Source organism: Labeo rohita, chromosome 16 (assembly GCF_022985175.1).
Source record: "Labeo rohita strain BAU-BD-2019 chromosome 16, IGBB_LRoh.1.0, whole genome shotgun sequence".
Classification (NCBI taxonomy): Eukaryota; Metazoa; Chordata; class Actinopteri; order Cypriniformes; family Cyprinidae; genus Labeo; species Labeo rohita.
The window spans coordinates 16713995-16767775 of record NC_066884.1 but is presented as its reverse complement, the minus strand read 5'-3'; the positions used below and the strand labels follow the sequence as shown (position 1 = coordinate 16767775).

The window sequence follows — 53781 nt, the reverse complement described above, 5'->3', positions numbered from 1 at the left end:
TTGGGTAGCTATAACGGGGTCATTTAGAAAAGGGGCGTGGCCACATATACCCAAAAGCCTATCAAACCTAAACAAAAACTCAAAACTTTACAAAAGTTGGAGAAAACATGTGTCAGATGACTCTTAACAAGCATGTAAAATTTCATGGAGATGGGACCATAGGTGGCGCTATGACAGTTAAAAAGGCTTCAACAACACGAAATTTCAAAAGTAAATTGCCTTAAATTGCTATAACATGCTCATATAATCACAGAAACACTAGAACTTCATACCATATGATAGATCTGCTCATGCTGAGCAACTTTGCCTCAAGAACCATTGCTGTCAATCAAGTCGTTTATTACATATTCACAAATATGTGAAAAACCCACTTTTGCGAACTAGTCCTAGGTTATTCACTCGATCTCGATCAAACCACTGCAGCACAGTTCTCCAGACTCCCTAGATCAATAATTATGAAAAAAAAGTTAAACTTTTGACTCACAGTCGCAAAGGGGCGCCAAAACGTTCAAAAGAGGCGGGGCCACTTTTAGTAAAAAGGCTATAACTTTGGAACAGAATGACATATCATCACCAAACTCAGAACACTTATGTAAAAGCTCAGCCTTTGGTCAAATCCAAAAAATTGCGGAGCTTGACCACTTGGGGGCGCTATAATAGAGAAAAAATATAAAAATGGCTATAACGTCGCAACCGTCAGTCCAATCAACCTGAAAAATGGTATGCAGTGTCTCTGTCCAATGTGCCATAAGGGTCTATGAGAACATTGGCGTATCTCAAAAAACATGGCCGCCATCGACCTATGAATTTTGAGCACCTATTAGACAAGGTTAACTGAGGCCGATCGGAACAAAACTCACTGGGCATGTTCGACTCATGGTCCTAAAGGTCTGTAAGAATTTTAAAAGAAATCGGCCACTAGTTGGCGCTAACGAATTTCTTGCCTCTGTAATCACGTGGTGTTTCACACATCCACACAATATGCATATCACTTGATAGATCTCCTCATGATGAACAACTTTGCCTCAAGAACCATTGCTGTCAATCAAACCGTTCATTAATTATTCACAAATATGTGAAAAACCTACTTTTGCGAACTAGTCCTAGGTTTTTCACTCAATCTCGATCAAACCACTGCAGTAATGTTCTCTGGACTCTCTAGATCAATAATTATCAAAAACATGTTGAATTTTGTCCTTTGGTTAGCTATAACGGGGTCATTTACAAAAGGGGAGTGGCCACATATATCCAAAAGCCTATAAAACCTAAACAAAAACTCAAAACGTTATGAAAATTGGAGCAATCATGTGTCAGATGATTCTTAACAAGCATGCAAAGTTTCATGGAGATCGGAGCATAGGTGGCGCTATAACAGTTAAAAAGCCTTTAAAAACAAGATTTCTATGGTAAATGGCCTCAAATTGTTAAAAAATGCTCATCTATTCACACAAACACTAGATCTTACACTTCTGTCTGTATGATATATCACCTCATTCTGAACAAATTTGCATACCACCTCAAAGGCCTTAAATGCTCGAACCCCGGTAATTGCTGCTTGCAGCTATATTTTTTATTGCAATTTCATTATTTAAAGGAATGAAGAAATTTTCATATGAAAGTGTTTCAATGTGGTGTTTTGATTATGAGATAAGTTTCACAGTTTGCACTGTATTATTCTTATGGTCTAGATGTTAAAGGGGAGGAATGGTCCACAGAACCAGAACCACAACCACAGAATTCTCGAAGCCATTCATTGACATACAAACCTGTAAGTTTTGTTTTTTTTGTATATATATATATATATATATATATATATATATATATATATATATATATATATATATATATATATATATATATATATATATATACACACACACACACGGTACTGTGCAAAAGTTTTAGGCCACTAGTATTTTCACCAGCTAAAAAATGGTTTAGTAAGTTATTTCTAACTTTTGCTGTAGTGTGTCAGTAAAAAATGTTTACATTTCCAAACATTCTGTTTGCCATTAATTGTAATAATCTAGTGAGATTTTTGTTTGCACAAGGAGTCTGACAACAGCCAGTGCTCCACACAGACATCTGATCTCACCATTATCCAGTCTGTCTCTGGAATGACATGAAGACACAGAACAAACTGAAACAGAGTAAATCCAGAAGAACTGTGGCAACGTCTCCAAGATGCTTACAATTAATGGCAAAATGAATGTTTGGAAATGTAATCTGTTATTTTCTACTGACACACTACAGCAAAAGGCCGACTTTAACTGACTTTAAACCATTTTTTAGCAGATGAAAATACTAGTGGCCTAAGACTTTTGCACAGTACTGTATATAATTAATTTTTGGAAATGCAAACTGATACGCACTGACACACTACAGCAAAAAATAGAAATCACTGACTTAAAACAATTGTTTAGCTGGAGAAAATACTAGTGTTCCAATCATTTTGGCCGCCACTGTATGAGGTGTTCAGATGTAAAAGACTAAAAATGTGCAGTTTGAAATTTTCTTCTAAAATGAGATTTTTTTTTTTTTTTTTTTTTTCTCCAGGCCTAAGTGTCTTCAAGACTAAGTGTTGTATATTTAACAGGTGGGGACCAGCATGGTGGATTTGTGCCTTGGGGACGAGACGACGACATCCCAGATCTTCGCCTTTGTTATGGGCTGTGCCACTGAAGCGGACTCGTTGCCTGGGAATTTCTCCAGCTTGCAGTATATTATATTGATGGATATAAGTCTTCATGTGTGAATTTAAGGCCAACAGTTTTTTTCTGGCCACTTGTAACACGTTTTAAATTGTCATATGTATTGTCTGGTGGACACTTAGTTTTTGGCTTAGTTTTAATAGCACAATGTTTGGAACGATTCTCATGTGGTAATAATTAATTTTTGAGTGTTCTGCTGCTGCAATGTTGACAAAGAATCAGAATCTACAGTGCCTAGTTTACACAGTTTTGTGTTTTAAATTAACTGATCTACTAAAGTTGTTGTTTTATGTGTCTGTAATGGTTGGATAAAATGTGTGACAGCTGCACCCATTTGAAAATTGTTTTAAAAAAAGAAATAAAACTAATGAAAAGTGATGTTTACAGTTGCATTTGTGTTTTTCTAACTGTATTGCAGAAAAGCAATAATAATTTTACATTCTTTTGTGATTATTTATTATTATTGGTAAATATAAAGGTAGCAAGGCAATAAGACAACAAATAACCCAATAATTAGGTTGTGTTTAACCCAGCAACACAGTTAACCTGACCCACTGGTTGGGTCAAATAAACAACCCAGCATTCTGGGTCAAATGGTTAAACCCAGCACTTGGGTCAAAACAACCCAATGTGTGTTGTGTCCCATAGTTACCCAGCAGATGGGTTAAGGTTGGGTTATTTTTTTAACCCAGCCCTTTTTTGAGTGTACAAGAAATTTTCACACAGTATTTCTTCCATGTTTTAATTTAATAGTAAATCCCCTTTATTTGCCAAAAATAAAATAATTTTCATTAAAAGATCAATTAAATTAATATTTTATACCTTCATTTGATAACCAGAAAAATACACAACACTGAATTCCATAAGGCTATTGTAAAAATAAATAAAAGTTGTTTTTATGCATTAAAATAAACAGACATGCTAAAACATATTTGGTAACAATAAAACGTAAAGTGAGAAAAAATAAAATATTTCATAGGGTCCTACACATGTAATTTTTCTTAACTTTTGATAAATTGACAGTAATTTGTGTAAGATTCATGGTTTTAATTTTGATTAATACAATTAAATGCAGTGATGGGAATAACGGCGTTATTTTTTCAGTAATGAGTAATCAAACGAATTACTGTTTCCCCCGTTACAACGCCGTTACCGTTACTGACAATAAAATGCGGCGTTAGTATAACTTATTATAATATTATTATAATTTTATTTTCAGTTCATCTGGATGGATGCGCAGCGTACCTGCATTTGACGAACCGTAAACGCTAGTGTGAAGGGACACGACTAGCCGTCACTTTGTCTCACACACATGCAAAGAAAGATACAGAGCGAGAGCGTATTATATACCATGCAGAATTGACGCGCTACATGTAAACGATGTTCTTCGCTGTATTTTCCTGTCAAAATAACTGAGTTTCTTTGGAATTCTTTTGCTTTTAAGAACTACCGATTTCTCCGGTAGTAGGCGGAACTAATGCGCAAACGGCAATCTCATTGGCTGGTGCTCACCTATTCTCGTCCCTGTTCTGATTTTAGCAAATCAGTTCGAGCGAACAAAGCCAACGTGATTAATACTGATGAACTTAGCAGCTCATTAATCTTTAGTGAGTTTTATATTGTTGTTAGTAGTAGAATTCCCCCTTTTTTATAAAAACAATAATTTTTATACAAACAATATCTTAAGGACCACCATCATGCATTCATGCATGGTTATTTTAAAGTTCTAATTACTAAAGTTTTAATGCTAAATTATAATATGTCATCAATTATCATAAATGTCATATTATAATGACATTGTATATGACTGATGCCAAGTGTACATTCAGCTATTTAAATCTGTGCCATTAAGCTTTGTATATTTGGTGAGTAAACTAAAAGTTTCATTAATTTCATTTAAATTACATTGATTTAACATATTTAATATTTTTTAATATATATATATATATATATATATATATATATAACAATAGTTACTTTCCCTGGTAATTAGTTACTCTTATAATAATGTAACTCAGTTACTAACTCAGTTACTATTTATGTGAAGTAACTAGTAACTATAGCTAATTACTTTTTTAAAGTATCATGCCCAACACTGATTAAATGTAGCTATTAAAAAGAAGTCCAGAAAAATGAAAACAGAATTTGACAAAATAAAACAGAATTTAGGGAAAAGATAGGGCCCTATTTTTGCATGCAACCATATATTTGTTTTACACTTCTTTTGAATTGCTATGCATTGTTTGGCCGTCTCCGAACCCCTGGCTCTTTTTCCTTGGAATTTGTTTTCTCACATTTGTATTTGTTAAGCAAATGTACAATTTTAAAAAAAATCTTAATTCTCTAGTTTTAAACATTCTTTGAAACATTTGGGACAGTACAGAAGTCAACAAAATATATAACACTGTTCTAGTGGGTTTTGGATATTTAATAAAAATTCATATTGTGCCTTTAAGCACAGCACAGCATTTAGCGTTGTAATGGACCAATGAAATCTTGAGATTCGGCTGCAGGGCGGAGTTTGCTTTTAACTGGTTGTGTTTTGGGTACTTTCATAAACACCTTTCGAAGATTTATTTTATTTGTAGAAAGTTAAAGTGTGTCTAGTTTAAAGTTGCGTTGAAAGTGTACAGTGATTTTTGCGAGCAATGAAGAACTGCTGGAGTGTGGGTGATTGAGCTGGCAGAAATGGCGTCGAAACGTCCCTTTTCCGAAGAAGATTTTACGTGCTCTGTTTGTTATGACATTTTCAGTGATCCCGTGTTGCTCCAGTGTGGCCACAGTGTGTGTAGAGACTGTATCCAACAGTACTGGACGACCAAAGGTTCAAGAGAATGCCCGCTGTGCCGAAAAAGATCCACCATCAACCCTCCCGTTAACTTGTCTCTGAAAAACTTGTGTCAAACTTTTCTGGATCACCGGGGCCCGTTAGAAAAGCTGTGCGAGGTTCACCGGGAGAGACTGAGTCTCTTCTGTCTGCATGATGAAGAGCTCATGTGTGTGGTTTGCAGAGAATCACAGCAACACAGAAATCACCCGTGCCGTCCACTCATTGAGATCGCTGAGAAACGTAAGGTACTGTACGTCCTGATGATGTTTAGTGACCTTAATCAGTTTTTGCATATGTAATATTCAAATGCATGTACGTTGTCTTAATTATAGAGAGTTTTTCGCCGTGAACTTGATCTCTTGGCTAGAAAAGTGAAGATTATACAAGATGCCAAATCTAAATGCTATCACCAGGTTGAGCACATATCTGTAAGGAGGATGAATCTGATTTTTATGAATTATTATTATTACAGAGAATTCTGTCACGTTGTATAACATGTGTTTGATGTTCAGCACCAGCTTTGGCACACAGAGAATATCATCAAGAAGGACTTTAAGCATCTTCACCAGCTTCTGTATGATGAAGAAAAAGCCGCGCTTGCTGCACTTACTGAGGAAAAGAACCAGAAAACACAGCTCATGAAAGACAAAATTGAGAAGATGGGTGAAGAAATATTATCTCTGTCAAAAACTATCATTGAACTGACAGCTAAATTAGATAGTGGGGACATCCAGTTCCTTCAGGTGTGCGCTTTATTCTTCTTCATCTCTGTTTTTGTTTAATTGTCTAGAAAAATAATTTACATATTCCAGTCATTTATCTACTGTCAACTAAATGATTAAATGTATGCTGTTCAGTCTTAATTAACTTTTCACATTTCCTATATTTTCAATAGAGCTTTAAGGACATGTTGGAGAGGTGAGCAGGATTTCTTCTGCTCTTTTTTATTCCATTCAGTATTGAGGTTAAGCAGCAGTTCTGACTTCTGAATGTACTTCCAGAGCCCAGAACATGGAACAAAAACCACAAACAGATGAAGGAGGACTCATTGATACCGCAAAATACCTGGGCAATTTGAAGTTCAAAGTGTGGTTGAAAATAGGACAGTCTATCAGTTACAGTGAGTTGATTTCTAAAATATTCAGGCAATGAAAGTATTTGTTGGATGTGTCAGTTATAATTCAAAATCTTAGTGACATTATCTGTTTTCAGCTCCTGTGGTGCTCGACCCAAACACCGCTAACTCTCAACTTATACTGTCTGAAGATCTGACATGTGTGAGGGACAGAGATGAGCAAGAGGAGGAAGAGAGAAATCAGCTTCCTGATAACCCAGAGAGGTTTGATAGGTGTCACTTTGTTCTGGGCTCTGTTGGGTATTCCTCAGGGACACACATTTGGGATGTGGATGTGGGAGACAGCACTTTCTGGATGTTGGGTGTCACTACAGAGTCTGTTGAGAGAAAGGGAACCAACAGCTTGCCCAGCGAGGTCTGGTGCATCGGTTATGATGGTGACACACTCAGTTTGAAGGCTCCTCAGGAGTCACGCATCCCTTTCCTTGGGTGTGAGAAACCGAAGCGGGTGAGAGTGAAACTCGATTTAGATGAAGGACAGCTTTCATTCTCAGATCCTCCCAGCAAAACACATTATCACACATTCACAACCCATTACACGGAGAAGGTCTTTCCGTTCTTCTGCAATCTGAGCAGCATCTCTCCTTTAAGGATTCTGCCTATGGTCAAACTCTCTAATTAAACGAGATATAAAGTCAGTTTAGAAGTTTTTGTAGGTTTGGCATTATGTCTTTGTGTCAGTTTGCAGTGTTTCTTATCTACTTTGCTTTTGGCAGGAACACTGCAAATTGACTGGGGATTTATCTTCTTACACTTTGACCCAGTGTTCTTGAAATTTCTAATTTTTTCCTTTTTGAAAAATGAACTGTAAAAATGTCAAATGTATCAGAGCTTTTTCTATAATGCTGAATCTTTTGATCAATTTATTTGGTTTTCATTGTGAATGAATACATTTTATACAAATAAAGTGCATCATTACTAGTATAAAGTTCACCATTATGAATCTTTTATCATTTTTAATGCACCTCGTCTCTCTTGTTTGCATGCTAGTGCCTGAACGACATCTATCATTGTTACTAGTAACTGTTAGAATAGGCAATATCTGATGAAAACAGGAACAGATACCCGATACCATAATCCAGATGCAACACTGAATAGTTACTTGAAAATCTTGGAATACTAATTAGTGACAAAGAATTCAGTGTTACCATTATGTATTAAAGTCCATCCATCCATTCTCCAAATGGGTTGTTTTGTAGGGTCATGGAAATTAATAAGGAATTTAATTTCTTATTTAATTCCTTATTTAACGGGGGTCATTTACTTGTTTAATGAAGCACAGTATTGTTTTCATACTTGGTGTTGTGAAGACAGATATCACTGACTGACATGGGCAGTGAAATCTTTAGGCCATGTATTTGTTTTGAAAAAGTCTCGCTGTATTTCTTTATTTCGCTTATTGATAAAAAAAAAAAATGAGTAGTGATTGTCTCAGAGCATATTGTGTACTTATTTTAACCCATTTAACCCCACCCGTCACAATAGTGACTGCAAAAGGTTTTCATTTATAAAGCTCTAAAAATCTTACTGACTGATGTTTTAGAGCATTTCCTGCAAATACAGAAAAATTGAGGGTCTTAAATATGTGCAGTTTCACTTAATTAGTGCAAATTGTCACATGACCAGAGCAGTTTATTTCTTGTTTGCACCATGAGATGATGACTGCATCAAAGCTCCAAAACAAAAGGGTAGTAAAGTAGATACGAAAAAAGTTTTTTGGTACACATTATCTTTAAAGTGACTACACTGTTAAAAAACAAAACACAATTTGTTGAGTCAGCTTAAAATAATTTGTTACCCTGCTGCCTTAAAATTTTAAGTTCAGTCAACTAAAATTAGTTTAGTCAACTTGAAATGTGAAGTTGTACTAAGTAACAACTTACATATCTGTGTTTGCTAAAATTAACAGATGGGTAACCCAGCTGCCTTAAATTTTTAAGTTGCTCCAACTCAAATATCTAAGTTGTCACTTAACATTTCAAGTTGAATAAACTTTTTTTGAGTTGACTGAACTTAAAATTTTAAGGCAGCCAGGCTACAAATTATTTTAAGTTGACAACAAATTGTTTTTTACAATGTAGCATTAATATATGAATTCACAATTATTCAGGTTTTTTGAGGGTTGTCATAGAATAAGTAACCATGTTGATGGTCACAATTGTGATCAGTGGGATAAAAGTGAATTTAGGTATACATATAAATCCAATTGCAGTTGTACGTGAAGGCTGCACTAAAATATTGCAATGACAAAATATTGCACTAAATTTAAAGTTCAAATGTTACAAATAAGTTACAATATTGCTGTAATACTGGTAGCATTCATATAAAAATTTTAAAATATACAATAAAGTAGCCTAACAATTTTGAAAAATGCTGATGGTTGTATTTTTTATTTATTTTATTTTTTATCTCAGTATTCCTGTTGTATAAGGGTTTTCTGTGTATAACAGTAACCCTAGAAGAATGTGATCAAACAGTTTAAAATAGCTGTACTGAGATATATATAAATGAAGAGTTCAGATGCAAAACCAGCTAAATCCATCTGACGTTCTTCTTTAAAATGAATATTTCTTTCTGGCTACTTTGTAGGTTTCTATGTAAGTACTGGTACTTCTGATTGGGCTGAGGCTGCAATTTAGCGAGTTTGAAGTAAAAGTTTTTGATGGATGTATAATATGTGTCAGGAGCATTCACTCACTATCATTATCTCATTTTTGACCGAGATGGCTTTTAGCTGGTTTTGCCTCTGAACTCTTCATATATTAATGCCTGTTATATGTTAATTCAGCATACACATTAACCCACACACAATTAAAACTATTTTTCACACTCAAAAATAAATAAATAAAAAATTATTGTTTATTTGCAAGAGTTACTAATGACACATTATCTGGATGTTTTCATGTCTGGAAAAAAATTGGGACTTTTAAAAGGATTAACTTTAATGTCAAGTAATGACACGCCAAACTCTCAAAGTGAATATCAGAAATAATTTAAAACGAAAGTGTAGAGTGCATCCGAAATTAGTCACACTTTAGAAGAAAACGAAAGCGAAAGTTAGAAAGGTGTAGGTGATTTTATAACGAAACCGCTGCATTGGCTAGCGCAGTTAAGCGCTTTGAGCTCAGTGGGGGACTGAGCAGGTAGAAATGGCGTCGAAACGTCCCTTCTCTGAAGAGGATTTTACGTGTCCTGTTTGCTGTGATATTTTCAGTGATCCCGTGTTGCTCCAGTGTGGCCACAGTGTGTGTAGAGACTGTATTCAACGGTACTGGACGATCAAAGATTCAAGAGAATGCCCGCTGTGCCGAAAAAGATCCGCCACCAGGAACCCTCCGGTAAACTTGGCTCTGAAAAACTTGAGTCAAGCTTTTCTGGATCACCGGGGCCCTTTAGAGGAGCAGTGCGAGATTCACCGGGAGAGACTGAGTCTGTTCTGTCTGCATGATGAAGAGCTCATGTGTGTGGTTTGCAGAGAATCACAGCAACACAGAACCCACTCGTGCCGCCCTGTCAATGAGATCGCCGAGGAACGTAAGGTACGTCCTGGGGTGGGATGGGGGGCGGGGGTTCACTGACCTTAATCAGTTTTTGCGCAAGTAATATTCTATTCAATATATGTCTTAATTTTAGACAGTTTTTCGCCGTGAGCTTGATCTCTTGACTAGAAAAATGAAGTTTCTAGAACATGCCAAATTTGAATGCCATCGCCAGGCAGAGCACATACGTGTAAGGAAGATGAGTTTGATTTACGAGTTATTTTTATTTTTCATGAGAATAATATGACATCATATAACATTTTTTTGTGTGTGTGTCTGGTGCTCAGCACCAGATTCGTCACACAGTGAGCATCATCAAAAAGGACTTTAAGCATCTTCACCAGCTTTTATATGATGAAGAAAGGGCCATGCTTGCTGCGCTGAGGAACGAAAGTGAACTAAAAACAAAGCTCATACAAAAGAAAATTGAGAAGATGAAGGAAGAAAAATTATCTTTGCCAAAAACTATCAAAGAACTGAGAGATAAATTGGATAGTGGGGAGGTCCAGTTTCTTCAGGTTAGCCCTTTGTTCTTTCCTCTACTCTGTCTTTTTTAATTCTGTATAATTTTAACTGGTACAGCAAGACAACAACCTATGAAAAAGAGTAAAAGCATGAAAAGACTTTACATATTTCGGTTTTAAAACCGGTCGTTTTTTTCTGCAATCAACTAAATGATGTATGCTGCTGTATGTCTTCATTGACTTCATATTTCCTACATTTTCAACAGAGCTTCAAGGACATGTTGGAGAGGTGAGCAGGTTTTCTTCTTTTCCGCTTTTTCAGTACTGAAGTTAAGCAGCATTGCTGACTTCTGAATGTTCTTCTAGAGCCCAGAACATGAACCAAGAAATAGAACCAGTTCAAGGAGGGCTTATTGATACTGCACAATACCTGGGCAATTTGAAGTTCAGAGTGTGGATGAAAATAAGACAGTCCATCAGTTACAGTGAGTTGATTTATGAAATATCCAGACACATTTTCATGCAGAGTATAAAGCCTTTAAGCTGACAACAACACTATAGTTTAAAACACATCAATTTAGAGATATATTCTTAGTATTCATGTTGTTTTCATGATTTTGAAAAACTTTTTTTTTAAATAATTTAAATTTAATGATTTGTCATGTGGCGTAAACATTGAAAACATGTGGATCTTAATCGTTATTCTCAAAAATCATATTTTTTAAATGCAACAGCTGCCCCCCAAATTAAACTTTGCTATCCAAGGCCATCCAAGAGAAAAAGATTTGGTGAAATTTAGAATTACATCACTTGCTCATGAATGGGTGCCATCATAATGAGAGTTCAAATAGCTGATAAAAGCATCACAAAAGTCCACAAGTAATCTACTCAACTCCAGTCCACTGATGATTAACATCTTGTGAGATGAAAAGCATGTTTCTAATAAATGCATCAAAACGTTTTAAACATCAAAATGTTGCTTTCATCTTAAATATGAGGGTATCTTGTCTGAATCGAGAAAGAAATGTGCACAGATCAAGCACCATTTATAAGCATGAACAGTCCAGAACAATTCTAAACAAATATGTTGATGGATTTTGATGTGAGAGGACAACAGGAGATGGACTTCTTTACTGAAAGAAGCATTATTATGGAGTTATTTTGGCCAGTGATGGTTTAAAGTTAGAATACTTTAATGGTGGATTTGTTTATTACAAACTGGCAGCTTTGGACTTGAGTTGTGTGGAATACATGTGAGTTTTTTTTTTTATCAGCTGTTTGGACTCTCATTCTAAAGGCACCATCTGAATGCAACATCTTAGCAATATTCTTTGATTTCAGCTCCTGTGGTGCTCGACCCAAACACTGCTAACTCTCAACTTATACTGTCTGAAGATCTGACATGTGTGAGGGACCGAGATGAGCAAGAGGAGGAAGACATAGTTGGTGTGCAGAAGAATCAGCTTCCTGATAACCCAGAGAGGTTTGATAGGTGTCACTGTGTTCTGGGCTCCGTGGGCTATTCTTCAGGGACACACATTTGGGATGTGGACGTGGGAGACAGCACTTTCTGGATGCTGGGTGTCACTACAGAGTCTGTGAAGAGAAAAGGAACTGACAGCTTGCCCAGCGAGGTCTGGTGCGTTGGTTATGATGGTGACAAACTCAGTTTGAAGGCTCCTCAGGAGTCACGCATCCCTTTCCTTGGGTGTGAGAAACCAAAGCGAGTGAGAGTGAAACTTGATTTAGATAAAGGACAGCTTTCATTCTCAGATACTATAAGCAAAACACACTATCACACATTCACAACCCATTACATGGAGAAGGTTTTTCCATTCTTCTGCAGTCTGTGTAGCGTCGCTCCTCTGAGGATTTTGCCTGTGGTCAAGCTCTCTAAATAAAAGGGTTGCATCAGAAAATAGTTATACAAATTAATTGTGTCATTACTAGTATAAAAAGTTCACCGTGATAAATCTTTATCATTTTTGAATGCACCTTGTCTCTGTCTCTCTTGTTTGCATATTAGTAAGATGCTGCTTAAAATTACTTTTAAAAACTGCTTTAAATTACTTTTTTCCCCATATCATTCTACATTTCAGACACCATAATGACAAAGCAAAAACAGTGGATGGGGGCAGACACACATTTTCAGGCTTCTCCAGAAATATTTGATTGGGTTCAAGCCCAGGCTGTGGCTGGGCCAATCAAAGACATTCACAAAGTTGTCTATAAGCCACTCTTGCTGTGTGCTTAGGGTCATTGTCCTGTTGGAAGGTGAACCTTTTGCCCAGTCTGAGGTTCTGAATGCTCTGGACTGGGTTTTAATTAAGGCTTTCTCAATATTTTGGTGCACTGAGCTTTCCTTCTACTCTGACGAGTCTAGTCTCTGCCACTGAAAAACAGCCCCACAGCATGAGGCTGCTACCTCCATACATTACTATGTGCCTGGTTTCCTCCACACATGATCCTTGGAATTGAGGTTCACCAGAACAGAAAATCTTGTTCCCCACAGTCTGAGGATCCTTTAGGTGCTTTTTTTTTGCAAATTCCAAGTGTGTTTTCATGTGTATTCACAGAAGAGAGGATTGAGTTTGGCCACACCGCTATGAAGCCCAGATCGGTGGAGTGTTGCAGTGACATTTGTCCATCTGTAGGTTTCTCCCATCTCCATATATGATAATGGAACTCAACTAGAGTGACCATCAGGTTCTTGGTCACCACTCTAACCAAGGTCCTTCTCCTAACCAGCGTTTGCTCAGTTTGACCAGGAGGCCAGCTCTAGGAAGGATCCTGGTTGTTTCAAACTTTTAGCATTAAGGGTAATGAAGACTATGTTTCTGTGAACCTTCAATGCAGCAGAATTTTTTCTTAACTCATCCCCAGATGTATGGCTTGATGTAATCATGTTTCTGAGCTCTACACGCAGTTCTTTTGACCTCATGGCTTGGTTTTTGCTCTGATATGCATTTTCAGCTGTTAGACCTTTTACTAAAATGTGTGTGCCTTTCCATATCATATTAATTCAGTTGAATCTGCCACAGGTTAACTTCACTCAAAGTGTTGAAGCATCTACAAGGAATATGAATGCTCCTGAGCTAAATTTCAACAGTCCCAGATAAGGGTATGAATACTTATGCAATTGAATCATTTAGGTTTTTTATTTTAATGAATTTGCAATGATTTGGATTGATGTGGCAAAATAAAACGTGAATACTTTCACAGGGCACTGTATACAAATAATTGGATTTAGTGTTTATTTGTTATATGAATATTATATTCAGAAGAACATTATTTCAAAAAATTGGATCTATTTAAGATGTATTTTACATATTCGGCAATAATCATGTTGTAATTACTCAATATTATATTTGGAATAATATACAAATTATTTTTTACTAAATAGAAAATTAATTAAAAAAATGTAATATATAATTAATTATTGCAGTTTTTGAAATTTCTTTTTTTTTTTTTTTAAATATGTTACTGAAATTTCTGGTTTTAAAAATATAGAATGCATTGTGGAATTAATACATCCCCACACCCAGTTTTCTTTAATGAAAAGTTGGAAAACAAGCACTTGAGAAATTCCAAGTTGGAATGCGGTCTTCGGGTTAAAAAGAAAAAAAAAACAGCCACTGTTGTAAGGTAATTGACAGTACTGGACAGCAGATGGAGGTCTAATCCTTCTTTCTGTAGGACGACAGACCAGCACCATCTGTCACTGGCAATGAAATGGTTAAACTGGTGGAGTTGACTCGCGTTCTGTCGTTGTTTCGAGTGTCGACTCGGGGGGGAAAAACAGCGGCAACCTGGAGATGCTGAGCGGAGGGTTTTTCTAATCGCCCATCGGTGTTCAATGATATGAGCAAATTTGCGAAAACACCAAATTATGGCAGGGAACCTCAGCTGCTACGACTCTCTAGATACTCCTGCCGCCGCATAGAAAAGCCGCATTGTTAAGCAAAATCCTTGTAACCGTGAGCAGCAATAATGCGAGGGGCGGACAGCAGCAGCAGGTCTGCCGTGATTGTGCTCTGCCTGCTGGGATGCGATTTATGGACGGCGGCCGCGAAAACACTGCAGGAGAGCAGCTATGCCAAAGGTACGAGACACGCAGTTTACACCCACCAATACATCACTCATGTGATTTATAAAGATCCTGATAGAGATTTGGAAGCTTTGCTTTGACTTTCTGGATGGCATTCCCTGTGCTAACTGTTAGCAATCTTAGCATATAATAACGCAAAGTATCTAACGACCATAAAGCGAATGCATGTCGTATAATTAAACAGTTTTCAATTTATTATTGTTTTAACAACGCAAACTTTGTTAAAGCTTCGTGATTCGATTCATCTGGTGTTTTGTAACTCTCAAGCCATCTGTTTGAAATTGGATCTCATTTTTGTGATGCCTGTCGTTGCAACAAGCATCATTGCAGCTTCCAGAGCACAAGAAGTGACTGGCGCGTATGTCATTTTCTGTAGGTGAGGCCACTTTACTCAGTATTTCTGAGGCTTATTTGTTTCCAACTTTGATATAATATTCCCACATTTATCTGGTACAATTTACAGTAGTTGAAAAATCTACAAGGTTTGCAGAAACGGTATAAATTGATGTTAAATACGAAGAGGTGCTGTCATGTCAAAAGCGGCCCTACTATTGTCATTTTGCGTTTTGTGCTTGAATTAATTCAATAAAATATATAGAATATATTATAATTTCATTATGATATTTCGTTTTTTATACATGTATATCAAACGCTTGTGTGAAAGTTATGTCAAATTAAACAGGAGAACTTGCTACTTTGCATGACACAATATCTGTAATTTAGCATCCATTTAACATTCATTATTAGACATTAAAATATACTTTCTTACCTAAAAATAAATGTATTTTTCTCTACTTCAAAACCGAGAAACTTAAAGGCTTAGTATGATCATCTAGTTCATTTCTAAGATCTTTTTGAAAGCTAAATGGACCTTGTTTATTTATGCCATGATGGTTTATTAGATTATTTCAGTCTTGAGGCTTCTGACTATTTCTGACTGTTTTAGTCTAATGATCTTGCTAATGTATAATGTAATGCAATATTAAGTGTCTGTGCATTAAGATGTCAATGGGTCGACGAAGAAGGAAATTATAAAGCTGTTTTCGTATCACTAATTCACGTGATCCAGATATCATGTTGAATACTTTTAGGTAAAGCACGAATGTCAGGTTGTAAAAAACCTGCTTAAATTGATATGGCTGGCAAAGCTTACCTCTTGACAGCAGATTGATTTAGGAGCTCATAGACTGCCAGTTTGGTTAAATCCTCCATGTCTGAGCTTATAATGTGAGGAATCCCCTTAAACCCCCTCCTTTTTCCTGATGGAGTGTCCTCCTCCCCCTTCCGTCTCCTGCTGATGAGCTGCAGTAGCACAGATGGGTCTGCTGCTTTCTCTTTTTTAGGACAGTAGACTGGCACATTGTATGCTTTGAGTATGCAAAATCGGGCTTTCCTGCCTTTTGTCCGGGCTGTGCCACTTCCTCATCGCTGGGTTCTGAAAAGGGAATGCTGTGTGTGAGGCCTTGACACAGTATAGTCAGGCCTGGAGTGAGTTTTACCATGCAGCTTTGAATCTTATAGGCTATATATAATATATATTTTATCTTCACTTTAGTGGGAATGTAGTTTATGCAAAATTCTACAAATTTAATATATTCTTTAAATGCTTATTTTATGCAAGTATTTTTTTTAATTGTTGCTGCCATTTAGAATTTAAGGGATTGATCTATCTTTATAAACATGATTAGCATCATTATTTGATGATTTATTATTTAACTGAAAGACCTGACAGACTGTATGATACTTTTTGACAAAGCAGTGCAATATATAGTAGAGTACATGTGCACACTATTGTTCAAAAGTTTGGAGTCAGTAAGGGCGTCTGTGTGTGTGTGTGTGTTTTTTTTTTTTTTTTTTTAATACGTCTATTCAGCAGTCTGTTACTGATTCCAGATGACATGGCAAAATTGTAGTTATAACATAATCCATTACATTATGCATTTTAGGTAATATAATCAGACTACTTTTAGATTACTTTTAACCTAACGTTTATCACGTTGATGTAAATTGGATAACCTGTGCCGTATTAATATAAAAATACAAAGAAAATATATTCCATTTGGTGTTATTAACAACATGAAATGCACAATTAATAATCAATTAAATCATAAAACTGTAAAAATGTAATTAATTAAAACATAAAACTTATTTTAAAAGAGGAAATAATTTTTTTGTTTAATGCTGTTTTATTTGTTTTATTTTGTCAAATGTTGTGTAGCCTCTCAGATTTCTGTGTGATTATAGCCATCTGGCTATTTCCAAAAACTCGAAGACATTCTGAATGTATATAAAAGGTGGGAAAGAAAATAGAACAATTAGGGAGAATCAATAAATTATGAATAATGTATTGTTGTTGTGTTAATAATACACTACCAGTCAAAAGGTTTTGAACAGTAAGATTTGTAATTTTTTTTAAAGAAGACTCTAATGATGCTGAATAACTATGTAATAAGAAGTAATAATGCTGAAAATTTAGCTTTGATTACAGGAATAATTTACATTTTAAAATATATTCAAATAGAAAACAGTTATTTTAAATAGTAAAAATATTGCAAAATTGTACTGTTTTTGCTGTACTTCGGATCAAATAAATGCAGGCTTGGTGAGCAGAAGAGACTTAATTAAAAAAAAAATCTTACTGTTCAATACCTTTGGCTGGTAGTGTATGTAATTACACAATTAATTAAAAAAAAATGTAGCCTGACTACGAGTATTTTGGAATGTAATATAATCTAATTACAAGTAATTCATTTTTGGAATCTGATTACGTAATTCAGATTACATGTAGTCAGTTACTGCCCAGCACTGTCAGCAGATATACAATAAATTGATCAAAAGTGGCAGTAAAGACACTTAAAATGCTACAAACAATTTCAGTTTTAAAGGGGTCATCGGATGCTAAGTTCACTTTTACATGTTGTTTGAACATTAATGTGTGTTGGCAGTGTATGTACAAATCTACCCTATAATGATAAAAATCCATGCAGTGGTTTTTAATTAATCTGTAAAAATAATATCCCCTTTTTCAAATCGAGCCATTCTCAGATGCCTGTCAAACCAACAGAGGCTGCTCCCATGATAGTTGATTGAGCATCTTACCTCCGATTAGTTGTAACAGTCCAACCTCCATGTTTCGATGCCGGAGCAGGGATGTAAGTTAGACAAGAATATTTCAGATTGAACGATTGAGGTGTTGTGTTGCTGGATGTAATAATGAACGTTGTGGTCATCATTTACTCCTGACATCTGATCCGCTGAAGATGCAGTGGATTACATTTGTTTGTGAAGGGAATGCGCCTCCCGATCTACATATATCTGTCTATGTTCGCACGAATCATTCGTGATCCAACTTCACTTACGGCGGAAGTGAGTATAAGGGTTTTTTTTATGAATCTTTGCGATCGCCTTTCCTAATTATGTGCTAGTTACCAAGTTTAGCGGCTAAACGTAGCTAAATGCGGCTAAAGTAAACCGGCTCGTCACTCCACAGAGAGAAGAGAGGGGCGGGGCGAGCAGAGCTCATTTGCATTTAAAGCAACCTTAACCAGAATGGGATGATTTTTGCAGAGCCGATTTTGAAAAGGTAAAAGGGTGTTGTTTTATACTACTACTGAGAATTTTTAACCAAAGTATATTATAGACTTTTCATTAAGACCCTAAAGAATCATATCATCCGATGACCCCTTTAAATTCAGTTCTTTTGAACTTACTATTCAACAAAGATTCCTGGAGGGGAAAAAAACATCAATTTCTACAAAATTTAAAAATATTAACTCCCAGAACTGTTTTCAGTAGTGGTAATAAATAATAAGAAATGTTTCTTGATCACCAAATTAGCATATTAGAAAGATTTCTGAAAGTTAATTTGACAATGAAGACTGGAGTAATGATGCCATCACAGGAATAAATTACATTTTAAAATATATTCAAGTAGAAGTTTTTAAATGAATAATATTTCACAATATTACAGTATTTTTGCTGTATTTTCAATCAAATAAATGCAGCTTTGTTAAGTATAACAGCATAACAATTTTTGGTGGTGTGCGTATATAATCTATACAAGCATCTTCATGGTACTGCCCAAAGCTAGTCAGCATGCCTTGTGCATCTTAATAATGATTTTGGCTAAGGTTATGCATAACATTGTGTAACTCGATGTGATGCATCGAGTGAAGGAAAGAATCCAGATTTAGAGTTCTAATTGAAAACAAATGAGATTGCATTGATGTTTAAAACATTCAGATAATAATATACTCACTGCTTACACAAAGTACAAACAAGTACACACTGCAAACATTTTTTTCTATTTGTATGTTTAAATGACCTCCATATTGCCAATATACCCCATGTTGCTTATGCCAACAGTCAGATATTTACTGTAAGCAGTTGCTTCTTGTCGCACACGCATCCAAAAACAGACTAAATGGACTCCTTAATAGTTTCCTGCCATAATGCACAGGGGCTAAGAACAATGGGTATTAGAAAACCAGCTTTGTTTTAGAGCTTGAGAGACTCATAAAAGTTGACAAAGAGAATAAGTCTGGTGTTTCCCACTCGTTAATTATCAGTAATGGGGTTTTCTGTGGTATACGCTCTGTATTTTTGGATTTTGCTTGTAGTGCGGAAATAAAAGGTTGTGTCTGTTTGTTTCCCCGCTAGCATTTCAAAGCATTTTAAGCACATGGGAGACCCCTGTTGTGCTTAATTTTTTATGTGGTCATGTTTTCAGTGAACACTCTCTCTCAGACATTTTCTCATCTCTGATTACCCAAACCAGACTATCTCCCATGGGTAGGCCGGTCAGGCAGCTCTTTCTCTCTCTTTCTCCTCTCTCACATGCATTATCTTACAAACAGAGATAGTAGACTCTTATGTCACTCTAAATGTGCCTTGTTAATCTGTATCCTAAAGAGGCTTGGAGAGATTTACATCTCAAAACTGTCATAAATACAGAGATAAAAAGTATTGAAAGAGCGGCTTAGTTTAGGTGTGGTTGTGTTAATAGCGCTAGGCCTGTTTTCTGAGCCGTTCTGTTTGTTTATTTTAGAAAATTGTGATGTTTTACTGACGTATATGGTTATGTTTGATTGGCAAGACCTTAGGAAGTCATTAAATAGCCATCAAAATCACTTGACAAGCAAACTATCTATTGAAACATGATGTTTGAAACATTGCTTTGTTTTAGTTGTGAAGGTGTTTTGAAGAAAGGTAGAACCCCAAGAAAAAACAAATCCTCTGAAGGAAATACTTTTAAATCTGATTAGAATTTTATGGGCTGAATCGTCTGTTTTCGTGCCTGTGAAACATGATAATCCTCCACACAACAGCAGTCTTTTAACTTTAAGCAGAGCCTGGACGTACTGAATGAGCATGAACTCTTTTTCATTCACACACACATGGCCTGTGTGTCTCCTTTTATAGAGGGAGAAAGAGAGAGAGAGACAGCCAGTCTGCTGCACATCTGGATAAGTCATTTTTCCACAAAACGGAAAGACAAGCTTGTTTTATGTTTTAGAATGTGTAAATCTAAAAAAGAAATGTATTAGAAAGTTTTGCTTTTAGACATGTAAAATAGTCATTAAAGAAGCATTTTGGAACAGTTAATATTTAAGTACTGTTTCTGGAACTGTTCTTTGCCAATATAGAACAAGTTGTTCTTTAGTGGGATGGTCCCTGTAAAGGGAAACAAATTTCCCAGTGTTCATAATCAAGATAGATAATCAAACTGTCCTTGTTGTGACAGAGTAAGTTACTCTTGTTAATGTAAAAATTGGCTGAAAATTAGTTTTATTGCATTAGATGACTGGTCTTATCATGGTCTTTCAGAACTAAAATGTTTGAAAAACAAGACACTCTCTGAGGATTGTGGTTAGGGTTTGGTTATTTGGCTTTCTTTCAAAAGCTTGTAATCAGGAAGAGTGTGACGTCCCAGTGAAACCACCTTTTAATATCATTGTTGACTGCTGGCACATATTATTTTAGTGTTATTGTCAGTATTCCTGTTGTTGACTGTGTCTAGCACTGTGATTTTGAAGAGGCAGTAGGTACCTGTTAGCCTGCCCAAATTGTGGCCTAGAAAGTTACCAAATGACAGTTGGGTTGATTTTGGTGCGAACAGATTCCATAAGATGACTCTTTCTAAGCATACATTATAATTATGCTTCAGCACTCAACCTCCTGCATACAAAACAGTTTTAGAGGAGACCTATTATGTTCTTTTTTAACAATAATATGTAATGTAAGTATCAAGTGTCCCTAGAATGTGTCTGTGAAGTTTCAGCTCAGAACACCCCACAGATCATTTATTAGCATTTTGAAAATGGCTATTTTTAGTGGAAGCATAAACACAGTGTTTTCGTGCATGTATCTTTAAATGCAAATGAGCTGCTGTTCCCCGCCCCCTTTTCCAGAACAGGACTGTGCCTTTACAGCTCGTACCTCAGATTAGTGTCGCCAAGTCTGCGGAATTGGGCTACTTTAACACCGTTACAAGCTTTTGTTTTTCATGTCCGCAGTAGGGCTGTGTATTGCCAAGAATCTGGCGATACGATATTTGTACATACACTGCCAACACACATTAATGTTCAAACAACATGAAAAAGTGAACTTTGCATCCGATGACCCCTTTAAGCAAGATTTCAGTTTGTATTTATGTTCCGCATGGAATCGGCAGCTGCACAAAACGCCCCCACCACGAGAGAAAGCAGAGAAAGCCAAAGAAAGCTACCACACTGCCCACCGCAAAGACCGTTTCACACAGGATGCGGCAAGCAGCGAGCCGCCGTGCACCCGCCACCCCTCCACCCAGCAGAAGCACCCCGTGGCCTGTGCAGCCGAGGTGGCGCCCGCGCCATGGTCAAGCCGAAATGACTCCACGCTTCAACTTTGTACACCAAGGCGGGAACAGGAACTATTCTATCATCCTCCATTACTAGCAGCGAACTATATTAACAATAACATTATTGGCGTGCCTTTACGCTAATATTTCCTGTCACTGTTTAAGTTCAGAGATAAGAAGACTGCCATCTAGCAGTCGGGATACAAACTCAAAATGAAGCATCTGCCATGAATCTTGAATTACTATTTTTTTAAATATCGATTTTGAGAATCGATACAGTATCGCCAAACAAAATATTGCGATACTCACGTGTATCAATATTTTCTTACACCCCTAGTCCGCAGGTTGAAGCGACCCCAATGACATAATATTTAGCTCCTGAAATGCTTACCAGGGAAATCCCACCAAAAAAATGTGTATTTTACCCCCCGGAATGCAATTGGGCATAGTTTTGAATAGCAGCTAAGTGGGTTTTGATGTGGAAACCTGGCAACCCTGCCTCAGATACTCTGACAAAAAAACATTTGTTTGGTTTTGGTTATCATCGTGCTGAAATCTTGCATTTTAAACCATATTAGTTTAAACTTCTGATATAGGGTTTTCTGAGCGCACACATCCGAAGCACGCACATAGAAAGTGGCTGTCACATGGCATGTGAGTACTAAACTAAGTGCTCTTTCATGTTTTATTGCGCTTAAACTGTCATATACACACAAGTTAATGTTAAAAACACACGAGTTATAAAAACAGTCAGTTATGTCCACAAAAGTAAACAGCTGGGAAAGAAATTGCATGTTTATTATTAGATGTGTGTGTCTCCTCTGAGGCTGGGACTCTTAAATAGTGTTCTGTGCTCATCTGTGCAGCCAACGACAGAACAGTTTTGTTCTACTTTAACTTTTGTCATGGCTTTAGAACTGCTACACCATTGTCACTTGCGAAAACAAAATGACCGCACCATAATATTATAAGATCTCCTTTCTACGTCACGGGGGGAGCAAAATCTGATGCACTCGTTTTTTCACAAGCTTGCAGAAAAAGGCTTACCAAAACAAAGTTACTGGGCAGTCTTTTTACATGTTTTTTAGGTTGGTAGATACACTGGGGTCTTATTTATAGCACTTAAACACTGAAAAATTCTGAATTTTATGATGCATATTTTTTTAAACTGGTTTGCTTCTTATTTTGTTTAAACTTGGTTATTCTAACAAATTTATTTATGCAATAAATACACTCGTAGTTTTCAAGATCATCATAAGTTTTAGTCCTCTGTGCAGCATATTTTAGATATAAAACATTTTTGAAAAATGTATATTAGGGATGTACATGTATTCAGAAAATTTCTGTACAGGTCTTTTGTTTCGGCACTTGTGTGTACAAAATGAATCCAGTGTTGTTATTAGAATACATAATCTCACATCTCTCTGTTTTGAGAAATAATTGAAAGAGGGTTTTGAAATATCCTCCGTGTCTCTCCCACACAAACCAGCTCTTGCACACTTTAACCCTGTATAACCTTGACAGTTAGTACTGTTTTTTCAGATTAATCAATAATATGGTTTCCTAAGGCGTTCTTAAGGTTTAGAATCCGGCGTATTGACTGATTATTCTCTTCATTACTGCTCACATGACTCTGCTCTTGGGGTTAATGATCCCTAGCGTCTATAGCAGATAGAAATGGGTTTAGTATTAAATGTCTTTGTGATGTCTAGTCATGGTTCATGGCTCTACATGGCTCTGTTTTTATTTAGATGTAAATATGAATGTTTAAAAACGAGCAAAAAAATATATAGTAACATATATTGAGCTAAAAACTCTTTTTAAGACTATTAGTGTAGTTATGTCTACATTCCCTCTCTTTGCCTCTGCCTCTTTCTGTCCTCCACTGCAATGCAGCATCTTGAATGGTGTCTGTGCGCACACACTCTTACATAAACACAGCTATACTCATAGAGTGAAAAAAGTGCATAGAGCCAGAAAAGTGCAGGGCTATGTAGTTTATATTTTATGTTCCTTCTAAAGATCCTTGACACATAAAATATAACAAAACGTAACAAAGCCTTTTGGTTTAGACCTATAAACTTGTGCTGTAAGTCAGCGGACAATGGGGAATTGTACCACTGGGTTCGTATCATATGACCTTTGCCAAGGTGATTTGTTTAAGAGAGAGAAAACACAAATTGGAATTATTGCATAAAAATTAGCATAAAAATCATAAATTCTAAAAACTAAATTCATGTGGTAGCTTTGTGTGGGGAACAAACCAAAGATTAAAGGGATAGTTCACCCAAAAATAAAAATTACGACATTTAGCGGAAGCTAGAGATTACGGTTTATAAATTTTTAAAATGATATTTTTCTTACACAAATGCATCAATTCACTTCAGAAGGCCTTTATTAACCCCCCAGAGCTGTGTGGAGTACTTTTTATGATAGAATGATGCACTTTATTTGGCTTCAAAGTCTCAACAGCCATTCACTGCTGTTATAAAGCTTGGAAGAGCTTTCAGACAAATCCACTCTGATTGGATTTGTCTGAAAGAAGAAAGTCATATACACCTAGGATGGCTTGAGGGTGAGTAAATCATGGGGTAATTTTTTATTTTTGGGTGAACTATCCCTTTAAGTTGTTATTTCTTGCCTGCATTAAGTTAGTCAGATTCATGTCATTCTGAGCACTTTTGTGAACTGATTAATTGAAAATAACCAACTTTTATGGTGCCTTTGTGTCCTTTTTGAAGCTTGAAAGCTTAATTCCCCATTATTTTGTAAGTGCAAAGGGAAAAATGACCAGAACATTACCCAAAAATTCTCCTTTTGTGTTCCATGAAAGAAAATCAAACAGGTTTGAAGTAAATGCAGACAGGATTTAGGTTTGTTTTGAATTAACTGTTCCTTTTCTGTTAGTTAATAGACGGGAAATTCAAAAGCTTCAAAGGGTTTAATAGCTGACTATGATATTTTTCTGTCCACACACTCAATGTCAGGCTAAAAGGTGACTGGACAGCACTCTCATGTATAGTATGTTGCTTGAACATTTCATTTATGACCAAATTTTCACCTTGTGACCTGCCAGGCAGCTCCTGTCAGTCTTAACTGTGCATAAGAGCTGAATGCACATGCCCTGTAGTGAAGCAGTGATGTCATAGATTCAGAGAGGGAGTCAGCAGTTCACAGCATGTGTGTATCATTTGGAGTGGAAGAGGGAGAGGGAGAGGGGAATTCCCAGAGAGAGCGGAGGGAATGAAGCCGTGCTTCAGACAGTCCTGCAACGAAACAATGAATAACCCTTCAGAAAACGCTGACAGATAAGATTGATCCTGACAGGTTAAAAGTTAACTGGAGGTTTCCTGAGACCACAAATCTTTTCACATGCACACAAGCCGTCTTTGTTGTATTCGCTGTAATTATCTTATGCAGAATTCTCATGTGTCTCATCTGAATCTCACTCACTAAATCAAGCTTCACTATGATGGGACCCTCTCGCAATTTATTCATGCAATTATGCTTGGGTTTGCTTGGTTAAGTTAAAACAGCTTGTCTTTTATTTCGATCATTGATCTGATCCTTCAATCCTGAAAGTCCCTTACTGAGAAATTGATTTTTTTTTTTTTTTTCGTTTCTCCAGAATGTATTGACTCATGGAGTTCCCCAGATTCTAACTAGATTGTACAGCCCAGTAAATGTTAAATTGTATTCAGATTGTTAGATTATTGCATTTACAAATGGTTAATATGCATGCATGTATGTATAGTAAAATTGTAAAAAGTATAATTATATATAATGCATAGGTCTGATTGGTAGTAATAATTAGCTTTCTATCAAAACAATATAAGTAGATGATGTGTCCTCATTAAAGTCGTAAAGAAATGGTTTTTGAGGAAAGCATTTCTGGATTTTTCTTCATATAATGGACTTCAATTGTGCCCCTGAGTGAACTTCCGAAATGTAGTTTAAATGCAGCTTCAAAGGACTCTAAACGATCCCAGCCGAGGAAGAAGGGTCATATCTAGTGAAATGATCTGTCTTTTTTTTTTTTTCGAAAAATAAAAATTTGTATACTTTTTAAGCATAAAAGCTTGTGTAGCACAGGCTCTGGGACGCGCATTCATGACGTACTATTGAATCACGTCGAAAGGTCACACAGAACGTAGGCGGATCTACAGACCCAGTGTTTACAATGCAAATGCGCAAAGACTAAGAAAGTGCAAGTAAGTCAAACGCTGTTTACAAACAAAAAGGTACAACGTATTCGACGATTCTAAAATTGTAGGAGAAAATAAGATGTTTTCCGCCATACTCTACCTTTTTGAGCCGTAGTACACAGACTATGAACTTAGATGTGATTCGTAGTAGTGATGGGAGGTTTGGATCTTTTTACCGACTCGGACCTTTGAGTCTCGTTCAGCAAAATGAACTAGTCATTTTGTACATTTTAGCAAAATCAGCATCACATGTCAGCCCCATAAGGTGAACGAACGACTCGAAAAACCCGAAGACTTGAAACAGGTGAACTAATTCCAGTACAGAACCTAATAGGATGTTGCGGATGCGCAACTGAACGAATCACTCCCCAAGACGACTCGTTCTTCGCCAGTCACATTAAAGATTCATTCAAAATGAAAGAATCGTTCAAGAACGACCCGTGGACGCGCATCCCAGAGCCTGTGCTGAGTGAGCTTTTGTGCTTAAAAGTATACAAATTTTTTTATTTTTCGAAAAAAATGACTGATCGTTTCACTAGATAAGACCCTTCTTCATCGGCTGGGATCGTTTAGAGCCCTTTGAAGCTGCATTTAAACTACATTTTGGAAGTTCAAAATCGGGGGCACCATTGAAGTCCATTATATGAAGAAAAATCCTGAAATGCTTTCCTCAAAAACCATCATTTCTTCGTGACTGAAGACAGAAAGACGTGAACATCTTGGATGACAAGGGGGTGAGTAAATTATTTGTAAATTGTTGTTTTGGAAGTGGACTTCTCCTTTAAGATAAGAAAACACATGCATGTGTGTGCTTGTTTTGGGAAAGAATGTTATAAAAAGACCACTGGAGGTGAAAGATTCAGGAACAGGAGAAGATATTGGTATTAGAGCATCTGTTATGGAGCTTACTGTGGGTGAAAAGATAAAGTGTGCAGGATGAGTGAAGACGTCGGACGGCTTTATTGTCTCTGTGCGGCTCAGCAATTCCCAGTAGAGCTTGAGGCAAAGGAAAATTCTTACTATTCATTTCAGTGCTGTTTTTTAAGTCAAATATTTACCTAGTGTTGGATGACTGCGTTCCCTTCAGATTGCCGGATAGCATTTCAAAAGCTGCTTACAGTAAACACAGCAAAGAGTGCTTGCGATGACACTGCCTGCACCTGTGCTTTGAAAAAAAGACCACAGGTGGCTGCTTATTGTATGTGCTTTTTAATTTAATCAGTTTTATTATTATCAATATTTGTTGAAATAATGTAAGTGTACTAAGTATTTTTTCTCCAGTACAAGTTAATTTTCACACCTAAGAAAAAAATGCTTTTCAAAAACATGGTGATAAATGCACACGGAATTATACGAATGCCATATTAAGATCACATGACCAGCTGAATACTACACATTTATTGTGTAAGAAAGTATCAAACACTTTTGTTTGCATAATAAATAAATGCCATAGTGATCAAGAAAACATGTGAAACAAAGAAAAATGCACATTTAAAGGTGCAATAGGTGGTTGTCTTCAGAAACATTTTTTGTAATGCTGGTTGGAACTATTCACATCCTGATAGCAATCATTAAGTTAAGTGGTCTAAATGTACTCATATGTATTTATCCAATCAAAATGCTAGGCCTGAACATTACGATTACATTACATTACATATACCTCTGCTCACGCTGTTCGCGCAGACAGCATACGTCATCAGCTCGTTCACATACGCTATGCAGACAGAGCAAGAACGGCAGGCAAGCATCAACAACCTCGCTCTACCAGCATCTGTCTTTTTATTTTATATATTTCCTTTATGTTTGTGTACTGAGTTGAATGCATGCTTATACATTTTTTCCTTGCGTGATCCCCATGTGTGGACGAGTGTATCGACGTGTGAGGTGTTTTATTAAACTCAGAAAAAAATCAGCCATCTTCTCGTCTCCCGTGCATTATTAGCACCACACAGTTTTCCTATTTGGGCTGTTGAACATTTCAACACGGTGTTACAATGTATTGTAGTCTCTGGTCGTCTAGTCTGTGTGTGTTCATGCATTCGGGAGGCGTGGCTTTGGACGGTGATTTGCCGGGAGGGTGGGATGTTCGCTTTCAGTGCTTTCAGGCTAAAGTTAGCGTTTTCCAAGATCTCCTATTGCATCTTTAAGTACCTGTTGGCAAAACCTAAAGCAGCTGCCTTCTGTTCAGGCAGTCAGTGTTTGAAGGCCTCTCCTAAGGAAACTTAGGCTTGCAAGGCATTATAACAGCATGTCTAGTTATCTAACACAACATCAAACACACGCTCTAAAGATAACCAAGCAAATATTTAAGTCCTTAATCTGCTTATTCCTTGGAAATTGAATCAGAAAGTTAAAACAATGCACTAGCTTTTCAGATTATTTTTATTCTTTGCACCAACTTGAATCAGTATTATATAAAATGAATAAATTCCTGGTGGAATGACGTGCCCAACTCATTTCGAATTTCGAGTCCTTAGCCATCTTCAAGAATCGGCTAAAAACACATCTCTTCCATCTTTATTTGACCCTCTAACTCTAGCACTCTTTATTCTTATTCTATTCTAAAAAAAATAAAATAAAAAATAACACTAATTTCTTTCTGTAAGGCCTCTAACACTATATAATTAAAAAAAAAACTTTGCTACAGGCTAACTGAGACTTGTCATACCACTTACATGTTATTACTCTTTTGTTGATTTTGATTGCTTCCATTGTCCTTTTTTGTAAGTTGCTTTGGATAAAAGCATCTGCTAAATGTCTAAATATAAATTTAATGTAAAGCACACGGGGGTGACTATTTAGTTGTGCAGAGCTCTTGTGTTATGTGTAAATTATACAAAGTGTTCTGTATGACTAACGTCCTGATTGGTCTGTGGTTGTTTGTCCCTCCAAATCTGTCAGTGCTGCAGGGATTATTGTGTGACCTCCTCACCCCTCTGTGAATCAATACTCTCCCTCACTGTGACACACATCCTCTGTGAGTGAACTGCTGCTGCTGCACCGGGAAAAAATTAGCTATAGACTGTGAGAGTGAGATCAGCATGTTTGTCTGAAAAATGATCCAAAGCTGAATGACTTTTCATTGTTTTACATTTGCATTAAATTATCTAGCAGATGCTTTTATCCAAAGCGACTTGCAATTGAGAAATACAAGCGATTTATCATAAAAAGGCAAATAAACACAGGAAGTGCTCGTAAAACAAAGTTTCAGACATTGTTCAGATTATTCCAAGCTAGACTTGGGGGGGGTGGGGGGATGGTTGTTCTGACTTAAATGTACATTTTGCTAAAATATTTGTTGTTGGGTGAAAAATGTGCCATATGTTAAGGGTTGGTCTTAGTGTATTTTTATACACTAATTATGAAGAGACTGAAATGGTGATAATCAAAATAACACAGTTAATACAGTTTGTAAATATTTAGAAATATTTTTACTGTTTAAAATAACTGTCTGTTTAAATGTATTCTAAAATGTAATTTATTCCTGTGTTTTCAAAGCTGAATTTTCGCATTATTAATCCAGTTATATGATCCTTAAAAATCATTGTAATATTCTGATCTGCTGCTTAAAAAACATTTGTTATTATTGTTGTTGTTGTTGTTGTTGTTGTTGTTATTGTTATGTTGAAAACAGCTGAGTAGAATTTTTTCAGGTTTATTTATCTGAAATAGAAATATTTTGTAACATTATACATTGTACATGCCTTATAAATGTCACTTTTGATCATTTTAAAGCAGGGGTGCCCAAACTCGGTCCTGGAGTGCCGGTGTTTAGAGTTTAGTTCCAACCGCAATTAGACAAACATGAACCAGCTAATCAAGCTCTTACTAGGCATGCTAGAAACTTCCCAGCAGGTGTGTTAAGGCAAGTTGGAGCTAAACTCTGCAGGACACCAGCCCTCTAGGACAGGAGTTTGGGCACCCCTGATTTAAAGCATCCTTGCTAAATAAAAGTATTAATGTATACTGACTCCAAGCTTTTCAAATGATATAGTGTATAATGTTACAAAAGCTTTTTATTTCAGATAAATGCTGGTCTTGGGATCTTTCTATTCATCAAAGAATGCTGTAAAAATGTACTTAACTTTTTATAATATTGATGGTAATAATACAAATTCTTGTTTCTTGAGCAGATCAGCATATTAGAATGATTTCTAAAGAATCATGTGACACTGAAGACTGGAGTAATGATGCTGAAAATGTAGTTTTGATCATAGGAATAAATTACATTTTAAAATGTATTCAAATAAAAAGCAGTTGTTTTAAATCGTAAAAATATTCCACAATATTACTGTTTTTGTTATATGTTGGATCAAATTAATGCAGGCTTGGTGAGCAAAAAAAATTTTTTAAATCTTACTGTTCAAAAACTTTTGACTGGTAGTGTAAGTTTTGATGTTTTTCTTAATGACCTATAAACTGTGTATTTGACTGATTTTCCCTGTGCTTCTAGTTTAATCATCAACCATATCACTCGTTCTTTTTCGTCTTGCATGCAGCTACTCCAATCAGTATTCACATCTCTTTGTTTACTTGTTCAGTAAGTAGCCATATAATAAGCAGGATAACATGCAATCAGACGGCTTATCACAAAATACACTCCTTCAGGGTGATTCCAGACATGACCGCGTTGTCAGGTGTTGTGATAATGACCGGCTTGACTATACCTGATTCTTTATTTAGCATGTGCTAATCTGAGCTCTGTCGGTTCTCAGGGTTTGCATACAGTTTGTGCTTTTTAGGTGGGGTCAATCCCTGTACACACAGCTGTCAGCCTTTCACTGATGAATCACTGGGGAGGGAAGTGACGTGATGCTAACAGCGTTTAAACTTGTGTGTGTGTGTGCATGTGCGTCAGTGTTTTGGACTGTTTTCCTTTAGTAATAGGTAAGGCTGTGGTTTTACACTTACTCTCTAAAGTGCTGTAATCTGTTTGCCGATTGTGTGGATTGCGTTAAAATTCATTTATGCATTAAATGCGTTAAGTAAATCTTATTGACAATGAAAGTAGTATATTTATGTAAATATGTGTTATATAAATGTCTAGGTTCACTTGGCAGTTCAAGTGTAGTAATGTTTGCAGTTTGTTTTAAATCTGTCTAGTGTTCGTAGTGTTTGTCATTGTTTGAGTATTTATTGGTGGAGAAGTGGTTATATATTGGTTAAACTGAATAAATCCTGTTGTCAAGTTTTCTCTTTTGTTGTTTTTCCTTTATAATAGTCAGACAGGCAGAGTAATAGAATTTAGAATCAGGCTTAAATGGATACAATGTTGAAAAGGAGCACAGAAACCTTCTCCACTTTTTTTGGCATACACTTTCAGCATACACTTTCATTTTTCTGTCTTTACCCAAGAACATTTTCTTCTTTGATTTATACATCTGGAGCAGGTCAGAGGAATGTATCGCTACATAAAAAGGAAGCGTGTTTTTGTAGTGGCTTCCTAAAGCAGCCAGAGGTTCCTAGAGGAAGGAAAAGCAGCCCATTGTTTTCAGCAGTTGTTTCCATTGGCCAACGCAAAGGATGTGGAGGGGGTTATCTCTGTGTGTTGATTGGTTCTTTTCCTTGAGTGCTCTTTGAGGATTTTATGTAAACAACCAAGGAAATCTGAGGAACATTTTTCAACGTCAACGTTAAAGTGCACTTTATATAATTAAAGAGGGTCACACGTAATACAATTACTCATTTTTACTGGCTGTTCTTGGTGGTCTTTTCTGCCTGGCTCATATGTGCGCTAATTGCTTCTTGTCTTACACGAAGCGTGACCTCAATAAATTGTAAGTCTGAACTAAAGATTTTTAATTAATTTAAATTGTTCAGTGGATCACAATTTCTTCTGTCTCTAGAGTGGTTAATCAAGAAGGGGAAGGGCTAAAAGACTCCAATGTTGGATGACAAAATAACATATCAAATTCATACACTAAACAGTTGAGTGCATAGTGTATAGCATATAATTTGGGACTCGACTAACTAACAATTATGTCATACTGACATTATTTTTTGTTTCTACAGAAGTGGCGCTGAAGGTTCACCTGAGTGACGCTAGCACTCATCAGCCTCTCGCTGGTGTCACTGTGGAGATCTTCACTAACCACACTCCTGTTGCCTCGGACATCTCTGGTCCCGATGGCAACGCCTTCATCAGGTTTCCTTATCGCCTCGGCGACCTTCTTGTAGTGACTGCAACCAAGCGTGGCTATGTACCAAACTCCATTCCATGGCGACCAAGCAGGCTTCCTGGTAATGACCTCATATTGGATAATTAAAGGGATAGTTCACCCAAAAAGAAAATTCTGTTGTTAATTATTTACCCTTATGTCGTTCCATACCTGTAAGACCTTCGTTCATCTTCAAAACACAAATTAGATATTTTTGAAGATATCCGAGAGCTTTCTGACCCTGCAAAGACAGCAGTGCAACTGCGGCGTGGTACTCATGAACACAAATTGAAAATGGGCATAGAAGAGACGAAATTGTTGATTAAAGTCATTATTTTTGTTTTCCTTGCACACAGAAAGTATTCTCGTAGCTTCGTAAAATAACAGTTGAACCACTGATATCACATTTTTAAGAGCAGATCATATGGTATTTTAAAATGTCCTAATATTGTGTTGGAGTCCCCTACAACAGGTTTAAATGCAGGTCAGAAAACACAATTTTCTCAGAATATACATTTAATATTACAGTCATTTCTGAATTATTTCGAAACGGTTAGTTTGAAGCAGTTCTGTCTGTAAACCCCTCCCTTCCATAAGCCTACTCTGTTCTGATTGGTCAGCTGGCCAAGTCTGTTGTGATTTGGTGCAGAGAGGAGTACTTCAGCAAGTTAGTGAGCACTGCCTTTACATAAAAACAATAATATAGTGCTCCAATCCATTCTTCAAATAATAATATAAAAAACATTTTGTTTAACACTTATGCAAGCAAGTCGTGCACACAGCTAAAGTTTAGCTCCTAAACTGTAAACTCTTCACAAAATAATAATGGTGGATACGTTAGCCAAGTGCTAACATGACTAACTGATGAAACAATGCAGTTTGTAAACCAAAATATGTTTGCATTCTTTATTATTAATTGAAGTAATTAGAACAATGACAGTCTACATTAATTACCACATTCTTAGAAAACAGTGGGTTCACAGAGAATTATCAGAACTGTTTCAGTAAGACAGTATTATTGTGGTTTACCTGGAAACCTAAAGCTGCACTAGGTATACATTACATATTAACACAAAAAACGTAATATTTTGAGCACTTGAAAATGTAAACATAATGCATCGATCGTACTTACAGGTTGTGGTTCAGATATGCGTGTTAGTCCAAATAAAGAAGATTAGAAGCAAAAAAAAGACAAAAACCAAGATGAGAGAAACAGTTTTCAGTAAAATGCTGAGCACACAACAAAAGGTTTGAATTGTATTGTTGTGGTATCGCAGAACTCAGCGTCTTCTCGACATGAAATAAACACACTAAGTGTTTGTGGGCAGGTCAGACTGTTCGTATTTCATGGGCAGGTGGGGATTATGCTAAAGTTACCTAGTGACGTATATCGGTAACGGGCAGAAAATTTGAAAATATGACGACTTGTTAAGGTGATCCAGAATTGACTCTCTCTTTTGAGAGACTATATCCTTATTGTGCAATTTTTTGATTAACAACTTAGCAGACTTTACATTTAAGGATAGCTACGTTACAAACTGCAAAAGAGATATTTTTCAAAAACCCATATGACCTGCTCTTTAACGATGTTCTTGCTACCTTTCTGGGCCTTGAACGTGTCAGTTGCATTGCTGTCTACGCAGGGTCAGAAAACTAAGGGTTTAATCAAAAATATCTTAATTTGTGTTCCGAAGATAAACGAAGGTCTTACGGGTTTAAAAAGACATGAGAGTGAGAAATTAATGACAGAATTTCCATTTTTGGGTGAACTAACCCTTTAATTCTTGATGCTCATTAGCTGTTTTACTTTTAAATGACCTTTCCAGTCATCTGTCACTCACTCAAAGTTGATTATAAAAAACTGGAATCATTTAATATCACTGTGACGTGTTAATCTCAGTTTTTCATGCTATACATTATAATGTTGTGACACCTGAAGTCAGTAGTAGCATTTAAAACTATTGTTTTTAGTGTTTTTTATTACAAAAAAACACTAAAAATAGTTTTTTTGTTTTGTTTTGTTTGAAACAATTTTTTTTTTTTTTTTATTGTTATTTTAGTTGTAAAAACATGATTTTTTTTTTTGTAAAAATGTGGATTTTACATGGCATTTCATTTTTTTCTGTTCAACTAAACAGTGCAAATGCCAGCATGTCTGAACAAAGTCTTATTTCTTTGCTTTGATGATTGTATTAATGGGATGGATTACTTCTACTGTAACTCTTGGTGACTGACACATCCTTTGGGTCGGTCTATAGAGGATTTGGGACAGGAAATGAAAACTAGAGTGGAGCAGGTATGCAGAAAGCTGTTAGAAAGAAATAGAATGTTCCATTACAGCTAATGAGATTAACCTACTAACTAGTTGCAGACCAAAGAAACTGCGGCTAAACGCAGCACAGTCGTGCAGATGTTTCAGGGCGTTGAGATTGTTTAGTTACACTTGTGGAGTTAACAAGAGATCAGAGTCTTTTTCTCTATGCAGATTAATAGCAACAATAAGCAAAGCATTTTCAGAAGAGAGGGATTGAGATGTTGTGGATCCTGAGCGCGCAGCCCTGTTTGTGATTTATTTTTTGTGTGTGTCTGTGTGTTTTCAAGTTTTCTCATCTCTCAGTCTGGATCTGCTTCCTGAGAGGGCTGCTACTCTGATGGTGTACGATGACGTGGTGCAGATCGTCTCTGGATATCAAGGTAACAATCACGTGTGTGTGTGTTTGAACAGGTTATTATGCTGCTTTTTGTTCTGTAAGTCTTGACATTGTGAATTCGGTAACAATTTATTTATTGTTAGGGGTTGTGCACTTTTAATATTGTTCCCTCATAGATGCAAAAAGACAGACTCAAAAATGTTTAATGTGTATTTATTTGTATTGTTTTCTTTTTCATTTTTTGTGTTTACGCCTGGCAAAAATTAAAGAAACATGGGTTAAAAGTATTCATAATTTTATGTGCTGAATTCTGTAACATCTAATGGTGATGCACTTTTATTGTTTACACATGACAACACACATACACACTGCTTCACTAGGGAATGAAAAGTGTGTTAATGAACTACCTGTAATGGAGGAGAAATGTGAAGGAGAGAGTGAGGGTGTGTCTGGAGTCAACGACCCAGCAAATCTCTAGTGTCCTTTGTGTGTGAGTGTGTGTGTGTGTGTGTGTGTGTGTGTGTGTGTGTGTGTGTGTTTGTGCTGGTCAACATGTTTTTAGTCATAACATTTTAAACATTCAACTTTACATCATGTTCATATATTGTCACTTTAGTGTTCTTTGTAAAAACTGCACAAAAATCATTAAATAATATATCAAAAAATATCAAAAAGCATAAAATAGCAATCTTAAAAGGTCAAATGAGCAACCGATAGACAGACATGGAATTTCAAACTTATGGACACCCTAGTAATTGCTGCTGAATTCAGCTTTGCCATCACTGAAATAAATTGTTTTAAAATACACTAAAGCAGAAAACAGTTATTTAAAATGAGTGAGCATTTGTCTTCGAGTCAAAAGTTTATATACACCTTGCAAAATCTGCAAAATGTTAATTAATTTACCTAAATAAGAGGGATCATACAAAATGCATGTTATTTGTTTTATTTAGTACCGACCTGAATAAGATATTTCACATAAAAGATGTTTACATATAGTCAACAAGATAAAATATTACTTGAATTTATAAAAATGACCCTGTTCAAAAGTTTACATACACTTGATTATTAATACTGTGTTGTTACCTGAATGATCCACAGCTGTGTTTTTTTGTTTTTGTTTAGTGATAGTTGTTTATGACTCTCCTATTTGTCCTGAACTGTTAAACTACCCGCTGTTCTTCAGAAAAATCCTTCAGGTCCCACAAATTCTTTTGGTTTTTCAGCATTTTTGTGTATTTGAACCCTTTCCAACAATGACTGTATGATTTTGAGATCCATCTTTTCACACTGGGGACAACTGAGGGACTCATATGCAACTATTACAGAAGGTTCAAAAGCTCACTGATGCTTCAGAGGGAAAACGATGCATTAAAAGTAAGGGGTGTAAACTTTTTGAATTTGTAGATCAGGGTAAATTTAACTTTTTTGACTTCTGGGAAACATATAAGTACCTCCTGTAGCTTCTGAAGGGCAGTACTAAATGGAAAAAAGATATTTAGTTTCTTTTGAAGCATCAGTGAGTGTTTGAACCTTCTGTAATAGTTGCATATGAGTCTCTCGCTCGTCCTCTGTATGATTTTGAGATCCATTTTTTAATACTGTCATTGTTGGAAAGGGTTCAAATACACAAAAATGCTGAAAAACCAAAGAATTTGGATTTTTCTGAAGTATAGGAGGCAGTTTAACTGTTTTGGATAAACAAGGGGCTCATGAACAACTAAACAAAAAAAAAACACAGCTGTGGATCATTCATGTAACAACACAGTATTAATAATCAAGTGTATGTAAACTTGTGAACGGGGTTATTTTATAAATTCAACTATTATTTTCTCTTGAGGACTATATTTGAATATCTTTTATTCAGGTCAGTACTAAAAAAAAATAACATGCATTTTGTATGATCCCTCTTATTTTGGTAAAATAATTAACATTTTTCAGATTCTGCAAGGTGTATGTAAACTTTTGACCTCAACTGCATATTCTCTGGAAGTTCTATATATATAATGCTGATCTGCTTCACAAGTAAATGTATTTTGTTTTAAAGATATTTAGACATTTTTATTTGGAAAACAAGACAAATGCTGATGAAGATAATGCATTTTTCCGTTGACTTGTTTGGGTGACTGTGTCATGTGGCGAGTGTAATGAGAATCATTCTGTACTGTTGTCCACGTGGCTCATGAGACTTCATGCTAATTAAAGCTTTCTGTGTGAGTGTGATACCACATTGAAATGAGAGGCTGTATATACACACAACACAAGAATGACAAGAATTCACTTTTCAAACCAATTTTTCACATTCCTCCTTTTTCTGTCTCCCTGTTACCCACATGTGCTCTTTTTTTTCTAGCTTACACTGTTTTCTTTTATTCTTCCTCCTAGCAACCTCTTTCTTTTGGTAACCTGTCCCTCGGTGTGTGCGATATGTCAGGAGAGAAACACGTTCATGGGTCTCAGGGGAACACTAACACTGCACTCTCATTCAGAGCGTCGTTCTAGTCCTGTCCCCTGAAAACACTCAATCACCACATGCTTATAACAAAAGCAGAGGACACTGAAAGACATACAGAGCCTCGGACGCATGGCTGAAACGCACACACACGTGCCACAGATCTGCTTTTTTAATCCTCCACTTGGGGATGTTTATGACACACTTTCGCCTATCGCTTAGAGGTCCTATGTCTGTCCACCAAACCATTTTCACACAAAACACCTCTTATATGTAAGTATAGTTGTGTAGGGCCTTATGAAATGTGACCTAGGACCACAAAACCAGTCATGAGTAGCATGGGTATATTTGTAGCAATAATACATTGTAAGGGTCAAAAATATTGATTTTTCTGTTATGTCAAAAATCATTAGGATATTAAGTAATGATCTTGTTTTATGAAGATAGACTGACTTAATTTTTTGATTAGTGATATGAATTTGAACAACTGTAAAGGTGATTTTTCTCAATATTTGATGATTGTTTTTTTTGCACCCTCAGATTACAGATTTTCAAATGGTTGTATTTCAGCCAATTATTATCTTAACAAACCATACATCAGTGGAAAGCTTATTTATTCAGCTTTCATGTGTTGTATAAATCTCAATTTAAAAAATTGACCCTTATGACTGGTTTTGTGATCCAGGGTCACAAATCCATTTCATTTTTTCCCAAATTCCATTTTATTAATTTAATTTTTCCCCCCAAAATTCAGTTTCTTCCGTTTTAATTTTTCTGGATTCTGTTTTTTTCCATTTTAATTTGTCTACACCCTGTTTTAATGGTTAAATTAAAAAAATGTTAATCAAAAGGCATGTCTAATTAATTGAAATTATTAAATGTACACAATTTAACAGCAAGTTGTTAAAAGTTTAACAAAAACTTTTAATGGTTTTCATTAAATTTTAATAATCAAAAGCATTACTAATTAATAGATTTTATATAAAAATAGAATTGAATTAAAGTGTTGTGTATTTACATTTTTTCTGCTAATTTTTTCTGCTTCTAGTAAACAATTTCTCTGGTAAATATTCCTTAAAAAATGATGTTTTAATAATAATTTTATTAATAGTAGTACTATTACATTCAGTAATATATTTCTGTCACAGTTTGTTCAAGTTAAACCAAACTTTTATTTTGATGGGTTGCTGTGAAGACCTTTGAGTTTCATGATGATAGTTTTTCTCAAAAGAAACAACTAAAAATGCTCATGAAGTGACTCTCAGTGCGGAACATGCAATATTCATATTTAAAGTTTTTTTGCACTTAATACTCACAGTCACTAGTCCATATAGCATTGTGATTTATGTGAACTGCCCAATTTTGGATTTATTCATCCCAAATTTGGCAAATTCCATGTTATACAATAAATTCAAGTTTTATGACTGGATTGTGTGATTCTGTCCGCGTTTTGTGCATTATGGAAATCATAGAGCCCTAGGTATGCATGATGTGCATAAAAAAGTTCTTCTAAAGAGAACGGTGTTGCTAAAATCTAAAAAGGCTGAGCGATACAGAAACCAATAATTATTTTCATGGTGATCAATAACGGATAAATTCTCGATAATAAAATTCCACTGTATAATATTTTGTCTAAATAAATGAAAAATAAAGCACTAAATCAGTTGTTTTAAAAGTAAATTTAGTAATCATATATTATAATGTACAATATGAAATGTGGACAAGGAAGACCTTCTAAAGTGAATCAATGCATTTGTTGAAATATTATCCATATTTATTGGATATTTATGGATATATGGATTATGGATATATTGAAAAATATCCATATTTAACACTTTAAACCTTAATATCTAGTGTTCACTGACTGACATGCGCACATTCATGAGAGAGTCGCGTTCAAGTGAATCTCAAATACGATGTAGTGTATTGCTTTGGAAGTTTGATGGGGTATTAGTAAGGTCCATGTGGGCTATAGCTTGGTCTCATGTCTATGGTATGTAAGATCTGCCACAATGGAAACATAATGACATCATCACTCTCAGGAGACACGTGCGGCAATACCAGCACTCCATCAGATACTGATCCGTTCCATTTAGAAGGAGAGAGAGATGAAAGAATGGTGTTGCATGTATTATGTCATGCATGGCAGATCATTAACATAATGCATGCTCTTTTTTGCCGTGTGTATGTGTGTGCGTTTGCATCTCTAGGTTCAAAACTGCAGCCATGGGTGCAGTTCCAGAGAAGAGCGTTGAGTCTTCCTTCTAATGCAACCTACACCAATCTGACCGCCTTCCTCACCGTGAGCAGTTCAACACAAGACACGCAGTACTTCCCCTACCTGCAGGGACTTCATCCCAACTACACAGGTAACACACGAGAGACTAAATTTTAGTAGGCAATACCAGTGAAAATGTTATGATATTTTGCCTGTGTGTCTGTAAATTTACTTCAGTGATTGTGAGATTTGAGGTGTTGAGGCAAATATTTAATTTGCATTAAAAAGTGTTGGGATGAGACAAAATGTAAATGGGGAATGCTACTTTTCCCTCTGAATTAATTGGTACTGCTTTTTAATAGAAGGTTCTTCAGCTCTGAATAATTAATTGTTAAACCATTACAGAACAAGTTCTGTCATCCATAATGATGATTTATGCTGCAAACGTGAGTTCACTCTAAAATTAATGAAACTTTCTTTCTGCTGTGCTCATAATTATAATGGATGGCTTGTTATGTCTGTCTGATACTGTTTTAGATGACATATTATCAATATTTAATATAGGTCGTCAAGTGTGGATCCAACAAAGTATTAAAATGGTTTCCTGTACAGAAGTAGAAATAAGTGTCCTAAAAAACCAAACACTGAAATGTCTTAACATTACAATAAAATGCATAGATCAAATGAATAACTTCTGTCAGCAAGGATGCCTTAATCTGATCAGAAGTAACATTAAAGACATTTATGATGTTACAAAAGATTTTATATTTCACATAAGCAGCACAATTGTTTTCAACAATGAAGATAATGTAATTTTTCTTTTAAGCAGCAAAGCATATTAGAATGATTTTTAAAGGATCGTGTGGCACTGAAGACTGGAGAAACGGCTGCTGAAAATTCAGCTTTCCCATCACAGGAATAAATGACATTTTTTAAATATATTAAAATATTAAAATTTCTGTTTTTACCATATTTTTAATCATATAACTGCAGCCTTGGTGAGCATAGAAGACTTCCTTTGAACGGGAGCGTCTATAATATGTTCTTTATCTCTTTTTTCTCACTTTTTTTGTCTGATAGGCAGTGATCGAAAGTTCGAGTTGACTCCTGTGGCTGCTATCAGTGTCCATCTTTTGGGAAGTGATGGCGTGGAGCTTCATGTCAGTGAGCCAATCAGTGTGAGCATCCCGCTTCCTGCAAACAGTGGCTTGAAAGAGAATGATCACATCCCTGCCTGGAGGTTTGACCCTAAACTGGGTGAGTTTATAACACATTCATCTTACAATAGACATTAAAGCATTCCTGTTTATAGTCTCTGTGAACATAAATCACATGAACTGTTACTAACAAATCATAACCAAACAGTTATGCAACGAACTGTTACACCAAAGGTGCTGAAGGTGTTTCCTGTCCGAAGTGAGTTTACTGTGTGTTTGTGAGGTCGTGATCTTCAGATTTCCTGCCTTCCTGGTTTCTGAGGGAAATAACTCCAAAGGAAGTGTTCAAACCTGATATTGGTGGGAATGGTGTTGGACTGTTTTTGAATCTTTCTGAAGGAATTTTGATGGAAAGATGTTCCTCGTGTCAAAAACGCAGAAAAAGACCTAAAGGATAAGTTCACTTCCAGAATAAAAATTTCCTGATAATTTACTCACCCCCATGTGATCCTAGATGTTCATGTCTTTCTGTCTTCAGTCAAAAATTAAGGTTTTTAAGGAAAACGATTTTTCTCCATGTAGTGGACTTACAATGGTGACCAATGGGTTGAAGGTCCAGATTGGTTAAAAAATAGGGCTGCCCCCTAATAGTCAACTAACCATTAGTCAATGAGAAGAGGCATGGTCAACCAAAATTGTATTAGTCGCTTAGTCGCAGAAAAAAAATTCCACAGGAATTAACCTAGAAAAATATGCGCTATTCACTTGTCTGTGCAGAGTGTGAAAGCTGAACAGTAGCGCTCACTGCATGACAGATGGAGGCACCGGTGTGGTCACTTACTCCTAAAATACTCTGTCATTTTGCTCATACATGTAAAAATAATACATCTTTTGAATCTGTAAAGACTCTACATTTATTTGTGTGCACTCACAATAACAACAAAACATTGCGCTTTTGTAAAACAAAGCAAACCGGATGCGCTTTCTGCCGTTTCAGTCTCTGTGAACTTGAGCATGAAACTTCAAAACTCTGTGTATACTTGCTTTACACACAAATAAATATATATCTATAGAGAGCAAAATGTCTACCTTCAAATGAACCAATTCAAACAAAAAACGTGTGTAATCCGTATGAAACATGCAAACAGATGCATCTATTTCTGTGGAGATAAGTCTGTGTCGCCAACTTCATCTCTTAAGCCGTAAACAAAGAAAGCACATTAAAAATTATGCAGTTAATGCAGTTTTTCTCTGACAAATTCATAATTATTATATCTGCCGGTGCGCTGTGGCGAACTTTATGTGTGCACTTTAGCGCTTTTTAGGCTATGTAGGCAATTAAAGCCTCATTATTATGATTTATATAGTTTATTAATAAATGTGCAACTAATAGTCGACAATTTTTATTTATTTATTTATTTATTTTTACAAAATTACTGATTGTTTGGCTAGATAAGACCCCATAGATCCCTTTGAAACTGCGTTGAAACTGCAATTTGGATGTTCAACCCCACATGAATCCCCATTGAAGTCCACTACGTGGATAAAAAGGTCCTGGAATATTTTCCTCAAAAACCTTTATTTCTTTTTGACAGAAGAAAAAAACACATGAACATCTTGGATCACATGGGGGTGAGTAAATTATGAGGAAATTTTTATTCTGGAAGTGAATGTCTCCTTCGACTAGCAAAATAAAGAGTCATCCTGTTAAATTTGCTGTTTTTGCTTTAAAGTAATGTTGAGATTATACAGATTTCCGTGATAAAAAAGAGAAATTGTTCAGTAGGAAAATACTCAAAATCAAATAATAGACAAACACAATAAATCTGTTCTAAATCAAATCCAAATCACAAGGGGTTTTCACACAGTGGCTTTCATTTCTAATCCCAGACTGAGGTGTAATTCACAGGATCTTGTGCCTGAGTGCTTTGAATTTTTAACAGGTATATTATAAATGTTACATTAGTGAACATCTATAGATTTTTTTAATCATCCAGGTTGTGCTGTGGATGACATGCAATGCTGTATTTCTCTTATACTTGATAATCTGGAGTCACTTTTTGGCTTTTCTGTTGTTTTGAAGGCTTGGTGTATCTGTTGGCTTGTTTTTGGCTCAAGGGTGAAATAACACTAGAACAGTCATCTCCTGATGCTTTAATTGTCTGGAGTGCTGTGTCTCTGTGAGCATACATAGAATTTGTCCCACCATAATCTGACAGACAAAGGTCTTTACCCCGTAAATCTGAATTTTGAATATCCCATAATTTCTCTGTGGTACGATAATCATTGCTGTAATTGCAGCCCAGAGCCCATCTGGTCATTTTGTCAGTTCAGACTAAATTGACCCAGGATTCTAAAAACACTTTTTTTTTTTTTTTTTTTTTGGTCTGTGCAATAATTGCTTGGGTCACACAAGGTAATCTTGTACAATACCAATCTTTTAAAACATCCTTTGTTGATTTTAAAAATAAGTAGTTGTATACATCCCTAAACATGTCCACATTTAGTATCTATTTCAGTGGACGTTTGATGTATTTTTGAATTTAGACTTAACCTGAATATACATGTCTGTGGCTTTAAAGCTGAGGTTTAAAGCCACATTCAGAGTCCTCTGGCGGGTAACACTGACTGTTTGACCGCCGGTGTAATTTATGATGCGTTCAACAAATCTGGAGGCTTTGCCGCAGAAGCCTGAGACTCAGTTCAGCTCACACTCCCGCAGGAGGTTGGAAGAATCCAGTGTTGTGTGCGAGAGGCGGGAAGACGGACAGAGATGGATCAGAATATGTGCACAATGGATCTCCATTGAGTTCTTCCACTCTGTAAGCTCTAATATGTTGTTTTGAATGTCTATTCAGCCAACCAATAAGCTGATAATTATTGCTGATAACCAATAAATGGCTGATATTAAAATGAATATCATTTAATATTTTGTCTAAAAAAGTCTAAAAACTAAAATATATTAATTTTTAATGCTAAAGATGAATTTAGGCATCACAACTTTAAAATGTCAAGTATGAAAAATGAATATTGATTTTGACATTTGCTGAAGATTACATTTAACAGTGTTATTTAATTATTACTGATTTACTTTGAGCATTAGATGACGGAGAAGGTTCTCTAAATGTAAAAATTAGGGGAAATGAGCATGAATGTATGTCTGAATCTAAATCAGATTGTGCAGGAGAGAGATGCAGAATGTAGGGTGAAGTATTAAGGGAAACCCCTTTCAGAATTCATAACTCAAGGCCTCTTCTCTAGACGGCTCTGTTATCACTGTTGTCTCCTAGCAGCCGCTCATAAACAGAGCAGAGAACGAGGTGGAAAACAGCGGCCGGCGCTAACTCGATTTCCTCTCTTAGGGCACAGAGATGTAAGCTGCTTTGTTGTCTGCAGTGCACTGTGATATGGGGATACAGACGAGACTGAAAAGCCCCAGGAATCAAGCAGCATTTAAATTACACTGTTCCTCCCAGTGTTTTTAATAAGCGCACAGCAGTGAAAAATGGTCAGGCTCTGCTGCATGGCAGACAAAGTCAGCAGTTTTATATTTGTGTCTGTTAGCTGTTTTTAAATGCTCACATTTATCACATTTTATGCTTGCTGAGTGTCTGAATCCAGTGTAATTGTTTGTGTGTGTGTGTGTGTCTGTGTGCACACATATGTATAAGTGTGCTGCTGAAAATTCAGCTTTGCCATCACAGGAATAAGTACATTTGAAAATACACTACCAGTCAAAAGTATTTGAACAGTAAGATTTTTTAAAATGTTTTTTAATATTTTTTTTTTTTTTTAAGTCGTCTCTTCTGCTCACCAAGTCTGTATTTATTTGATCCAAAATATACCAAAAGCAGTAATATTGTGAAATTTTTTTACTATTTAAAATAACTGCTTTTTTATTTGAATATATTTTAAAATGCAGTTTATTCCAGTGATCAAAGCTAAATTTTCAGCAACATTACTCCAGTCACATGATCCTTCAGAAATCAATCTTATATGCTGATTTGCTGTTCAAGAAACATTTTTATTATTGTTGTTATTATTATTATTATTATTATTATCAATATTTAAAACAGTTGAGTATATTTTTCAGGATTCTTTGATGAATAGAAAGATCCAAAGATCAGCGTTTATCTTAAATAAAAAACTTTTTAACATTACACACTATACCATTCAAAAGCTTGGAGTGAGTATTTATTTATTTATTTTTATTTATTTATTTTTTGGGGGACAGAAATTATAAAATGTAATACTTTTATTTAGCAAGGATGTTTTAAATTGATCAAAAGTGATGATAAAGACGTTTATAATGTTACAAATGATTTCTATTTTAGATCAGTTCCGTTCTTCTAAACTTTCTATTCGTCAGAGAAACCCGAAACATAATAATAATAATAATAAATAATAAATGTTTTTTGAGCAGCACATACTAGAATGATTTCTGAAGGAACACGTGACTGGAGTAATGATGCTAAAAATTCAGCGTTAAAATCACAGGAATAAATTACATTTTAAAATATATTCAAAAAGAAAACAGTTATTTTATATTGGCAAAAATATTGCAAAATTTTACTGTTTTTGTTGTACTTTGGATCAAATAAATACGGGCTTGGTGAGCAGAAGAAACTTCTTTTATTAAAAAAAAAAACAATAAAATATATATTACATAAAATATATTAAAATAGAAAACAGTTATTTGAAATTGTAATAATATTTCACAATATTACTGTTTTTACTGTATATTTGATTAAATAAATGCAGTCTTGTTAAACATACAAGATAACACAAAAAAAATCTCACCAACAGGAAGCTTTTGAAGGATAGTGTATGCAAATTTAAATGTATGCAAATATAATGCTATATTGTAATTTGCTTCTCTAGGCTGGATGTTTTGCAGTTAACTCAGTGCAGGAGATACTGGATCAAAGGCGATTCATTAGTGTAAATACATTGTGAAATGTCAACTGGCAGACACCTTACGTAACGTTGAGCACAAAGCAGTTCAAACAAAACTTTTTTTTTGCTTGCCGCATTGATATATTGCAGAGTTCTGCATGTGACTGTATTGTAAGAGTGTGGGAAGATGTCCAGCGATATTCCTGTGCACAAACAGTCACGTGTGGATGGGGATAATTGTATGCAAACAATGCTGAATCATTCTTCAGCCACTCTCTTCTGTATGTGCACATCAGCATTTCGCTCAGTACACTGTGCTTATGTGAACTGTGCAGTCACCAGTGCTGTGTGTGTGTGCGTGGTTGCTTATCTGGCACAGATCAGATCAATAGAAGCTCTGGTGCTCATGGAGAAAAAGCAGAAATACTTATAAGCTTACAATAACAAATGATGAATTCCTTCTCATTGTGGCTGTCTACACAAGACCAACATATACTAAATTAGTTTTTTCTTTTTTTTAATCATTATGTAGTCCTCCATAATCCTTCCGTCAACATACACTGCCACCGTGTGGCAACAAATGACGTCTCCTCAAATGTGTACCATTTGCATATCAGCTAAATTAAACTTGCATTCGTTTCACAGGGTAAATTTGGTTAAAACTCATGAAAATGAAACTTGAATTTCAATCATGATTCCTGTTTAAAATGCTCACCTTAATTGGGAATGCATGACAACCCTGATTCAGATCCTGATAAAAGCACATCCTGTGGGTTGTGTGGTGTGTGTTGGCATGGTTTTAATCCCCGTCTGACCCCGTAAACAATTGGCAAAGCATCTAGACGGAATAATGCAGTAGAACGTCTAATGAATGCACTGTACAAGATCAATAAAGAAACCTGATAGGATGACAGTTCAGTGTAAGTGTTTTGAGTGTTGTCTGCACTGCCTGGTCTCAACACTCGACTCAAATCACCTGCTGACCGCAGATGTCCTAAAGATTGAGGGTTATGTTCTTTTTGTGATTGATTAAATGATTGTGATATTGCTGAATAGACATAATAAAAAGCCACACCATATATTTACAAGTAGCAAAATATAATGTAAATATCATATTATATATATATCAATTAATTTATACTGTTGAGTTTACATACACCTTGCAGAATCTGCAGAATGTTATTTTACCAAAATAAGAGGAATCATACAAAATGCATGTTATTTTTTAGTTAGTGCTGACCTGAAAAAGATATTTCACAAAAAAGGCATTTACATATAGTCCACAAGAGAAAATAATAGTTGGATTTATGAAAATGACCCTGTTCAAAAGTTCACATACACTTGATTACTTAATACTGTTACCTGAATGATCCAAAGCTGTGTTGTTGTTTTTTCTTTAGTGATAGTTGTTCATGAGTCCCTTGTTTGTCCTGAAAACCATTTGAATTTGACAATCAGGGTTAAATTTAACTTATTTTGTCTTCTGGAAAACTGTAAGTATCTTTTGCAGCTTCTGAAGGGCAGTACTAAATGAAAAAAATTCAATATTTAGGCAAAGTACGAAAAATGTACACATCTTCATTCTGTTCAAAAGTTTACACCCCTGGCTCTTAATGCATCGTTTTTCCTTCTGAAGCATAAGTGAGTGTTTGAATCTTTTGTAATAGTTGCATATGAGTCCCTCAGTTGTCCTCAGTGTGAAAAGATCTCAAAATCATACAGTCATTGTTGGAAAGGGCTCAAATACACAAAAATCCAGAAAAACCAAAACATTTGTGGGACCTGAAGAACAGTGGGCAGTTTAACAGTTCAGGACAAACAAGAGACTCTAGAAAATATGTAAACATTTTTTATGTGAAATATCTTATTCAAGGTCAGCACTTTATAAAAAAAAAAAACATGCATTTTGTATGATCCCTCTTTTTTTTGGTAAAATAATTAACATTGCAGATTCTGTATTTAAACATTTGACCTAAACTGTATTTATTATATTTAAAATATTTACATTTTTGTTTATCTAAAAAATAAAATATTTAAAATATAATCAATACTAATTTATCTGAATATTATATTGTTTTTTATAATATTTATTGTACATAATATATTGTTTTTTATGTATTAAGTATGTTTTTATCTGTGCAGGGGCCTGGTTGAAAAGCAGTCTGGGATACGTCCAGAGAGAGGGGAAGCAGTTAACTCTGACATACATTGCCCCTCAGCTTGGCTATTGGGTTGCAGCCATGTCTCCCATAAACACAGGTAACAACAGTCATCCATTTCTGGGCATTTTTCTGTTTCTCAATTTTTGTTTAGATGACTCTGCAGTCTTTGACCCTTTTATATGGCCATTAATGGAGAGAGGAGCCCGACGGGCAGACATACAAGTGCTTTGTGCCAGACTGAGTTATTGACTGCTGTAGTTGTTTGCACATTCACTGTGCTATTCATATCCACCAGCTGAGAGAATAACGCCATTATGTGGGGAGATTTCAGTGTGCCATGAAAATTATGTTTATAGGAAATCTCTCCTGATGAAAAGTGTTATGGATAGATTCTGTAAAGTGGAGGTCAGGAGGACATTGAAAAACGTGAATAGGATGCGTGGATTCCTTTATGCTGAACACCAAATATGTATGTTTTTGTTGTAGGTCCAGTGGTGGCGAAGGACATTAGCACTTATCACACAGTCTTCCTGCTGGCTATACTAGGAGGCATGGCTCTGATACTGCTCTTCCTGCTCTGCCTGCTGCTCTACTATTGCAGGTGTGTCTTTTTAGTCCGAAGAAGTACGAAGTCTTATAAAAACAGTGTGTATTCACTGCTAAAATGTAACATAGAGTCATTAAATAATGTCATTAATTACTCACACTCGTGTCGTTCCAAACCCGTAAGACCTTTGTCCGTCTTCGGAACACAAATTAAGGTATTTTTGATGAAATCCAAGAGCTTTCTGACCCTGCATAGACAGCAATGCAACTGAATTCAACAATTCTTCTTCCATGTCAGCATCCATCACCATTTACAAGAGTACCATAATGTACCACTCATAGCTTCATAAAATTACGGTTAAATGATTGGACTATTTTAACGATGTCCTTACTACCTTTCTGGGCCTTGAGCTAGGATAGCTTACCAAAAAAAATGAAAATTCTGTCATTTAGGGGAAATAAATATATATGTTAAAATAAATAAATTGCTGTTTTTGTGCTTTCAGGAGGAAATGTGCCCGTATGCGTCCTGCCCACAGGAAGTTCACTCTGTCCTCCACTTTAGATTCCTCTAAACGAGACCAGGCTACTTCCATGTCCCACCTGAACCTCATCAGTGAGACCCACCTAGATCAAAACGGGGCGGAGCCGGACATGCACACACCTATGCTTAAACCCACCCCCTACAACTCCTCAACCAATGAGCTTGCAGCTTCGCACGGCGAGCTCCATAGCCGAGGATCCAACCACTACAAACACTCAGTAGAGATATTTCCCCTCAAATCAGCTTGTTCAAACAATACGTCTGAGGGTTACGATTCCCCGGCGGGACGCGGAGAGTATCGGCGGAGCTATACGTCTATCACAACTTCATCTGTCCATCCCCTCCACATGTCCATCTCGTCCTCGTCCCCCCATCCCTTGCATCAAACCTCCTCTGCAGGACGACTGTCTTCAGAGAGTAAATCAAGCTTGCGTGATAACCGCCTCTCTCCTGTTTCAGTCGCGTCCGCAAGTCCTGCCGCATCCCCAGAGCGGGAGCAAGGAATCGAGCGACGGCCAGCCGACTTCATGCTGTCCCGCTCCGTAGACCACCTGGAGCGCCCAGCCCCACTTCCCCGACCTGGAGCCCTGCTCTGCTGCACCTCAGAATTGCAGGTTAATCAGGGGGAAGAGACCTACCGCAAGGCTCGTCCCACCCTCGTCATTCCTGCCCACTACATGCGACTTCCAGGGACGCACCCTCTGTCGGGTCAAGCGCTGCTTTTGCAGTCGGACGAACAGAGCGAACTGGAAAGCATTCAGGCGGAGCTCAGTGCATGCCATCAGCCTCAAGGCCAAGTCCTGCACACGTGGGGCAAAGGAGACCAAGAAGGAGGGACACAAGGGACAGGGGACGACCAAGGCGGAGGGGTTGAGGAGTGGACCTTGCAGACGGCTGCAGTTCCCGCTGATCTCTCCATCCCCAACTCGCTCAGTCAAGCGGGTCTGGACGTGGTGCAGATGAACGGAGAAGATCAGCTTCTGGCCGAAAAGACTTTGATGGCGCTCAGGGGCGGAAAGCCGCTCCCCCACCCCAGAGCTTGGTTCGTATCACTAGACGGGCGCTCCAATGCGCACATCCGCCATTCGTACATCGACCTGCAGAGAGCAGGATGCAACAGCAGTTGTGTCGGAAGCAACGATGCCAGTCTGGACTCTGGGGTTGACATGAGCGACATCACACCGGGACGGCGTGTTCGTGATAAAGTCGGGGTAAAAGCTGAAGCTGGGGCTCAGCCTGCGGCTGTAGTCGGATATACGCCACTAGTGTTAGTAGAGGACTCGAATGCTAATGCGGAGAGCAGCGGTAGCCCAACGCCAGTCTGCAGCCCAGAAGAACACTCTCTAAAAGGTTTATTGCAGGAAAAAGAGAGGGAAGACGAAGACGAAGGGACTTTGTCTCCCCCGTCGCCTCCACCAGAGCTTCCTTTGCCACCTGAGCTTCCCTTGCCACCTCCTCTCCCTGAGCCTGTGGTTGAAATAGCGGAGGAGACAGGGACAGGTAGCAACGTTTTCAGGACTGAGGAGACTCAAATGCACATGAGCAGCAGCAGCCGGCCGGACAACCTGGTCGTCCCTGATGATGGCGGTGAAGACGAGAACAAGAAGAGTCCGTGGCAGAAACGAGAGGAGCGACCACTACTGGCCTTTAACCTAAAATGACACGGTTTTTGAAAGGATAGTTTACCAAAAAATAAATTCTGTCCTCATGTCATTCCATACCTGTACGACTTTTCTGTGGGAGACAGAAGAAAATGACTCTTTTTGTCCAAATCTTGTTTTGGACCCCATTGACTTTCACTAAAGCATTCTTTAAAATATTTTTGTGCTTTCTCTTGCTAAACATAAAAGACGTCATACAGGTTTGGAATGCCGTAAAGGGGAGTAAATGTCGACAGAAGTCTTTTTCGGTGAACTGTCCCTTTAAGTGCTTCCCCTGTGGTCCCTAGCTGGACTGTTGAATGGAGTTGCCTTATGAGCGCAGGTCTGTGCGTGGCTGTTTGCCTGTGGCAATGAAAGCCAAGAAAGCCATAGCACAAATGAACATTGGAGCAGCTCTGCCTCAACTGAAATGAGGAACGAACTGAAGTTTTCAAGCAAAAAAACAAAAAAAAACACCATGAAATACCAACAATCTAATGCACAACTGCTATGGCTTTCCAGACATACACTTTAAGCAAAAAATCTCGCCAAGCCATTGTATTGAAGGTGAAATGTTGTTTAAGCTTTATGAGATGCTGCTGTTTTTAAGCAATATGACATCTAGTGGCAACATGTGTACACTGCAACTGCAACTACACCACTAAGTGTTTCCCAGCACTTGTTTTTGAACATTTTATGCGATGAACGGAGGAATGTCTTCCTCATCATAATGAGTAAAAAAAACACACAGAACCACTATAATGGGATCTACAGTCTAATCGCACACATTTTTAGTTTTATTGGTATCATTCATGAGTAGAATACAGCTGAAGCTTTGTGAAACCAAATAAGTTTACATAATGCACCGTTTGTTCTTGTTAATCAGTCATTTTGTGCGTTTCTTTCAACCTTAGGATTACAGTAGGACTTGCCAACATTGCTTCTGAGCAGGAAACCCACCAGTTAAAGAGAAAAACACTATGCATTGCTTTAAACTGAAGGATCATGTAGCGTTAGATGCCTCGTTTTTTTTATTTTAATCACTGTATTTTAATTGTTATTGTTTTTTGTTTGAACTTGCCTTAGCGTGTGAGTGAAGTGGACGGCACATTCAGACGAGGGCTGGATTCAACTGCACTCACATAAACAGCCACCAGCTTTTTTCTCCCAAACTGTTGTTTTTTGTCTTAAGTGCCTTTCTAATGATCATTTATATTTATCATTAGATTTACTTTTCCTTTCCACCATTATCAGTTTGTCGTATGATTTAATGTTTTTCACAATATATTGACTCTGTGGCATTACTCCCCCTTTGATCTCGTTGTATGTGTGTAAGTGTTTCAAAGCTGTATCTGGATATGCAGTGGGGTCCAAAAGTCTGAAAATCTGGGATTTAGAATCTGTTTGAACCCTTTTAAGATTTGGACAGAATTGAAACAATGCTTGATGCAAAATAATGTTTATGATTTGACTTAGGTAACTAATAAGCAAATTTGTTTATGCAACTCGAGTGCTGCTGTCATCAAAGCAAAAAGGGGACATACTATTTTTTATTTTTATTTTACAATTTTTTTGAATTTTTATTTTATCTCAGACTTTTGAAACCCCCTGTATGTTCAGTTGATCTTATGATTCTGGTCTATTATTTTGCCTTGTATGTATGTACATATTCATTCACTCATTGTTTATGCTCGTGTGAGTGTGTGTGTTGCTCGGTGTATCTGTGTGTCTGCTGTAGACACTATGCAGTGTGTATGCACTGATGTGGGACTGAAAGCGATGTATTATTATTTGAAAGCTGTTGAAAGTCTGGCTTGTTGCCAGGGTAACCACTTTGTAAGAAACCCTTGTGTCACTCGGCTCTTCAGCAATCTACTTTGAATGTCTGGACTGGTTGCTTGTATTATAATTCAGGCCTATTATCCCAATAAAGCCAAAAAACCTGATCAACGCTAGTTGAATATTATTTTTCAAGATATCCAACAGTCAGATCATTAACGCAAGAACCATCAGGGTCACTTTATGCTGAATTAGATGTGACCGATCTTGGACTGGCTGCACTGGATGATGTTAAAAAGATGGCATAAAAACTAATCATTAACATTTAAATGAAATGGAAATGTTTCAGGTAAGGATGTTTTAACCTTGTCGGTAGTGACAAAAGGGATTTGGGGGAAATAAACTAAATTTTAGTACACTTGAAATCAGTGTGATCAACAAAAAAAGAATGGATTCGAAACAGGGCTGCCACTAACGATTATTTCAGTAATCCAGTAATCTGGCAATTATTCTGACGTTTAATTGAGTATTCAAATAATAATAAAAATAATTCTTTTTTTGTATTTAATAAAAATAGACTTAAGTGAGCAATAGTTTTTAAATTACTTAAAATGTATATATGTATAATAACAACAAGGCAATAATAATTAGTCTAAATAAAGTATCAAAACAAGTAATCGTGGTTTTATTGAACAAAACTGTTAAAATAAGTATAAACAATAGAGTTAAATGCACATTACACATTATAACAAATGCCTGCAGAGGGCGCCAACGGTCTGACCATTGTTTTTACACTTTTGGATCTAATCCATGTTTAATATTGACTACATTTAATTCAAATGTCAACTTAATCTTTAATATTTGGCCATTTCTTTATGCTACAGCCACTGTAACTTCTTGAATGTGTGGACATCAAAACGCGTAAACTCAGAGTGAGGGTTTAAACTTTTATTTTGAAATCGCGAAGAACAGTTAGCATAATGAAAAAGATAATGATGTATTCTCCTGTGTTTGCATAGGTTTATGATTTACCTTACAAATCTGATGAAATAGCTCAGGTTATGTTCCCAGATAAACGTTACAATAAACCCAAACTCACAACAACATGCAGAGATGGAGTTTGAGACTCCACACATGTAAATGATGAACAGTTTGTCTAGCAGCAGTTACTGTGAATGGAGCCGCTCTGAGATGCACATAGGTAGCCTATGTAAATAATTGAAGCGCATATATTAAATCATTGCATATATTTATTTAACTGAATCGTGGTGTTTCTTAATAGCATTATGATTTATTGTGATTTTTAAATGGGTTTAATACACTGATCTATATAATATTCTCTATTAATTAATTAATGTTTAATGTTCTCTATTATAGATCAGTGGTTTAATATGAGAAATGCGCCACTTCCGGTATTTTGCCGATTACTTGACACATTTAAAAATCGAATACTCGAATAGAATCGAGGAATTGTTGCAGGCCTAATTCAAAATACAAGAAATCTCATAAATCACATTTGAAATATTGTTCAAATTGTAATTGTTATTGATTTACATCTGAAACGTTTTTAATAAAATAGAAAAAATATATATTTACAACAGATATAAACAAAATCGTAATAGGTCAATATAAATATAAATTATATATTACTGTGGTTCAGTAGTGACACATTTGGGGAGAGGAAAAATATTTCAAAACGTTCTGAAAATACAATATGATAATTAACTGCACAACTAGAAAAGTGTACC

At 36.3% G+C, this 53781-nt stretch overlaps 3 protein-coding genes across 6 annotated transcripts; all 3 read left to right on the top strand.

Annotated features, from left to right (window-relative positions):
- The first annotated feature begins 5232 nt into the window (after window positions 1-5232).
- Window positions 5233-8003, top strand: LOC127178225 (E3 ubiquitin-protein ligase TRIM35). Its single transcript, XM_051130955.1, has 6 exons — window positions 5233-5786; window positions 5874-5969; window positions 6054-6284; window positions 6437-6459; window positions 6543-6661; window positions 6754-8003. Exons 1-6 carry the CDS (start codon window positions 5400-5402, stop codon window positions 7296-7298), a joined length of 1401 nt encoding a protein of 466 aa, XP_050986912.1. The 5' UTR covers window positions 5233-5399; the 3' UTR covers window positions 7299-8003.
- Window positions 8004-9724: 1721 nt separating this feature from the next.
- Window positions 9725-13438, top strand: LOC127178224 (nuclear factor 7, brain). 2 transcript variants are annotated; one of them, XM_051130953.1, is made up of 6 exons: window positions 9725-10215; window positions 10310-10405; window positions 10503-10733; window positions 10946-10968; window positions 11046-11164; window positions 12021-13438. In XM_051130953.1, the coding sequence occupies exons 1-6, from the start codon at window positions 9826-9828 to the stop codon at window positions 12578-12580; spliced, it is 1419 nt and encodes a 472-aa protein (XP_050986910.1). In that variant the 5' UTR covers window positions 9725-9825; the 3' UTR covers window positions 12581-13438. The 2 variants fall into 2 exon arrangements, with proteins under 2 accessions (XP_050986910.1, XP_050986911.1); XM_051130954.1 differs by lacking the exon at window positions 10310-10405.
- Window positions 13439-14439: 1001 nt separating this feature from the next.
- Window positions 14440-52199, top strand: fam171a1 (family with sequence similarity 171 member A1). Of its 3 annotated transcripts, none has more exons than XM_051130945.1 (8): window positions 14440-14781; window positions 31843-32070; window positions 34590-34682; window positions 39302-39460; window positions 40390-40566; window positions 47505-47621; window positions 48011-48125; window positions 48577-52199. In XM_051130945.1, exons 1-8 carry the CDS (start codon window positions 14670-14672, stop codon window positions 50273-50275), a joined length of 2700 nt encoding a protein of 899 aa, XP_050986902.1. In that variant the 5' UTR covers window positions 14440-14669; the 3' UTR covers window positions 50276-52199. The 3 variants fall into 3 exon arrangements, with proteins under 3 accessions (XP_050986902.1, XP_050986904.1, XP_050986903.1); XM_051130947.1 differs by lacking the exon at window positions 14440-14781 and adding an exon at window positions 30629-30717; XM_051130946.1 differs by lacking the exon at window positions 14440-14781 and adding an exon at window positions 31625-31757.
- The last annotated feature ends 1582 nt before the right edge of the window (window positions 52200-53781 follow it).

Bases quoted from the DNA above. Each gene is read 5' to 3' on its own strand.
- LOC127178225 (XM_051130955.1), top strand. From the start codon at position 5,400: ATGGCGTCGAAACGTCCCTTTTCCGAAGAAGATTTTACGTGCTCTGTT. The intron at 5,787-5,873 runs GTACTGTACGTC...TCTTAATTATAG, and splicing joins AGATCGCTGAGAAACGTAAG to AGAGTTTTTCGCCGTGAACT. The intron at 6,285-6,436 runs GTGTGCGCTTTA...TATTTTCAATAG, and splicing joins GGGACATCCAGTTCCTTCAG to AGCTTTAAGGACATGTTGGA.
- LOC127178224 (XM_051130953.1), top strand. From the start codon at position 9,826: ATGGCGTCGAAACGTCCCTTCTCTGAAGAGGATTTTACGTGTCCTGTT. The intron at 10,406-10,502 runs GTAAGGAAGATG...TCTGGTGCTCAG, and splicing joins GCCAGGCAGAGCACATACGT to CACCAGATTCGTCACACAGT. The intron at 11,165-12,020 runs GTGAGTTGATTT...CTTTGATTTCAG, and splicing joins AAGACAGTCCATCAGTTACA to CTCCTGTGGTGCTCGACCCA.
- fam171a1 (XM_051130945.1), top strand. From the start codon at position 14,670: ATGCGAGGGGCGGACAGCAGCAGCAGGTCTGCCGTGATTGTGCTCTGC. The intron at 14,782-31,842 runs GTACGAGACACG...TTGTTTCTACAG, and splicing joins GGAGAGCAGCTATGCCAAAG to AAGTGGCGCTGAAGGTTCAC. The intron at 34,683-39,301 runs GTAACAATCACG...TTGCATCTCTAG, and splicing joins GATCGTCTCTGGATATCAAG to GTTCAAAACTGCAGCCATGG.